The sequence below is a fragment of the Perissodus microlepis genome, chromosome 3, assembly GCF_051167445.1.
Source record: "Perissodus microlepis isolate ML-2025 ecotype Zambia chromosome 3, ASM5116744v1, whole genome shotgun sequence".
NCBI classification, from domain to species: domain Eukaryota; kingdom Metazoa; phylum Chordata; class Actinopteri; order Cichliformes; family Cichlidae; genus Perissodus; species Perissodus microlepis.
The window spans coordinates 47,979,027-48,051,115 of NC_140463.1; the positions used below are offsets into that span (position 1 = coordinate 47,979,027).

Here is a 72,089-nt window from a genome sequence, read left to right on the forward strand (position 1 = left end):
ACTCTGCTGATGCTGTTTTCAAAACCTACCACACTCATGTACAGTATCAGTGTCACACTGAGATATTTCAAAGATAATAATAATACATTTTATTTGAAAGCGCCTTTCAAAACACTCAAGGTCACTGTACACATTAGAATAAAAAGCAACATAAAAGCAAGCAGTTCACACAATGGTAAAAGCATAAGACATAAACTAATAAAAGAGCAGAGTGGAGAGGTTATGTGGGATAAGCTATTTTGAACAAGTGAGTTTTGAGTTGGGACTTAAAGAGAGAGAAGGAAGAGATGTTTCTTAAATCAGGAGGTCGGGAATTCCAGAGTCGTGGAGCAGAGCAGCTGAAAGCCCTGCTCCCCATGGTGGCAAGACGGGGGGAGGGGACGGAGAGTGAAAGGGAAGAAGTAGATCTGAGACAACCAGATGGGGCGGTGATCTTAACCAGATCAGAGAGATATGGAGGGGAGAGATGATGAATAGCCTTAAATGTGTCATGGTCCTGGGTCATTTTGCCCCAGCGTTTTGTGTTTCATGATTATGTCCCTCTGTTCTAGTTATTCGGTGTCCTCCCCCCTTGTGTCCGGTTCGGGTTCTAGATTTCCTGTTTTGTTCTGAAGGTCTGTGTCTGTTGTCATTGTGTTCAGCTTGTGTCCGAAAAGGCCCCACAAGCTCATCTTTGATGATACCAGCCCAAACCAGTACTCCACCTCCACCTTGCTGGCGTCTGAGTCGGACTGGAGCTCTCTGCCCTTTACCAATCCAGCCACGGGCCCATCCATCTGGCCCATCAAGACTCACTCTCATTTCATCAGTCCATAAAACCTTAGAAAAACCAGTCTTGAGATATTTCTTGGCCCAGTCTTGACGTTTCAGCTTGTGTGTCTTGTTCAGTGGTGGTCGTCTTTCAGCCTTTCTTACCTTGGCCATGTCTCTGAGTATTGCACACCTTGTGCTTTTGGGCATTCCAGTGATGTTGCAGCTCTGAAATATGGCCAAACTGGTGGCAAGTGGCATCTTGGCAGCTGCACGCTTGACTTTTCTCAGTTCATGGGCAGTTATTTTGCGCCTTGGTTTTTCCACACGCTTCTTGCGACCCTGTTGACTATTTTGAATGAAACGCTTGATTGTTCGATGATCACGCTTCAGAAGTCTGTTTTCTTTTGAGCTGCTTTTAAGCATGGTTCTTGTCGTCGTCGTTCCAACACGGTGCGTTTGTTTTGATTTGTGGACCCGGAAAATGGCGCAATACATTGCGGCGTGAACCAGGTGTAGGACCGAACTCTCCCACACACATCACATCACTATAAGACTGGGCTCTCACACACATCACATCACCACACACACTCTGGTTTTTCTTCATGTACACTTCCTTATAATCTCTTTCTGCTATTTGCACATTTTTACTGTAAATTTCTAAGTTAAATCTGTAAATTTTATAATAACCTGTGATAGGTTTGTAGCGTAAACCTATTCGCTGGAACGTTAAGGACAATTTGCTACACAGGAAAACAAGACACGAGTAGGCAAAGTTCTTCATGTTTCTCGTGCACGGGAGAGAACCGGACAAATGCCGTTCCTTCGCTTGACCCCAGTTGCTCTCGTCTGCTCCCCCGTAACACTGCTCTTTTATTGAGGTTACATGAATATACATATATACATAGGTTCATTAACATATGACGTCTACATACAAACAAAGAGTACGTTGCCTGTGCGTTGTGTAAGTGTGTGTGTCTGTGTGTGTGTGTGGGGGGTCAGAGTGTGACCCCATAAATGACTTCTCTAACCCTGCTGGTTTGGAAGTCCAGCAGTTCATCTAATCAAAAGGCACTTAGACTAAAACAGATATAGATACGTTTATCCTACCATAGAACAATAAGACAAGGTACGACCTCTCCCATGCTCCCAGGATGTAGGTGTGAATGCCAGAACACTCTGGAATGCACACCAAGCCTTTGCAGACTATTAAGGATCAAACCTCTACCAATCTAAAACTAATTATAAAACTCTAAGCATATATAAGTAGATATTTCTAAGCATAAATGATAATCAACAATACAAAACCTGACAACCTGTAAATTGTAAATAGTGTAAAACCACTGTCATTTAATGGTCGGGCATTGCACAGCTTCAAGCATTTCACCTCATGTCATACTGGGTATGGTTGTGTGTGTGACAAATAAAATTTGAATTTGAAAGTCTTTCCAGGTGAGTTTGATCCAGGAGGGTCTGAAGCCAGAGTCAGACAGAGACTGTGCAGAGACTGTAGAAGGACAGAGCAGCAGCAGAGCAGTCCAGATACACTGATGATCCTCTGTCAGATCCAGAGGGACACACAGGGATGATGCTGGACTCTACATTGTGTCTGACAGTGGAGCTGTTCTCAGAGCAGTTCACTCTGCAGCACTGACAGTCATCTGCACTTCTTCTCATTCCTCTGTCAGTCACTGCTGGATGAAGCTCTCCTCTCCACCTCCCAGTAACATGGCCCAGTCAGAGCGTCTCTACACACAAGCTGCTGCTGCTTCAACCTCTCTGGATCATCAGGACACAGCTCCTCCTCTCTCAGCACACACACCGTCCTGTTTACCATCATCATCTCCACCTGCAGAGAGAAGAAGGAAGAGCAGAGGAGATAAACGAGTGTTTCCAGAGACTCTTCATCAGCTGTCAGTCAGTGATGCAGCACATCCAGTATAAAGAGCAGCAGGGACTTCAGTGCTGGGACTGTACTAGGACTCACTGTTGCTTCACTTTTTCTAATCTTTGGATTTTTATTGAAGTTGATGAAGATGTTTTTCCCTCCTAGTTTGAGTTTGGACTTTCATTCATTAGAAGAACCTTGGTGTGTCCACTCTGAGCTCTGTAGGAACCCCAACAACAAGCCCAACAATCCAGATGGACGGTTCCAGCTGTTAACTGGAGGAATTCCATCCAAACATCTGCTCTCACTAAATTCTTCCTCACCTACAGACTGTGTTCTTCACTGCTTTAAACTTGGAAATGAATGCAGTCATTGGTCTGCGTGCTGCTTTGTTCAGAGAGCTGATTGGCTGTTGACAGTGTTTGATCAGAGCGTGTCAGCCGTTACTATGGTGACCATAAAGGTCAGAAACAGGAAGTGTTTGTGTCCAATCCTGAAGCCTGTCACCGTTCTCCTCTCACAGCTTCACTGAGAAGCTGCAGCTTTACAGGAAACACTGGATCTTTGTTTCATACTGACTGTGTTTAGTACAATACTGCTGACAGCACCACCCACTCACTCCATCACTCTACTGACCCCAGAGTCTCCAGTCTGTAGTCTGGACTCTGCTGAAGATCAGACAGCTGCTTCACATCTGGATTCTGCAGGTTGTTCCAGCTCAGGTTCAGCTCTCTCAGATGGGAGGGGTTGGACTTCAGTGCTGCTGCCAGATAATCACAGCTGATCTCTGACAAACCACAGTCCATCAATCTGTATAAAGAATGAAAGATGTAAGTTTATTAGACAAAGTGTGAGCTTGAAATCATTCAGTGTTTCATCATCTGTTCAGAGCTGAAGAAGGTTCAGAATGTAGAAGTTTAGAAAATGGAAACTCCAAACAGCTGAAGCCAACAGGAAGCAGCTTCAAACAGGAAACTGTGCAGAGTTTCAGACTATATGTCCTGATGCAGCCAGTTGGATTTTGGAGATTTGAATCTCTGTTCTGTGACTAAGTCCTTGAATCATTTCTTCCAGTTGGTCCAACAAGACAGACTAAGTGTTGGACATGTGTTGTGGCTCCATTAGGGGAGCTTCTAAATGTGATGTGATGGCCCCTCTGGGTCTGTCAGGTCACAGGACTGAAGAGAGCTCAAACTGGGCACACAGTTGTTCCAGTCTGGACCAAAGACTCTATACTGGGACTGAGGGACTGCTTTGACTGCACCCACTGGGACTTTTTAAAGGCTCATGTTCTCACTTAGATCATCGATTTCTACTTACATTTCTTTCTGGGGAAAATGGGGATTACTTTGGAAACAGGAAGTATTTTCCCCAATAAGCAGCCCTGGATTAGTAAATCACTCCAACATGTTCTCAGGCAGAAGAAGCTGTCTTGTTACGAGGGAGAGAAGAAAAAGATTGAGGCACAGAAACTTGTTGAAAGAGAGATAAAGCAGCTAAAATCAGGTGTAAAAGTAAAGCAGAGGATGAGCTGAATAAAGGACACTCAAGGCTGGCTTGGAAAGGAATGAAGTCCATGGTGGGGATGCAGAACAAGGAGCAAAGATGAATGTGATGCTGAATCAGCAGAAGACTTGGACTCATTTGATTCCAGCTTTGATATCATTGATTTCAATGAAGAGCTTTGTGATTGTAGCAAAGGGCTGGTAGCTCTGAGAGTCCCACTGATGAGGTGTTTGTGTGGAAATCTCTTAGTGGGACCAAAGAGAGAAAAAGCCCTGGTCCTGATGCTGTGGGAGGGAAATGATTGAAGTGTGCTGTGAGGAACTGACTGGGAGGTTTTCACACATTTTCCAGTCCTCCTTGGAACAACAGGAAGTTCCCAGCATATGGAAACAAAGGTTAAGTGTCCTATGGCACTCAGTGATGATGGTGCTGTGGCCCCACCACCTCCACCTCTTTGTAAAGGAACTAACTGTAATCTGACGCTTCAAATGGAACTACGACTTCCTCCACTAGGTGGCAGTGTCTGATGAGAAAGTGTTAGTGGAGCTGGCCTGGAGTCAGAAACAGGAAGATGCAGGATTTGGGCTGAAATGGGGAAAAGTGGTTAGCACTAGTGCCTTAAAGCAAGAAGGTTGTAGGTTGAAGCTTGTTGGCCTTTCTGTGGAGGTTGGATGTTCTCCCACAGTCCAATGAAATGCTGCTTAGGTTCATTGGTGCTTCTAAATTGGCTGTAGGTGTGGATGTGAGAGAGTGCTTCTCTGTCTCTCTCTGTTGGCCCTGTGATGGACTGCTCACCTGTGCAGGTGGACCACGCCTCTTGCCCTATGACAGCTAGGGCACAGGCTGCAGCCCTGTGAGCCTAAGCTGAATAAACAGTTAGCAAAAATGATCCATAGATGGCCTGAAATTCCCCAGTTAGCAGTTTGGTAGATAGCTATGACATGCTAATCCCATCCAGCAGCTGTATTCTGCCTGTAAGCTGATCCCTGCTGAGCCAAAGCACTTTTTCATATACAAATTACAACCTTTAATAGAAACCTATTGGTCAGCATCTTATTAGCCTGCTGTTAGCTTCATTCCACAGAGAACTGAGAGAAACTAACAGAGTTGATAAAGAATAAAGAGAAATGTGCTGATTTAAAGCCTTTGAAGTGCTTCAGATGATCTCTGTCCACTTCTGTCCACTCATTCATTCATGTAAGCTTTCTAATGCAGCTTTGATCTTCACAGCCTGCTTTATGAAACTCATTCTAACCCTGAATGTCAGAGTGTTCCTCCTTCTCGTTCCCATCATTCATGCTGGCAGTGGAGGAGATTTGGATGTTGGACTGTGTTTTGGATGATGTGTGTATGTTTGTGTTGGACTGCTGTCTGTAAAGCAAACGCACATTTTGCTTTGGATTTCAGTGTCAGACAGACTTTAAGGTGGAATGAAGAGTTTGAGAGTTTCACAGTGAATTATCCAGTAGAGGATTTTTCTTCTTCTTTGAAGGTTTGAAATGTGAACATTGTTCTGCTGCAGTCAATGGACTAAACCAGAGAAGAAGAAAACAGACTTTACCATGAAGATCCTCAGTGTGGATCAGTATAATATCAGCCTGATGTCTGCAGTTTAGTGTCAGCACAACTTTCACATCATATTCATCTCAGCACAACTAAAACATGCTGACTGACCTCAGAGTTTCAAGTCCACATCCTGGACTCTCCAGGAAACCACACAGATGCTTCACTCCTGAATCCTGCAGCTTGTTGTTGGAGCTCAGGTCCAGCTCTCTCAGATGGGAGGGGTTGGACTTCAGTGCTGCTGCCAGATAATCACAGCTGATCTCTGACAAACCACAGTTCTCCAATCTGTATAAAGAATGAAAGATGTAAGTTTATTAGACAAAGTGTGAGCTTGAAATCATTCAGTGTTTCATCATCTGTTCAGAGCTGAAGAAGGTTCAGAATGTAGAAGTTTAGAAAATGGAAACTCCAAACAGCTGAAGCCAACAGGAAGCAGCTTCAAACAAACACAACAAGAGAAAAACTCTGAATGTTTCACATTAAAGTCGTACATTTATCATAAAAACAGGACAAAGACTTGAAAAAGTCGTGTTTTTCCTTCCAGGAACCACAAGGCTTCACTTTTAAAGGTGAAGTGTGAAAGAAATGGACATATTTGAAGTCCAACACCTTTTTCCAGTCACATTATTAAAGCAGACAAACTACAAGCTCATTTTCATTCCAACAAGTCATCTTCTGACCTGGACTAACAACACTGGTCTCTATGTGCAGCTGGCTGTGAGACCAGTGCTCAGGGAGCGTCTACAAAGTGCAACACTGAAAGAACATCACACACTAATTTGCTTCCAGCACTTCCACACAAACATCTACTGTCATTATTGTCACCAAACTCTGTGGATCCTTTATTGCAAATTCAAATGGGATCAAATGGTCAGACAAAAGAGGGTTATGAGGAAATATGATGAAATGTTGTGTATTAGCAGCAAGTTATTGAATCATTTTCCTCAGAAACCAAACAAAATGATTGACAAACATGTTTTTACAAACTCAGTGTTGGACTTGGATCAGCAGGATAAGCTGATGTTTAAAGGCATTTGTGTCATGGTCCTGGGTCATTTTGACCCAGTGTTCTTAGTTTTCCTGTGGTTTTGTATTTTGTTCCTTATGTTCATTGGATTGTTTGGTTTGGTATTTGGATCCCCCCTGTGTCCATGCTGTTATTGTGGTGTTTGTTCTGGTACCGTGTTCCCGTCCTTTGTGTTCTGTGTTCTCCTCATCCCCTCGTGTATTCATCCTTGTTCTCTGCCTCTCTCTCTGTGCTCATCTCTGTGTACTGTGTTGTGTTCAAGGTCCACATCTTCGTGTCAGTATTTTCAGGTTCGTGTCCTCCCCGCTCTGTCACGAGTAATTGTCCTCAGCTGCGTTCCCCGTGTGTTCCCACTTCCCTCATTACCTTCTGTGTATTTATGTCAAAGTATCCCTTTGTTCCGTGTTGCGTCGTCCCTCTAGGTTGTGTGCATTTACCGTGTCTTCCCAGCGCCTCAGCTTTAGTTGCTCCCAGTATAATTTTTGTATGACTTCTTATGTTCCTGTTAATAAAGACCTGCCTTTGAGTTCATCCCCGTGTGTCTAGAGCCGTGCATTTGGGTCCTCTCTTGCCTTCACACAGCCGCTGCATGACAATTTGAGTCTCGCTGTATGAGAGTCCAGTTATTACTCAATATTTATGGATAATGTTCTTTCAGTGTTGCACTTTGTAGACGCTCCCTGAGCCTCACAGCCAGCTGCACATGGACCAGCTGACATTACCCAGCATTAGAGGCGGCTGTAAAAAAATGGATTTTCCTATTTAAATGGTTTTAATTTGAATAAAGCGATGTTGATTCATTCAATCCTGAATCGATGTTTAATATAAATGTATTTTGCCAGAATCTCAGGTTAAAGCTCCCAAAAGTATTTCAACAACAAGCAAACAGATAAAACAGTAAATGAGAGCAGCTAAACACACAAAGATGGAAACACAGAGCGTGGATCGTTCACTCGACGGCACGTACACGGACACGCCGTCGGGGCTGAAAGTGGACAGCTCACAGATCCTGAAGCTGCAGGTTTCATCTGTCTCCAACCAAAACTGACTGAACCAGCAGCAAAAGAAGATCCAAACTACGCTTTACGTTTGATGAACATCGTCATGAATTCTCTCTGACTTTGACGTTTACTTCCTGCACAGCTCTCTCTCTCTCAGTGTACTTCAAGAACAGTTTACCTTCAAAAATCTGTTTCCTGCATTATTCACTGCTTATTACGCACCAGTCTGCTGTTGTGTTCACTGCTGTCGGCCTCCCAAAACAAAGCCTCATTTCTGCTGTTCAATACTGAAGAAATTGAAACCTTTTAAAATGATGACAGATTACAAACTCTCAGCTGTGTCTGTAATCAAACCTCTGTAACTTTGCTTCACTTCAGCAGCATCAGGTCATGTTCACATGTTGATTCATGGTTTGCTTCAGTTTTTGATCGACTGCAGAATATTTTGAAGGTTATCTGCTATAAAAAGCCAGAACAGGAAAATCTGCTTCATGTGTTTCTGTTTGATCCTCAGTGACTTTGACACAAAGGCCTCTGCTGTGATGATCACACCTCTGATCAAGTCTCACAGTGTCAGCTTTGTTTTTATACATATGGATATGTGCTGATAAATGATCAGAATTATAATATTTCCCACTGTCTGCTGTGTGCCGTGACCTTTGACCTGCTAAAGACAGTCAGCTGTGGATTATTCATTGTTGTGTCTGATACTTAGAACTGTGAGGAAGAACACTACACAGTTAATCAGGGTCCCCTCTCTCTGAATCAGGAAAGGTGGGCAGGCCGCGTGTGGGCCGCGGGCCATACGTTGAGTCTCACTGTTTGAAATGTGAACATTGTTCTGCTGCAGTCAATGGACTAAACCACAGAAGAAGAAAACAGACTTTACCATGAAGATCCTCAGTGTGGATCAGTATAATATCAGCCTGATGTCTGCAGTTTAGTGTCAGCACAACTTTCACATCATATTCATCTCAGCACAACTAAAACATGCTGACTGACCTCAGAGTTTCAAGTCCACATCCTGGACTCTCCAGGAAACCACACAGATGCTTCACTCCTGAATCCTGCAGGTTGTTGTTGGAGCTCAGCTCCAGCTCTCTCAGATGGGAGGGGTTGGACTTCAGCGCTGCTGCCAGATAATCACAGCTGATCTCTGACAAACCACAGTTCTCCAATCTGTATAAAGAATGAAAGATGTAAGTTTATTAGACAAAGTGTGAGCTTGAAATCATTCAGTGTTTCATCATCTGTTCAGAGCTGAAGAAGGTTCAGAATGTAGAAGTTTAGAAAATGGAAACTCCAAACAGCTGAAGCCAACAGGAAGCAGCTTCAAACAAACACAACAAGAGAAAAAACTCTGAATGTTTCACATTAAAGTCGTACATTTATCATAAAAACAGGACAAAGACTTGAAAAAGTCGTGTTTTTCCTTCCAGGAACCACAAGGCTTCACTTTTAAAGGTGAAGTGTGAAAGAAATGGACATATTTGAAGTCCAACACCTTTTTCCAGTCACATTATTAAAGCAGACAAACTACAAGCTCATTTTCATTCCAACAAGTCATCTTCTGACCTGGACTAACAACACTGGTCTCTATGTGCAGCTGGCTGTGAGACCAGTGCTCAGGGAGCGTCTACAAAGTGCAACACTGAAAGAACATCACACACTAATTAGCCTCCAGCACTTCCACACAAACATCTACTGTCATTATTGTCACCAAACTCTGTGGATCCTTTATTGCAAATTCAAATGGGATCAAATGGTCAGACAAAAGAGGGTTATGAGGAAATATGATGAAATGTTGTGTATTAGCAGCAAGTTATTGAATCATTTTCCTCAGAAACCAAACAAAATGATTGACAAACATGTTTTTACAAACTCAGTGTTGGACTTGGATCAGCAGGATAAGCTGATGTTTAAAGGCATTTGAGTCTCGCTGTATGAGAGTCCAGTTATTACTCAATATTTATGGATGATGTTCTTTCAGTGTTGCCCTTTGTAGACGCTCCCTGAGCCTCACAGCCAGCTGCACATGGACCAGCTGACATTACCCAGCATTAGAGGCGGCTGTAAAAAAATGGATTTTCCTATTTAAATGGTTTTAATTTGAATAAAGCGATGTTGATTCATTCAATCCTGAATCGATGTTTAATATAAATGTATTTTGCCAGAATCTCAGGTTAAAGCTCCCAAAAGTATTTCAACAACAAGCAAACAGATAAAACAGTAAATGAGAGCAGCTAAACACACAAAGATGGAAACACAGAGCGTGGATCGTTCACTCGACGGCACGTACACGGACACGCCGTCGGGGCTGAAAGTGGACAGCTCACAGATCCTGAAGCTGCAGGTTTCATCTGTCTCCAACCAAAACTGAGTGAACCAGCAGCACAAGAAGATCCAAACTACGCTTTACGTTTGATGAACATCGTCATGAATTCTCTCTGACTTTGACGTTTACTTCCTGCACAGCTCTCTCTCTCTCAGTGTACTTCAAGAACAGTTTACCTTCAAAAATCTCTTTCCTGCATTATTCACTGCTTATTACGCACCAGTCTGCTGTTGTGTTCACTGCTGTCGGCCTCCCAAAACAAAGCCTCATTTCTGCTGTTCAATACTGAAGAAATTGAAACCTTTTAAAATGATGACAGATTACAAACTCTCAGCTGTGTCTGTAATCAAACCTCTGTAACTTTGCTTCACTTCAGCAGCATCAGGTCATGTTCACATGTTGATTCATGGTTTGCTTCAGTTTTTGATCGACTGCAGAATATTTTGAAGGTTATCTGCTATAAAAAGCCAGAACAGGAAAATCTGCTTCATGTGTTTCTGTTTGATCCTCAGTGACTTTGACACAAAGGCCTCTGCTGTGATGATCACACCTCTGATCAAGTCTCACAGTGTCAGCTTTGTTTTTATACATATGGATATGTGCTGATAAATGATCAGAATTATAATATTTCCCACTGTCTGCTGTGTGCCGTGACCTTTGACCTGCTAAAGACAGTCAGCTGTGGATTATTCATTGTTGTGTCTGATACTTAGAACTGTGAGGAAGAACACTACACAGTTAATCAGGGTCCCCTCTCTCTGAATCAGGGAAGGTGGGCAGGCCGCGTGTGGGCCGCGGGCCATACGTTGAGTCTCACTGTTTGAAATGTGAACATTGTTCTGCTGCAGTCAATGGACTAAACCACAGAAGAAGAAAACAGACTTTACCATGAAGATCCTCAGTGTGGATCAGTATAATATCAGCCTGATGTCTGCAGTTTAGTGTCAGCACAACTTTCACATCATATTCATCTCAGCACAACTAAAACATGCTGACTGACCTCAGAGTTTCAAGTCCACATCCTGGACTCTCCAGGAAACCACACAGATGCTTCACTCCTGAATCCTGCAGCTTGTTGTTGTAGCTCAGGTGCAGCTCTCTCAGATGGGAGGGGTTGGACTTCAGAGCTGCTGCCAGATAATCACAGCTGATCTCTGACAAACCACAGTCCGTCAATCTGTATAAAGAATGAAAGATGTAAGTTTATTAGACAAAGTGCTTGAAATCATTCAGTGTTTCATCATCTGTTCAGAGCTGAAGAAGGTTCAGAATGTAGAAGTTTAGAAAATGGAAACTCCAAACAGCTGAAGCCAACAGGAAGCAGCTTCAAACAAACACAACAAGAGAAAAAACTCTGAACGTTTCACATTAAAGTCGTACATTTATCATAAAAACAGGACAAAGACTTGAAAAAGTCGTGTTTTTCCTTCCAGGAACCACAAGGCTTCACTTTTAAAGGTGAAGTGTGAAAGAAATGGACATATTTGAAGTCCAACACCTTTTTCCAGTCACATTATTAAAGCAGACAAACTACAAGCTCATTTCCATTCCAACAAGTCATCTTCTGACCTGGACTAACAACACTGGTCTCTATGTGCAGCTGGCTGTGAGACCAGTGCTCAGGGAGCGTCTACAAAGTGCAACACTGAAAGAACATCACACACTAATTTGCTTCCAGCACTTCCACACAAACATCTACTGTCATTATTGTCACCAAACTCTGTGGATCCTTTATTGCAAATTCAAATGGGATCAAATGGTCAGACAAAAGAGGGTTATGAGGAAATATGATGAAATGTTGTGTATTAGCAGCAAGTTATTGAATCATTTTCCTCAGAAACCAAACAAAATGATTGACAAACATGTTTTTAAAAACTCAGTGTTGGACTTGGATCAGCAGGATAAGCTGATGTTTAAAGGCATTTGCGTCTCGCTGTATGAGAGTCCAGTTATTACTCAATATTTATGGATAATGTTCTTTCAGTGTTGCACTTTGTAGACGCTCCCTGAGCCTCACAGCCAGCTGCACATGGACCAGCTGACATTACCCAGCATTAGAGGCGGCTGTAAAAAAATGGATTTTCCTATTTAAATGGTTTTAATTTGAATAAAGCGATGTTGATTCATTCAATCCTGAATCGATGTTTAATATAAATGTATTTTGCCAGAATCTCAGGTTAAAGCTCCCAAAAGTATTTCAACAACAAGCAAACAGATAAAACAGTAAATGAGAGCAGCTAAACACACAAAGATGGAAACACAGAGCGTGGATCGTTCACTCGACGGCACGTACACGGACACGCCGTCGGGGCTGAAAGTGGACAGCTCACAGATCCTGAAGCTGCAGGTTTCATCTGTCTCCAACCAAAACTGAGTGAACCAGCAGCACAAGAAGATCCAAACTACGCTTTACGTTTGATGAACATCGTCACGAATTCTCTCTGACTTTGACGTTTACTTCCTGCACAGCTCTCTCTCTCTCAGTGTACTTCAAGAACAGTTTACCTTCAAAAATCTGTTTTCTGCATTCTTCACTGCTTATTACGCACCAGTCTGCTGTTGTGTTCACTGCTGTCGGCCTCCCAAAACAAAGCCTCATTTCTGCTGTTCAATACTGAAGAAATTGAAACCTTTTAAAATGATGACAGATTACAAACTCTCAGCTGTGTCTGTAATCAAACCTCTGTAACTTTGCTTCACTTCAGCAGCATCAGCTCATGTTCACATGTTGATTCATGGTTTGCTTCAGTTTTTGATCGACTGCAGAATATTTTGAAGGTTATCTGCTATAAAAAGCCAGAACAGGAAAATCTGCTTCATGTGTTTCTGTTTGATCCTCAGTGACTTTGACACAAAGGCCTCTGCTGTGATGATCACACCTCTGATCAAGTCTCACAGTGTCAGCTTTGTTTTTATACATATGGATATGTGCTGATAAATGATCAGAATTATAATATTTCCCACTGTCTGCTGTGTGCCGTGACCTTTGACCTGCTAAAGACAGTCAGCTGTGGATTATTCATTGTTGTGTCTGATACTTAGAACTGTGAGGAAGAACACTACACAGTTAATCAGGGTCCCCTCTCTCTGAATCAGGGAAGGTGGGCAGGCCGCGTGTGGGCCGCGGGCCATACGTTGAGTCTCACTGTTTGAAATGTGAACATTGTTCTGCTGCAGTCAATGGACTAAACCAGAGAAGAAGAAAACAGACTTTACCATGAAGATCCTCAGTGTGGATCAGTATAATATCAGCCTGATGTCTGCAGTTTAGTGTCAGCACAACTTTCACATCATATTCATCTCAGCACAACTAAAACATGCTGACTGACCTCAGAGTTTCAAGTCCACATCCTGGACTCTCCAGGAAACCACACAGATGCTTCACTCCTGAATCCTGCAGGTTGTAGTTGGAGCTCAGGTCCAGCTCTCTCAGATGGGAGGGGTTGGACTTCAGAGCTGCTGCCAGATAATCACAGCTGATCTCTGACAAACCACAGTCCCACAATCTGTATAAAGAATGAAAGATGTAAGTTTATTAGACAAAGTGTGAGCTTGAAATCATTCAGTGTTTCATCATCTGTTCAGAGCTGAAGAAGGTTCAGAATGTAGAAGTTTAGAAAATGGAAACTCCAAACAGCTGAAGCCAACAGGAAGCAGCTTCAAACAAACACAACAAGAGAAAAAACTCTGAATGTTTCACATTAAAGTCGTACATTTATCATAAAAACAGGACAAAGACTTGAAAAAGTCGTGTTTTTCCTTCCAGGAACCACAAGGCTTCACTTTTAAAGGTGAAGTGTGAAAGAAATGGACATATTTGAAGTCCAACACCTTTTTCCAGTCACATTATTAAAGCAGACAAACTACAAGCTCATTTCCATTCCAACAAGTCATCTTCTGACCTGGACTAACAACACTGGTCTCTATGTGCAGCTGGCTGTGAGACCAGTGCTCAGGGAGCGTCTACAAAGTGCAACACTGAAAGAACACCACACACTAATTTGCTTCCAGCACTTTCACACAAACATCTACTGTCATTATTGTCACCAAACTCTGTGGATCCTTTATTGCAAATTCAAATGGGATCAAATGGTCAGACAAAAGAGGGTTATGAGGAAATATGATGAAATGTTGTGTATTAGCAGCAAGTTATTGAATCATTTTCCTCAGAAACCAAACAAAATGATTGACAAACATGTTTTTAAAAAACTCAGTGTTGGACTTGGATCAGCAGGATAAGCTGATGTTTAAAGGCATTTGAGTCTCGCTGTATGAGAGTCCAGTTATTACTCAATATTTATGGATGATGTTCTTTCAGTGTTGCACTTTGTAGACGCTCCCTGAGCCTCACAGCCAGCTGCACATGGACCAGCTGACATTACCCAGCATTAGAGGCGGCTGTAAAAAAATGGATTTTCCTATTTAAATGGTTTTAATTTGAATAAAGCGATGTTGATTCATTCAATCCTGAATCGATGTTTAATATAAATGTATTTTGCCAGAATCTCAGGTTAAAGCTCCCAAAAGTATTTCAACAACAAGCAAACAGATAAAACAGTAAATGAGAGCAGCTAAACACACAAAGATGGAAACACAGAGCGTGGATCGTTCACTCGACGGCACGTACACGGACACGCCGTCGGGGCTGAAAGTGGACAGCTCACAGATCCTGAAGCTGCAGGTTTCATCTGTCTCCAACCAAAACTGACTGAACCAGCAGCAAAAGAAGATCCAAACTACGCTTTACGTTTGATGAACATCGTCATGAATTCTCTCTGACTTTGACGTTTACTTCCTGCACAGCTCTCTCTCTCTCAGTGTACTTCAAGAACAGTTTACCTTCAAAAATCTGTTTCCTGCATTATTCACTGCTTATTACGCACCAGTCTGCTGTTGTGTTCACTGCTGTCGGCCTCCCAAAACAAAGCCTCATTTCTGCTGTTCAATACTGAAGAAATTGAAACCTTTTAAAATGATGACAGATTACAAACTCTCAGCTGTGTCTGTAATCAAACCTCTGTAACTTTGCTTCACTTCAGCAGCATCAGGTCATGTTCACATGTTGATTCATGGTTTGCTTCAGTTTTTGATCGACTGCAGAATATTTTGAAGGTTATCTGCTATAAAAAGCCAGAACAGGAAAATCTGCTTCATGTGTTTCTGTTTGATCCTCAGTGACTTTGACACAAAGGCCTCTGCTGTGATGATCACACCTCTGATCAAGTCTCACAGTGTCAGCTTTGTTTTTATACATATGGATATGTGCTGATAAATGATCAGAATTATAATATTTCCCACTGTCTGCTGTGTGCCGTGACCTTTGACCTGCTAAAGACAGTCAGCTGTGGATTATTCATTGTTGTGTCTGATACTTAGAACTGTGAGGAAGAACACTACACAGTTAATCAGGGTCCCCTCTCTCTGAATCAGGAAAGGTGGGCAGGCCGCGTGTGGGCCACGGGCCATACGTTGAGTCTCACTGTTTGAAATGTGAACATTGTTCTGCTGCAGTCAATGGACTAAACCACAGAAGAAGAAAACAGACTTTACCATGAAGATCCTCAGTGTGGATCAGTATAATATCAGCCTGATGTCTGCAGTTTAGTGTCAGCACAACTTTCACATCATATTCATCTCAGCACAACTAAAACATGCTGACTGACCTCAGAGTTTCAAGTCCACATCCTGGACTCTCCAGGAAACCACACAGATGCTTCACTCCTGAATCCTGCAGCTTGTTGTTGGAGCTCAGGTGCAGCTCTCTCAGATGGGAGGGGTTGGACTTCAGTGCTGCTGCCAGATAATCACAGCTGATCTCTGACAAACCACAGTCCCTCAATCTGTATAAAGAATGAAAGATGTAAGTTTATTAGACAAAGTGTGAGCTTGAAATCATTCAGTGTTTCATCATCTGTTCAGAGCTGAAGAAGGTTCAGAATGTAGAAGTTTAGAAAATGGAAACTCCAAACAGCTGAAGCCAACAGGAAGCAGCTTCAAACAAACACAACAAGAGAAAAAACTCTGAATGTTTCACATTAAAGTCGTACATTTATCATAAAAACAGGACAAAGACTTGAAAAAGTCGTGTTTTTCCTTCCAGGAACCACAAGGCTTCACTTTTAAAGGTGAAGTGTGAAAGAAATGGACATATTTGAAGTCCAACACCTTTTTCCAGTCACATTATTAAAGCAGACAAACTACAAGCTCATTTTCATTCCAACAAGTCATCTTCTGACCTGGACTAACAACACTGGTCTCTATGTGCAGCTGGCTGTGAGACCAGTGCTCAGGGAGCGTCTACAAAGTGCAACACTGAAAGAACATCACACACTAATTTGCTTCCATCATCCAACCTGAAGAGGAAACAGAGACGCCTCCCCTTCAAAGTAAAAGCTGCTCCTTTTGGACACAGTATCAAAGAAAGTCTACAGTATAACATAGAAAAGACAGAAAAAAAGTTTTGGTTGTTTTTAAATTGTGCAGAAATGAAACTACACTAAGCTCAATTATGTGACAGACATTTCATCCCATGTCAGTTTGGCCTCATCCTGGGCCGGATTATCCAGCACACACTCTGACCACAGGCCCAGGGGCCACGCACAGCTGGGCTCCATCCAAGAGACAGGAAACAAACCAACACAATAATAAAAAGCACCATGTGATCTTCTTACATTCAAGACAAACATAGTAAAAACATGAGCATATTTGTTTCCTGATAAAATGATGTGACAGGTAGAACAGAGTAAAGTGGTGGTGTTACAGCCTTTCTCCCCTCTGCTGCCGAGGCTGTTAGTCTCTCCCAAACTCAGCTACAGGACTTCCAAATGAATGAAAGCAGCAGAAGTGGCTTTACAAAGGAAAGAGGAAGAGGAGAAGAAGAGGAGAGGGAGGCCACCCTGACCATCACTCCAGCTGAAAACATCACACTTCCATTAAAGTTGGTGAGGAAATGTTGAGCAGGATGAGCTGCTGGCTAATCTGGAGGCTGTAGCAGCAGCTCACAGTCACAGTGGATTTCCACTCATGAAAAAGCTCTGGCTGCTTCATTTCTCATCTCATATCAGAGACTTTAATGCTTCACTGAAGCTGTACTGTGATGCTTCCATATTCCAGTGAGGCCTCCATAACGATTTCAGCTGTTCTGTACACACACTGTGTGCCCTGTATGGCTCAAAGTCTCTGCAGCCTGTTTTTATCTGCTATCATCAGATCTTCATCATCCTCATTCACATCCCTCACACACTCTACAGCCTCATCAGCACTGACTTCATCTTCACTGACTGATGGAGCACAACATGAACCTGTGGAGGCTGAAACACTGTCCTGTCAAACATCTCCCCGTCACCACTCCACTTCTGTCAGCCTTTAAATGAAACGTGAATTAAATAAATACATCATTAAATAATTCATTAAATGTGTCAGTAAAATAATTAAGATAGAAAACAAACCAATAATTGATTAAATTTGTATTTAACTAATTAGAATTGTACATAAATAAATAATGAATTATTTTAAATGAAATTAACTGATAATTCATTATCAATATTTTTTTAATTAATTATGTACATTTTTAATTAATTACTGAAATAAATAATTCATTAGTGATGTATTTATTTAATAAACCATAAAATTATTGCTAGTTTACTCAAAATAATTTTAAGACATCAATATTAAAGGTTAAATTATGATAATGAATACATGCAACTATAACTGATGACATAAGAATTTGGATTTTTTAAGCTAAAGCGAAGGTGCTGACTCACTTGGCAAGTTACTCTCAAATCCTCCCTAATAACAAGAACATAATTACACTTTAGCCACAAGAGGGCAGCAGCATTAATACAAGTCACGTGTATATAAAGGTACAGTGATTATATTACAGTGATTTCGACAAAAACAAAACAGAAGTTGATGGCAGTGTGTTTTTATAACTTACAGAGCTTTTTTAGAGGCTTTGACCACTGGCAGCAGCCTCAGAAGAGCCTCCTCTGAAGCAAAGTATTTCTTCAGGTCAAACACATCCAGATCTTTTTCTGATGACAGTAAGATGAAGACCAGAGCTGACCACTGAGCAGGAGACAGTTTATCTGTGGAGAGACGTCCTGATCTCAGGGACTGTTGGATCTCCTCCAGTAGAGAACGATCATTCAGTTCATTCAGACAGTGAAACAGATTGATGCTTTTCTCTGCAGACAGATTCTCACTGAGCTTCTCCTTGATGTACTGAACTGCTTCTTGATTGGTCTTTGAGCTACTTCCTGTCTGTGTCAGCAGACCTCGTAGGAGAGTCTGATTGGTCTGCATTGAAAGACCCAGGAGGAAGCGGAGGAACAAGTCCAGGTGTCCATTGGGACTCTGTAAGGCCTTGTTCACAGCACTCTGGTGGAGAGATTGGAGTTTTGGTTTATCAAATAATTTAGACCACATGGACGTTGTTTGTTGTTCTTCCAGCAGATTGAGTCCAGAGTTGATGAAGGTCAGGTGGACATGAAGAGCAGCCAGAAACTCCTGAACACTGAGATGAACAAAGCAGAACACCTTGTTCTGGTACAGTTGTTTCTCCTCTTTAAAGATCTGTGTGAACACTCCTGAGTACACTGAGGCTGCTCTGATATCGATGCCACACTCTGTCAGGTCTGATTCATAGAAGATCAGGTTTCCTTTCTGCAGCTGATCAAAAGCCAGTTTTCCCAGTGACTCAATCATCTTCCTGCTCTCTGGACTCCAGTGTGGATCTGTCTCAGCTCCTCCATCATATTTGATCCTCTTGACTTTGGCCTGAACCACCAGGAAGTGGATGTACATCTCAGTCAGGGTCTTGGGCAGCTGTCCTCCCTCTCTGGTTTCCAGCACATCCTCCAGAACTGTAGCAGTGATCCAGCAGAAGACTGGGATGTGGCACATGATGTGGAGGCTTCGAGCTTTCTTGATGTGGGAGATGATCCTGCTGGCCTGCTCCTCATCTCTGAATCTCTTCCTGAAGTACTCCTCCTTCTGTGGGTCAGTGAACCCTCTGACCTCTGTCACCATGTCGACACACTGAGGAGGGATCTGATTGGCTGCTGCAGGTCGTGTTGTTATCCAAAGGCGAGCAGAAGGGAGCAGGTTCCCTCTGATGAGGTTTGTCAGCAGCTCATCCAATGAGGTGGACTTTCTTGTTTCAGTCAGGATTTTAGTTTTCTTGAAGTCCAAATTAAGTCGACACTCATCCAGACCATCAAGTATGAACACAACCTGGAAGTCTTCAAGCCTGCAGATTCCTGATTCCTTAGTTTGATTAAAGAAGTGATGAACAAGCTCCACCAAGCTGAACTTTTCCTCTTTCAGCACATTCAGCTCTCTGAAAGTGAATGGAAATATGAACTGGATGTCCTGGTTGGCTTTGTCTTCAGCCCAGTCCAGGCTGTATTTCTGTGTTAAGACTGTTTTCCCAATGCCAGCCACTCCCTTTGTCAGCACTGTTCTGATTGGTTCGTCTCTTCCAGGTGAGGCTTTAAAGATGTCTTCTTGTCTGATTGTTGTTTCTGGTCTGTCTGGTTTCCTGGATGCTGTTTCAATCTGTCTGACCTCATGTTCATCATTGACCTCTGCAGTCCCTCCCTCTGTGATGTAGAGCTCTGTGTAGATCTGATTCAGGAGGGTTGGGCTTCCTGCTTTAGCGATGCCCTCAAACACACACTGGAACTTCTTCTTCAGTTGGACTTTAAGTTCTCGTTTACGGAGTGAAGCAAATATTTCTGAAAATAAGAAATTCAGAAAAAAATATTATATAATAAATATCATAGCCTTTCAGTACCCTGAAAGGATGAATGTCTATTGGTCCATTTCTTGAGCTATTAGGAAAGATCAATATTCAGTCTTTAGAGAAATTCTCTTACTGCTCTGCAGATGGTCAGCCATCTCATGCTGCTTAAGTTTCCTCAAGAAGTGGAGTGTGATCTTCAGAAATGCTTCTCTGCAGCTCTTTCTTTCATCTTCATCCTCACCTTCAAACATCTCCTCATCCTCCATCCGGCTCTTTAAAGTTTCTGGGTGATCTGGACTCAGAACCTTCTGGATCTTCCTCAGCTCGTTCTTCACAAACATGGTGATGTTGTCCTCCAGCCGCTGGAAAAGAAGACTATATGAATTACCCAGTGGTAAATGGACTGGTTCTTATATAGCTCTCTTTGATACTCTGTGCACACAAAGCATTTTATACAACATGCCTCATTCAACCAAGCACATTGTTCTATGCTTAAATTAGGGCTGCTCGATTATGGCAAAAATTATAATCACGATTATTTTCGCTGAAATTGAGATCTCGATTATTTGACGATATTTATTTAACCCTTTAAGACCTACCATAGAACCAAGTCCGCCAGAGCTTATATTATTTTTTTTACATGCTGTAGAGCCATTTGTGGGAGCATTTCAAGTTGCTATACATCAATACAACTGTTATAGACCATATTTTAATAATATGTATGCATTAAGTCCATAGTAACTACATTAATTGCAAAAAAGTGCAACTAAAAAAAAAATTGAAAATCGTTTTTGTTTTGTTTTTTTTACATATATTTCTACTTGGAGAAATTTAAGAGGCTTATCCCTCAAAACTTTAAATACAAAAAAATTGCAAAAAATAGTTTACAACAACAGAAAATTTATTTTGAGTGTCTTCATAGTTTTATTTTGGAGATACACCAATTTTTATATACTGCAGGAAAAACAAAAAACAATCCTATGATGCAAATTTGCAAAGAAAACAGCAGGTGCATCAAAATAAACTATTTCCAGCAGTGCAATTCGAGTTCTAAGCATCCCAGAAACTATTCAGAAAAGTCAAACATGTCTTATAAAAACACCAGTATAGGCTTTTAAGGCCTACAAGTAAAAAACTACATTTTCCACGAAATGACATCACTTCCGGTTTCGGTCAGGAAATGGCGGACGTCTTTTTCAATGTGGGAAGTGTTACGAACAGCTGATCGGATCGCAAAGCGTGTTTCTGGAATATTATGTTTTTGTTCCTGCAAGCGCTTTTTATGCAGTTTTTGCAAAGCTATATGTGGAAGGAAACCGTGACCTATGACAAGCTGATGGCATAAGATGTAAGTACAACTCCTCCGGTTTCATATGCAAAAATAATTATTGCGCTAGCTTACGCGGTTCCGGTTCTACAGGGATTTAAAAATAGTTATGCAAAACGGAGCTTGCCGCTCTGACCGCCTTTAAAGGGTTAACAATAACAATGTATTGAATAATGACTTTTAAAAATAATATAAACTAGTGTGCAAATACTGATAATAGTGCAAATGTTTGCAATATAAAAAGTAAATGAAAAATGTAAACATCTATGTTTAGTGAACTTTGCAGTGTTGCTCTGTGGTGCAGCTACGACACCGTAGCAAAGTTTACACACTATGTCTACTTGATCCACGTCTGACTCCGTGAACCCATAATGTTTCCACCCCACTGAAGTTTTTTTTACCTCTCTTTTCAACCAACGGCAGTCACTCTCCTCTCCAAATAACTTCTGCTTAGCTTTCCGAGCTTAATTGTTGTGACGCGTGTTCGAAATGCAGAGAGGTGCGCTCGATTTGCCACACGGAGCAGCGCGAGAGTAAAGCACGAGGGAGGGGCTAATAATCGGCTTAGTCATTTTTAATGATCGTTGAAAGCCCAGATCGTAATCGTGATTAAAATTCGATCAATTGAGCAGCCCTAGCTTAAATACTTTCTTTCACACTCTGATGGATGCATCAGAGGGCAGCTTGGGTTTAGTACGTTACCCAGTACATTTGCCAGCCAGGGTTTGATTCACAAACCTTCTGACTAGTAGCTGACCTGCTCCCCTCCTGAGCTACAGTCACCCCAATCTGACTGAAATCATGGAGCCCAAACTCTGATTTATGTTGGACACACTGACAATCCTCTGGTCCACAAAGTGCAGCATAGAGGTGACTGAAAAGAACAAATGTAAACGTAGTACTACAAACCATAACCACAGAGTCCAGGTGTGTTTGATGTTGCTGTGCAGACTGACCAGTGGAAACCTCTGCTCTCTGCTGGTCCACTCTGTGGAGGAGTAATGTATAATTAGCTCATGTTATGTCTGTCCACACACAGACACAAGCTAAAGGTCCATGAAGTGATGTTTGGATGGGTTCAGTCAATCAGATGACTGTCATGGTGAAGCTTTGCTAGTCCTGGTGATCCCACTGAGAATTAACAACTCAGTTTCCAGATGTCTGTAGTTTTCTGCTCAGTTTCTTTAGTCCCAACAGCTCTTACCATCTCCTGCGTAAAGCTTTCCCTCCATGCTCAGATGCCCTGGAACAAGGTGCTCTCTTTATATCAGTGACTGGTTTAAAGTGACAACTTGCAGTGCTCGCCAAACTTTGTGTCAGCAAAAGTAGTTCTAATGTTTCTTACATTTATTACATTTTTTACATTTTTACACACACAAATCAATGAACGCAAAAACATAAACTTTTCAGATATTTTGTTTTACAATGTTACAAAACTCAGTTCACAACTACACAGTCTGATTTACAAGTGCAAAATATTTATGACCACAGTTTGAGCCGATGTATGTCCCGAGTCTGTGGACTCAGTAGTTTTGTTTTGATTGTTATTGTCTTTTGTTACAATTTCATTCTGATTAAGATTTTCTAGTTCTGAGGTTTTGGTTTCTGTGTTCCCTCTGTACTGTGTTAGTATTGTGTCTCTGTGTTCACTTCCTGTTTTATTTTGACAGTGCCATGTCCTATGTTAGTGTGTCTACTTTTGCTTCCCCTTGTCTGGTTATGTCCAATGAATCCTGCTGTGTCTCCCTTTTCTCATTCCCTGATTGCTCTTTTGTGTATATGAGCCCTTTGTTTTCTCCTGCTTGTTGCTGGTTCGTCTGTGTTGTCTCCCCGTGTCTCCGTTTAAGGTTTCAGGTTAGTTTTTTAGTTTTTTCAGTAGAGGTTATCTTAGCTTCTGCACAGGCCATCTCCACTGCACTTCACCGTTTCAATACAGCTCACTCACGTCACAGCAATGTCGGCATCTTGGGTCCTTTATTAAATTCAACATGGCTCGCCCCGCTAGCCGTGACATAAGATGTGAAAACAATATCCAAAAAACATGAGGGACAAACAGGGAATAGTTTTAAGGTGCAGGGCCAACAAACTGAGTCTAGCCATAAACTCAGAGTTGATTGAATTAGCATTTTGAATTGGCTGATCTGAGTTACTTCAATCAAGTCTATGTTCACTTTGAGTTAAGATTATACGTGATTGATGTAAAAGAAAAAAGCCATCATCAGCAACTGATTCTGATTTAGCAGGTTTTCTAAACAGTACCCATCCCTAGCTGGCTGTAGTTAAACCTTTACTTAAAAAGCATCCCTAGACCCAGCTGTCTTAGCTAATTATATCTCCAACCTGACAATCCTTGAAAGAGTAGTTGGGGGGAGACAATCAGAGGGGCAGTGTGATGATCTTAGGTTACAAACTACCGCAGTCAAGTCCAGAGGTGGGTAGTAACGAGTTACATTTACTCCGTTGCGTTTACTTGAGTAAGTTTTTGAAAAAAAATGTTAATGTTAATGTTAGCCATTTAAATATTAGCAGTTAGCTGAGGCCACAAGAAGAAGAGGCCCTAGAAGAACAATGGATGATAAGATTGGATTTTCAAGACTAGGCAGAGACGTGTTTTCCTTTACTGTCTCTTACAGAGGAGGGAGCAGATACCAGACGAGGTCACGGAGGTACGGGGAGGATTCGCAGCAGACAGCAAGACTGCCACGTCCATGCGAGAGAGCGATGGCTACGATAATCTCTGTTTTTGTCTCCCTATATAATGTTGTACAGCCCATTTGAGGGTTATCCTCTCTGTGAACCAGATGCTTGATTTCACACAGAGGTCCACCAACTCAATTTGATCAGTTATGGAACGATTTACCTCGACAGGCTCCTTCACTCGCTGCTTTTAAACCTCCTTTAAAACACACTTTTACTCCCTGACCTTTGACCCAGTGTGACATGTTGACTCACTACCTCAGACAGCTTAAAATAGTCTTTTTGTTTTTTGGTGCTGCCTAAAAGAACCGTAAAATATCTGTCCTATATACAGTTATGTTCATATATTTTTGTACTACATCAGGAAACTCAAAAACATAGTTTGTAATATTTTAATCCTAATTTTTAAAACAGTTTTTGTCATTTTTCTTCTCCCATTGCATCAAAAATCATTATTTACACTGAATAAATGAGTCAGCAGCTCTCTTACATTGTTGCTGCAGGTTCATTACTGAAGTCTGGAGGTTGATCTTTGGACCAGTCACTCCTCACAGACACACAGCTGGATGCTGCAGATCCTGCTCCATCCTCTTCCTCCATCTTCTTGATGTCAGGGTGGAGTTAGTCTGAGAGGTAAACACACACACTCAGAGGTGCTGTTGTACTGGAAGCATCACACTGACGGGTTTCTAAAGTTCTCATTGATCATTTCATGGAGTTTCTGTGGTAAACACTGTCCTGTGACGTATGTGTTGTGGTGAGGGTCATGAGGGCTAACCAGCCCCACTCCTTACTCCTCATATTTCAGCCTGAAGCACAATAACAGCCTAAACCTAACCAGGAGGCTGTAACCTCAAAGGGACTTCATGGTTAGAAATAAAGGTTCAATGAAATGAAGAAGATCATAAAGACATGAGTTCCAGCTTTAAAAGAAGCATCCACACGATGACGGCACAGCAGAGGAGCACTTTCTCTAACACACTGATTCAGTTCCACTGACACAAGGACACACACAGGAAGGCACACACACACAAGCCTTTATAAGAAACAACACAATCATCTGCGCTTGACTTGTCAATCCAAGTCCTTAGCCCATGAGCCCGCGGTATCAGACCACAGATATTCCCTTACTTTGAAAAAATAAAGCCAGTTTTCAGAGCAGACCTGATGTTTATGCTACAGCCTGTTTACCAATATAATCAATATCAGATATCAGAGCAACAGAAACCTCGGTGATCAGGACGCTGGGACTGAGAACAGGAAGTGGCTCAAACGTCACAGTCTCATAACGTCACCCTGAACTCCACTCACCAAGGGCGTAGATTTGGCATGGACGGAAGGGACGTGTCCCCACCAATATCCAGCGATTATTGAATTGTCCCCACCAATAATTTGATCTCTTCGAGTAAAGAAAAACAAACCCGATAGTAAGAAAAAACGATCTGTCAGCGTCTCATTCAGCGAGCGGAGCAGAAAAAGTTAAATTACGTTCTCTACTGGAGTCCTACGTCATGTGACAAATATGGCCAATGTGATTGGCTGAGCCTTTCAGGGAGCTCTGTTTAGTTTCAGCAGCGGCAAACCTGCGCTGCGAGGAGGAGAGGAGGACGGCAGCGCAAAGGAAGAACCTGGATATAAGAAATTGTTTTTCAAAGAAACCTGTAAGTCACTTAAAGTCAAGTTCACTCATATAATGTGTCCGTCACAATAACGTTACAGGCTATGCCGGGTTCTCACACAGCTGAATAAACTGCTGTGTGAAAACAGCAGTTTATTCGACCATCTACGCCAGCGTCCGGTTATATTTTAGACAGCAAGGAACAGACGGCGGGTGACGTAATTCTGAAGGCTAGACCGTCCAATTTCACAGTCGCTCATTTCCGGTCTACCCGGCTTTCGGAGGACCCGGCCCACTTAGACCACTAAGGCCGCGTCCTCAGGTGGACGCAGCCTCTGAAGTTGGACACCCCCGGCCTGTTTCCGGCTGGACAATAATAACAGTGACATTTAACTTATTTTATCCGATAAATAAACACTGTAAGTTTCAAGTTTTTTGTATATATATGTACATGTATTCCCCCCCCAGCCCCTTTCTCCCTAATTCTGAGGTCTCAAGGTTGGCAAGTAGGTGCTAGGCTTGGTCCACATCAGTCTAAAATTGTATGTAACCACGAATAATGTGATTCCATGTCCACCAGGAGAGACTGGACAGTATAGATGTAAAACAAATATGCCAGCAGTTCATTTCAGCTAACGAGAGGAGCAGGCATGTGTTTGTTGTGTGGGCATGTAGTCCATATCTGTTGCTGTAACAGTAGTTCATGTTTAGAATTAAACATCCCAGCTCACTGATCTGATAGAGGGCAGTAGTGCCTAAAATGTTGCATAATGTTGCTGAGAGATCATTTACTTTGTGGTAATCTTAGATGAGTAGTTTTATGGACAAAACCCACCAGATCATTCAGTGTTCCCTTAGTGCTAATGTATCAGAGATGTTGGTGTACTATAGCTGAAGTAATGTTGTTAAGTCCTTAAAGTCATATTCTTTTATTGTCTTGACTGTATTTGAAGCTATTTTTACTTTTGTATGATACCTGATTTATATGGAATATGGCTGAAGTAAACTAAAGCCTGAAATACTTAGTCAGTCATTTGTTTAATAGTAATTTAACATTATATAATTCACATATAAAACTATGAATTGTAATTTTAAACGGTTTAAAAGCATGTAGAATAGCACATGTAGGCAAGTATATTTCTCCTCTTTTTATCAAGAAGCAAAAACAAAAAGGAAAAAATAAGAAACGGGGCAGGGGTCGATGGTTGAATCATCCGTCCCCACCAATGCCACAACCAAATCTACACCCTTGCCACTCACGGAGTTTCTGTCGCTATTGTAGTTTTTAAAGTCCCGTGATGAAGGCGGGTCTTTCTGTGAATCCGCACGCTCATTGGCTAATAGCTCGAGATTGACACATCGTTATCCAATGAGCGTGCGGGAACTTCCGACATAAAGTTGTTTCCTTTGAAAAACCAAAGTCTGATTATTTTTGCCTCCACTGACGGAGCCTGTTGTTCCCGCCACAGAGACACAGTAATGTCAGAGCGGTGTTAACACTCACCCTGCCTCAGCACAGCTCTCACTCTCCTCCTGCTCTCTCACACTAAACGGAGGCTCAGCTAAACTCACTTCCTCTCTACTTACAGGAAACCAGCGCTCAGAGGAGCCGACCGGCCTCACATTTCACCCACAGACACGAACAGCGTGGAATTATTTTATGTCATAAGAAGAAACATATTCATGTTAACACTCACCTGCCTCAGCTCCACCTTCCTCCTCCTGCTGCTCTGAACGGAGGCTCAATACTTTCACTTTCACTGCTGCTCCCTAAACACAGAGGATGCTGGGACTTGTAGTTGTTTCCTTCCGGTGCGGTCTTCCTCTTTGTTTGTTTGTGTTTGTGTTCAAGTTATTTCGATCATGTAAACATCAACAGAACACGTGAAGCCACACAGAGTTTGTAGGTCGAGGTGGGTAGGAGGGTTTGAGGGTTTGGGGAGGGGTCAGAGGGAAGAGGTCTCTCAGTCTTGACAATCCACATTGATGGCATTGCATCTTTCAACGTGTTTGTGGGTCGATTTGGATGCTCCAGGTGTGAGAGCAGCCACTCAGCCTCTACTGCAGATGTGTGTCACAAGTTCATCTAGTAGTAGGCTATGGCACTTGGCCACAGGTGGCAGCAGTGGACTGGCCTCCATTTGAGACTGCTCCAGCTGCTATGTGATAGTCCAGCTGCAAACTGAAGATCATATGCAAGTTTTGGAAATTAAACTGTACAATATAAAGCGCCTTGAGGCGACTGTTGTGATTTGGTGCTATATAAATAAAATTGAATTGAAATTCAGAATATTCTTAACTTAGCTTTAAAACCAACCCAATCTAACTCTCCTCCACACTCAAAAACAAAGACAAACCAACTGACACATCTGAGTCCCTCACTTTCTTCAATCCACTCACTCTCACAAGCTCCACTTAGTCACACTGGCTGTTTATTACTAATTACTATTGTATCCCTAAAAACACTTCAGTTTTCTTTTTTCCTACTTGTGTTTTCTTTTTTCCTATTTCAGTTGTGTTTTTTGTGCTTTTGCAGCGTTTTTTTTATTGCTGGTGTTTTCTTAAGTTGCAGTCCGTGTGGCCTCTCAGGGCCACCGTAGATATAGGCCAAAAATAAATACATAACATCATTTCAGTCAGTTTAAAGGTTTATTTGCAAGACACAAAAACAGAAAAAATTAAAAGTTACAAATGTATTGTGCATGAAACAGGAATTCAAACGTGGCTCAGATGTGTGTCACAAGTTTATCTGGCTGTAGGCTATGGCACTTGACCACAGGTGGCGCTAATTGACTTGACTCCATTTGAGTGCACACAAAGTAAACTGCACACTTTAGTTGTGAAGCGAAAACGCTGAAATCGCAGTAATAACACGTACGAGGGGAACGATAACGAAGACAAGATGCTCCTGATCGTTACTCTTGCTGTCCTGTGAACAGCATCGGCGTGGTGTTAATTGTTTGCTTTTGTTTTGGCGATCGCCCCGTGAATGAGAATATGACCAGGTAAACCCGCGACATTTTTAAATAGTTTGTCGTTCAACAGCAACAAGACTGACGGAGTGTGTTTGAGGAAACCTCACAAATGTCACAGATGAAATATTTGGTGTTTATTTGCTGGTTTGTCGGTAGCAGCTCCTTCAAAGTAAGTCTACCACACATCTGTTTGACCAACACCAGTTGATTTGGATCACCGGTCCAAACAATTTGAACCATTGTTATGTTACCTTTTGTGTTGAGTTTGACTGATATTTGCTGGATAGCAAATGTTTTAAAGCTTTGCAACCTTTATCTGCACATAGCAGTTAAACTGTTTAGATCAATCTTTATTGATAATATACATTATTTATTTATGAATTACTGTGTACACAAGAATAAGTTAATGTATTAAGATAAACTGGCTGAAATTTTTGTATTATTCTTGTGATTTTTTTTTTTATTGGCCCTGTTTAGTTACAGGCCAGGTGACCCTTTAGGGGTTTAAAATGCCGAGCCAATGAACGGCAGGGAGCAGGAATCTTTCTTCACTGAAGCTTCCACTTCCACGGGTCTGGTAGGAAGTTGTCCAAGCCAACAAAACAAACAGACAAAAAATCCATCTATCAATCACCTGGATCACCTGTTGAGAAAGAAAAAAGAGAAAACAAGCAAACAAAAGAGAGCAATATAATAAACAACATCATCGCGATGATCTATGTGAATATAACTGTAAATACTAAATATTGAATATTATTGTGCAGCACGTAAGATCGACAGCGCACAGTGTGCTTTGAGGTAGCAGCCAAAATGCAAGGCAAGTTTATTTATATCGCACAATTCAACAACAAGGTGATCCCAAGTTCTTTACAGAACATTAAAAAACAAAAACAGATAAAAAGCATGATTTAAACGTGACGTGCCCGTGAGCTCCGCCGGCAGCCAGCTGTGCCAGAGTGACCGAGCCCCAGGCTGAGAGGCCAAAGGCACCCCACCCCCGAAGGAGCCCGAGCGAGCCCCAGGCTCCAGGCCCCGACAAGCAGTACCTGGACGCCCATCCCCGGACACAAAGAACCACCAATGCACCGATGTCTGAGGGCGTCTGCCACTGGCAGGGGGAGTGGTGGGGGGAGATAGGCCTCCATACCTTGGAGGGCCTGAGATGTCCCCAGAGAGGTGGTGTCTGATACCCGACCTGACATATGGACACAGACAAACAGGCACACACAGATACAAACATCCATTCCCACCCTCATGCTCTCATATGCAATTACTCAGCAGCAGGTAAGCGCATAGCCCCTCCTGGTAGCCCTCAAAGTCTACGTGTATTTAAAATTGAGAGGTGGGCAACGGCGCCAGGGGTGAGGTTGTACACCCTGATGTGATTCTGATCTGGGAAACATTAAAGACATTCATAGCCAGACTGCTGACTTTGTGTTTTTATTCAGTCGCCTAACAGAAGTGCAGTGAGAAACGATTTACCCCATCCTGATTTCTTAGCTATTTGCATATTTGCCACACTTACGTGTTTCAGATCGTGAAGCAAATTTTTATGATAGATAAAGATGACCAGAGTCAGTATAAAATAAAGCTTTTACATGTATTGCTGGGAGGTCGGCAGCTCCCTCCACTGCTTGGCCCTCTGTGAAAAACAACTGGGATCCAGCTTCCCTGTGATGCTGAATTATATAAGCGGAAGAAAATAGATAGAAGGATGGATGATTGTATTTTGTGTACAATCATTGAAGTGTAAAAAGGGTTGGCCCTCCGTGGTGCCCTAAGCAAAGTTTGATTTTTGGGGCCCTTTAATAGTGCCAATAATAGTGATTAATGATCACCTACTATAAATGTATTTCATTTTCTAATGTTGATGTTGTTGTAATCCACAGTGAAAAATGTCATAAAAACAGATAACAGATTTGCAACTTTCATGAAAAATGTTTTCATTAATATTTAAAAAAAAAAACTAAGCAAAACACCTCCCCCTGCTGGCCACACAGAGAAACAATAGATAAAACCTGAGAGCTGCACAGTTGCAGCAGTGTGGTTTACGTCATTCTGTTGTCAGCCTGTTTTACACATCGGTGGTTTCTTATTGACGTGTAAAAAGATCTGAAATCGTAGTAAATTCAGCTGCTATTGTGGGCTGGGGATGATTTACACTTAACATTTTAATAACTGGGTATTGAATGTCAGAGGCCCAATGTTCCCTCTAAATTTTCACGTGTCTGAGCGAACACACAAACTCCCTGAGCGGTTCCTTGGACCACTGTGAGCGACATCAGACGTGTGCACTGTGGTCACGCCGGCATCGAATCCATCCAAGTTTCATGGTTTATTAAAATAATCAAATTACAGCGTTTACATTTATGTTAGACGACTTTTAATTAACTGCTTCAGCCCATTTACAATGAAAATGTAAAAGAAATCTTGTTCATGACCTGTGTAGTATGTTAACACTGTTGGAAGTAAAAATAACTTGAACTCCAATTTCGAAAACACAACTTTCTTTTCTTTTTTTTATAAGGCTCTGACTTGTATTATGAGTCTGTGGTCTGGGAGAGAGTCTGTAACTCTCTGTCTCCAAAATACAGTATATAATGACCAAAGCTGGGCAATTAATCAATCAATCAATCAATCAATCAATCAATCAATCAATCTTTATTTATAAAGCACTTTTCATACAAAAAAAGTAGCACAAAGTGCTTTACATGGTTAAAAGCAGCCCACCCCACCCCACACTCTCATTAACATAAACGATCATGAATACACACATCCCCCCCCCTCCCACACACACGCACACGCACACTTAAAGAGTAAAATTGGGCTGGGTACGCATGAGCCAAGTGAGGAAACACTATCACAGGGAGCCGTCTGCACCGGGAGCCTCCAGGCTGGGCACACAGCAGGAGGGAGGCAAAGAAGCCCCCCAGCCAGGCTGAGAGGACCCCCAGAGCCCCAGCAGCCACGGTCGATCACAGCCCCGGTGCAGAGAGCCCCCTCCGAGGAAACACTGGAGATATGACACAATAGGATATATACAGGGTAAAAAGATAAAGTAAATAAGAACGGGATACAATAGAAATAGAAATAGAAATAGAGTAAGAAGATAAAAAATGAATAAGAATAAAATCAATAAATATTAGGTAAAACCTAAATTAATAAATAGAATAACAGGATAGAATACATAAGCATAAAATAAATAAACGTTAGGTGAAAGCTAAATTAAAAAGGTGGGTCTTGAGCCTGTTCTTACAAACATGTACGTTCTCTGCGGCCCTGAGCTCCTCCGGCAGGCTGTTCCACAGACGAGGACCATACCACTGAAAAGCTGCCTCTCCGTGAGTATGTGTCCTGACTTTGGGAACAGTCAAAAGGCCAGTGCCAGAGGACCTCAAGGTCCGCGAGGGTTCATATGGTAAAAGCAGATCTGAGAGATAAGCCCAAGACCATTAAGACATTTAAAAACCAACAAAAGAACTTTAAAATCGATCCTGAAACACACGGGGAGACAATGCAGCGATTCTAAAACCGGTGTAATGTGGGCCCGCCCTCTGGTCTTCGTCAGCACACGAGCTGCAGTTTTGTAAAAGTTGTAAGGGTGATATATTCTTTTTGGGGAGACCAGAGAGCAGGGCGTTACAGTAATCAATGCGACTGCTAATAAAAGCATGCATCAACATCTCCGTGTTGGCCCGAGAGAGAATAGGGCGGACTCTGGCTATATTCTTTAAATGATAAAATCCCATTTTGGTTACATGTTTAATATGTGGGATAAAACCAAGCTCAGAGATAAAAATAACACCCAGGTTTTTCACTTGTAGTGAAGGACATAGTGAAAATGCCTGTAATTTAGACAAGAGTTTCTCTCTCTGAGCCTCAGGACCGATGATTAAAACTTCAGTTTTGTCCTGGTTAAGCTGTAAAAAGTTTTCTGCCATCCAAGATCTTATATCTAAAATACAGTTAAAAAGGGCATCCATTGGTCTGGTGTCACCGGGAGACACGGAGATGTACAGCTGAGTGTCATCCGCGTAACTGTGGAAGTTCACTCCATGCCTCCTGATGACACCGCCAAGAGGGAGCATATACAAATTAAAAAGTACAGGGCCTAAAACCGACCCTTGGGGCACACCACATGTCATTTTATGGATCTGAGAGGAGCAATTAATTATATAGTTACTTCTTCAAAAAAGTTACTCAGTTTGGCAAACAAAGTTTTTTGCAGCTATTTTTTTAAATGCAGCCAAGGCATTTTTAAATAAACATTTCAAACTATTTACAGAACAATCAGCTGTTCTGCATCAAATCTGATGCCACACAAATTATTTGTGTCACTCCAAAAATTTATTTCTGTCCACTATGAGATGAAGGAGAACAACAGCCTGATACCTGCAGGCCTGACAACAGGAGATGTATCACTCCTGTAACACCTGTAGCATTCAGCAGTCGCCTCATTGTTCTGACACACACAACAAAACTATTGACTACACTACACACTAACTACACACTAACTACACAAGATTTCGTTTCTTAACAACTAGATGCCACGTTGCCATATCATTTTTTGATTGGTCGACATGGTACTTTTTTGGACGAATAGGAAAGGCAGAGGGGGAGGGGTTTGTTTTTGCTCACAGGTGGAGAGCGCTTTCGAGACTTTTTTCTTATAAAACGCCGATTTAACCGTTTCTTCCTGCAGTAAATATAAACAACCAGTATTCAGGAAGAAAACCAAACATTGCATATTTTTTTTATCACAACTCTGGTTTTACGTGGCCGATCAACACAATTTAAAAACTGGTATAAAGTCCCCAATTTTTCAGTCAATTGTTCCGTCTGTCCTGCTCACATCTCCAATGGTTGTACACGTTGTCAGTAACGTGGCTTCACTCCACATCAGCCACGCCGCTTTGCCAGCTAAAACACCGGTGTCGGCACATAAGGACGCTGTCATAGTCTGTCAACAAGGTTGATTGGCTGCGCATATACGCATCATTGGCTGGACTATGTGATAAGGTGGCATCGTTCCCATATGGGAGCAGCCAGTCACTTACTGACTAACACTGCAAAACAGAATTGTTAAAGTATTAATTTTAATTTCAATTCAGGTTAGATTTTTTTTGTGCGCAACGCAGAATTTCTGTGCGCAGAGACTGTGCCAGCAGTGCGCAATTGAGCACGTGCCCAGCTTAGAGGGAACATTGCATAGGCCCACTAAAAGTTACAAAATAAGCTAATGTCAAATACATTTACTGTAAACACATCAGAAGGTTATTCATGTGGCAAAAAGTTAGATGTATACAAAATGTTGCAGGGAAACAGAGAAGGAGCTCATATAGGTTTGAGTTTTATTCACATCTATTGTGCAGGTACAAATAACAGAGTGGAAAACTTTATATTTTGTGTTTGCAAACATTAATTTATGAAGATTCATTAACATGAGTGTAGCACAAAGTAAAGGTGAAAGCAGTATTCTGACACGACAGTGCAATCAAAACACATTTTGCCACTACAATCTGTGAATAATTGTGACAAACAACTGTCATTTTAATATTGGACAAAATAGGTTCCAGAGTGTGGGGGTGCCTACTGGGGTCAGCGGGGGAGCTCGCCCCAGGGAGGGGCCGCTTGCCCCTCCCTTTCTTCCCTCCCCATCCTCAGCTGCCTCCCTATTCCCACTCTACCACACCCACCCACACACGCAGGGCTTGGGGTGCAGGTATGTCACCAAGGTGCAGGGGAGGCACTCCCCCTCTGTCCCCTTCTGGCCGCCTGTGCCTCAATTTTATTCTGCAACCCAGACATCCACATTACTCACACTCTCACATAACACATACATATAGGGCCTTGGGGGTGTGCACGTTTTACAGCATCCAGAGGATGGTCGGTGTATTCCAACCCACCCCTGGCGCTGGTGCCCTACCTTCAATTTTAAATGCATATAGACACTGAGGGTTTTCGGGAAGAGCCGTGCTTCTCTCTGAGAGGAAGCAGGAACCATGAGCAGGCGTAGGGAGGTTTGAGGTCTTCACTCACCCCGGTTCTGTTAGCCGTCAGGGCTGGGGGGCTGGGAGGAGGTGCTGGCCGTCAGACTGGGGTCTGGGATGCGGGGCCTCCCTGCTACTGCAGATAAGGAGGTGGTCCGCTTGACTCCACCCCAGAGAGAAGGGTTACATCTCCTGGGTCTAGGTGCGGCTTGCCCCTCTGGGGGCGGGGGTACCTGGACCTGGGATATAGAGTATGTTTGGGGAGTGCGACTGTCTGTGCAGTGTCTATTTGTGTCTGTCTACATGTTGGGTGAGTGCCGAGTATTTGGTTGTGCATATGGGGTGGGAATGCACGTTTGTGTCCGCGTGCGCCTGTTCGTCTGTGTCTATATGTCAGGTTGGGTCTTAGACTCAACCTCTCTGGGTACATCTCAGGCCCTCCAAAGTACGGAGGCCTATCTCCCCTCACCACACTCCCTGCCGGTGGCTGATGCCCTCAGTTGGTGTGTTGGTGGTCCTTGTCGTCTGGGGCTGGGCGCTCATGTATGTACCGGCTCACTCCTGGTGGCCAATTGGCGGGGCCTGGCGCCTGTGGCCCGGCTGGGCCCCTTCCGGGGGTTGGGATGCCCTCAGGCCTCTGGCCTCTGGGCCTGAAGCTCGGTCCTCTCTGGCACAACTGGCTGCTGGCAGAGCCCGCGGGCACGCCACTGCAACCCCCTCTGGCCTCTGCTCCGTAGCTGCTGGGTGACCTCTCGTTTGGGGCTCTACTCAGCTCTTCCCAGGAGGGTGGCACGGTTCCCCCCCCCCTTTTTGGTGGTCCTCCTCGGGTCCTTGTACACTGGGGCCTCTGGATATCTGCGGCCTGGATCTCCTCCATACCTGCTTCATACCCTGGGGGACGGGGCTATGGCTCCCCACACTCCCTAGCAGATCGTTACATGGAGAAACCTTTGGAATACAAGCATGCTGATCCACACAGGTGTGCACACAGGTGTACACACGGGTGTTCACAGACGTGGACTACACCTTTCTTGGCTGCTGCCTCAAAGCACATTGTGCGCTGTCTATCTTGCGTGCTGCACAATATCGTTTAATATTTAGTATCTACTGTTATCTACTGCTAGCTAGTTTATTGTGATGGTGCTGTTTTTATTATGTTGCTCTTTTTTTGTTTGCTTTCTCTTCTGTTTTTTTTCTCCATACAGGTGATCCAGGTGTTTTGTTAGTTTTTCTTTCTTTCTTCCCCCTTTCTCACCGTCTCTTCTCCCCTCTGGTTTTCTTTCTCTCCCTCTCTTTCTTTCATTCTTTCTCCCTGTCCTATCCCCCAGTCATGTCTGTCCCGTTTGTAGCAACCGAAAATAAAATAAATTCATAATTATAATAAAGGTCAATCAAATGGACCAATATGGCAAGGCCATGATGATCCACTTGGTAAAATAAATCCGCTTGGCATCTTTCTTGGCCTTAAGACAACAATTCTGATGGCTAAAGATCCAAACGGGACACAAAAAAAAAAATATTGGACAAAATAGTTGTGCAGCCCTAACCTGAAATATGCTGTTTGTTCTGAATGAAAAACGTTAGTCTTTGGTAAACATTTTAATCACATTTATAGATGCAATATGTTATTTCAGTTCAGACTAAATGTTACCACACGTTCCCATCATTAGAGCGCATTTAAAGTGTGGAGAAGTCTGTGAAGGTTCTCAGTCATCCAGGTCATCGTAGTCTAAGGAGCTTGGAAAGAAAAGCGTCTGGACTTCTTTGAGTTACTTGAAGACGTTTCACCTCTCATCCGAGAAGCTTCTTCAGTTCTAAGGGTCAAATGGTGGAGAGTCCAAGCTGTATTGAAGAATTTCTAACTTCATGTAGGCTAAACAGCGGCCTAGAATTAGACTCAAAACCCTGCAGTTGCCCAAAATAAAGGGGGCATTAATGTACCAGATTCTACAGAACACCAGAAATAACTGCTAAGATGGGTCCAACACATCTGAGTTCATGCTGGAGGAACTGTGGGACACACTCTGCCAACCATACTTACATATTGTGGCTCTGCCCTAAACTCTGTGTATTCTGGAGGCAGATATTTGATGCTCTCAAAGACATTTTCCAAGGTAAATATTCCACTAAGTCCTACAGTAGCAGTGTTGGGAAGGATTGCAGAACATATTGACTGCAAAGCCAAAACTTGCCTGCTAAATATATGACTCACTGCAGCCCTAAAATGCATAACTATCAGATGGTTAAAACCAGAAACTCCCACATATGGATATATGGATCCAGAGAGTGTATGATGTCTGTCTGATGGAACAAATTACACACTACATACTACCTTTACTGTTACAATGAAGAACACCACCTAATTTTGTGAGCTCACTCTCTCTCTACACACACACACACCTACACACACACACACACACACACACACACACACACACACACACACACACACACACGCACACACACACACACACACACACACACACACACGTGTGCTGGACATTCATGGCTGCTTTGTGTAGTTACAGTTGAATAGAGGAAGTGTAGGATGTATCACTGCTGATTCAAAATAAATAAAAATTTAGTTAAAAAAGAGTAACAATTAAAAAGATGCAACACTGTTGTAATCTTGTTGAAATTTGGACAGCAGGAGGTGTAGTTTCCCTGAGTTTGTTTTCCTGAATTTCTCTGTATTTTTTGTCACTAAGAAGTCAGGAGGCAGCATGAAACATGAAGTAGATTCACAACTTTTTTTAAAATTTGATTAATTATCCTTTACATTTGAGAGTAACAGATAGTTAAGTAAACTAGTTATCATACACTCTTTAAAAAAATGGAAATATAAATATTTAACATCAGATTTCTCACAGAAACACAGAATTTATATCAATAACCCTAAAACATAAAAAGCAACTTGTCCACCCAAGTTGTGAATGCAATAACATGAGAACGAAGGGACGTAGGAGTTTCAAACTGATACCACAGGTGTATCTATAATTGGTTTAAAATCAGTAACCTTGACCTTGAGGTCAAATTTTTATGAAAATCTTGTAAATTGATAACTTGAGAACATGGCGACATAGGATATAGAAATTCATTACATAGGTACATCTGCTGGGAGGCTGAGGGGCACTACTGGCTGTTGCTAGTAGTTTTTCTTTGAAATTTTCTGTTTGATTAAAACAATGCAGACTGAGTCATCTACAACAAAGATATGATTACCTGACAAAAGGAATCTCATATACATGTCTATTCAGTAAAAGAAATTAATTGTGTTTAAAGCAAACAGATAAAGGGATCAGTGATGGCAATTATTTGTCATTGTCTTACTTGTCTTAGCCCAGTTAGGTAAACATTAACAATTGTGGTGGCAGATTTATTTTGTCATGTATTAACTGAGAGCCATGCTAGGCTCAGGGAGAGTCTGCTGACCGTCTGTCCCGCGGTCATGCAGGGACTTCATCAAGCTTGCTCGTCTGTTCTTTGTGTGTTTTGATTAAAGAATGTTACCTACCGCTCACCGCTCGTCTGCAGGCTTTATTTAAATGGAAAACTTCCACAACAGGCAAAAAAAAAAGCTTTTTGCTAAAAAAAAAAAAAGATTTAGAGCAGAAGTTTTTTGCACTGCATTTTAAAATGAAGATATATTGCATTTATTTACAATTAAAGACACAGAGCAGAAAGTGTGTTACTGTTTTACATCCACAGACACACAAGAAAAGAAGCAGGCAACATGAGGTCAAGTTATGGAGATTTTATTTGTGTATTTCAGTACATGTATTTAGATTAGAGTTTTTAAAAAACAAACAAACGTCCCAAGAAGAAGGATGGGGTGAAAGAAAGGTGGAGAGAGGGGGAAGGAGGAAGAAACTATTGCTCTCCTCAAACTTGATGCTGCTGGATCAGTTCTTTCTCAGCAGTCTGCTCCAGAATCCCCTCCTGTCCTCGGCTTTCTTTTCTTTTGCCTTCAGCTCTTTTAAGGTTTTGTTGAGCTGCTCCTCGGCATCTTTAAATGTTTCTTTCAGCTGCTGTTTGGCCAGTTTCACTTTCTGTTTGAGGAGCTCTTTAGCTTCCTTTTTGTGCTTTCGTATTTCTTTAAGTGCGTCTTTGCAGTCTTTCTTGGTCACCGCAGAGCCGCTCATTTCTTTCTTGAATGCCTTCACCTCAATTTTCTCTTCTGCAAGTTCCTCTTGCACTTTCATCGGTTCCTTCTTCATGTTTTGAGTGTAACTCTTTGTATCTTCCATTTCTTTCTTTGCTTCCTGTATTTTAATTTTCTCTTCCTCCAACACTTTTTGAGCTTCCAACAATTCTTTCTTCATATTTTCAATCTCATTTTCTGCCTCGTGTTTACATTTTTTCTCCTCTTCAAGTTGTTGCTTCACATGCAGTAATTCCTTCCTTAGTGTTTCAGCTTCAGCCATTACATTTGCAGCTTCTTGTGTTTCCAACTGCATTTTCCTTTTTTCCTCTTCAAAAGCTTCCTGCACCTCCTGTAATTCCTGCATCACATTTCCTGCCTCCTTCTTTGCAGTTTGATATTTATTTTTGGCTTCTTGTGCTGTGCTTTTCTCTTCCTCCAATGCTTTTTGAGCTTCCAACAGTTCTTTCTTCATGTTTTCATTCTCGTTTTCTGCCTGTTGTTTTCCCATTTTCTCTCCTTTAAGTTTGAGACCCACATGCAGTAATTCCTGCAATACTACTTCAGTTTCAAACTTTGAATTTTTAGCTTCTCCTCTTGATTTTTCTGCCTCTTCTTTTAATTTGACATTTTCAGCCTGTATCATTTGAAATTTAAAATGAATCAGCTGTACTGTATTGTGAGGTGAAGCACTCGCCGATCCTCTTCTCCATCTCCCTTCATTCATTTTGGCCTTTTAAACAAAGGAACCAACGTTTTGTAGAGGAGTGAAGTGAAGTTTTCGATGTTTCTTCGTCAACTGTCGTTTGTCCTGCACAGAGATGCTGCTGTAGATGTGTCTCTAGCTGTGTCTGGATACAATGAAACATGCTGTAACTAAGTGCTTGTGTTGCACAGTTCTACTGAACATTCCATTTCATGCATGCTCCGCCCACATGGTCAGGAATGTCAGGTGCTGCATCTCCAAATGCTGCTCCCGTTGCCTAGCAATAACAGCTGTTTACTTTTTGGGGTCTGGTTCATTGTTTAATAAAGAAAACATGTCCGAGTATTGGGTGCTGAGGCTCAGCGCATATTCTAGCCTGCTGTGTGGGTGGGCAGCTAGAAATCACTGGTGGGCAACATGAGTGAGGAGAAAACTGGAGCAGCCAAGCAGGGAGCTGCAGGTTGCTGGTTTGAGTCTCTGTTCAGATGCTGGTGTCTCCTCTCTCTGAGATGTCTGCAAACAGTCCCAGATAAAACAATAAGGATAATAAACAAACACGTGACTAAAATAACAATTATGACTCTGATGTGTTTCATGTGTAGCAGGATGGCCTCTATACAGCAGTCGCTGCAAGCATCCACATCGCCACACTTACGTTTCTTTAAGCAGGCGTGCTGGGCTCCTCCTAAGGAAAGTTTGAAACTTCATTTCCTTCATGCTGGTGAACTTTTTACCAAATATGTTCATCAAAGCTTCTCCATCACTGACAGGGATTGTTTGGATCTTCACACTCATCTCCACCAACCCTAAAAAATGAGTCTCACTTTGCTCATATAATGCCAGGAGTGTCTCCATATTCCACAAAAGTCTATGCAAACATGTAACAGTATCCCATATTCATAGAAATATTATTGATATTATAACAAAAGCTGTCACCAACACAATTATTTTGTACACAGTAATAGAATAATTTCAGAAAAACACAAAATGACTGGTGTCAATATTATTTGCCCCACAAAAAAGGTCGAATATAAAACAATATTGCAAATATTGCACAGTTGAAAAAAAAAGCACTACAGCTCAGTTGTTCCCGCCCTCCTTTGTCCTCCTGTCTCCCCTCCCTCTCCCCTCCAATGAGGAGTTTGATGGCGTGTGGGACAAAGGAGTTTTTAAGCCTGTTGGTTCTTGTCTTTGGGAGAAGCAACCTGTCGCTGAACAGGCTCCTCTGATTATTTACCACCGTGTGCAGAGGATGCCCAGCATTGTCCATAATTTCCATCAGTTTCTTTAATGTCCTTTTCTCTGCCACTGTCACCAAAGTGTCCAGCTTCATGCCGACCACAGAGCCAGCCTTCCTGATTCGTTTTTCCAGCCTGGATGAGTCCTTTGCTGTGCTGCTCCTGAGGAAGTACAGTCTGCTTTGGCCTTTTTTATACAGGTGCTGCATGTTGCATGACCAAACAGACAGAGACAGTGGGATTACACAGGACAAAGCTGAAGACAACTGACTGCAATGGACTGCTGCAAGGGGGGAGACGAGACTACAGTGGAAGGAGGGGGAGGAGACATGGAAGAACGCTGTTGTTTAGTGTGGGAGATCAAATTGGGCTAAGGAACCTGGGGAGGAAAAGCGACTGCCTTTGAGTGGAGAATTGAAAAGTGTCTGAAACACTGCAAGGAGGAGAGGCACACAAAAATCACACACACAAACAGAAAATGCATTAATCCTACTAACACATATACACATTGTTGTGGAAATGTTAACAATAACCTGCAACACACCCAGTGAGCTTGATTTGAAGTGGGTTTAATAAACACATTGCAATGTGGAGAGAGCATCCCAGTGAAACACCAGGACCATCCCTGAATTGTGGCCACCGCCCTTACATCTTATGTACAGAGTTTGTCTGTGTCTATATGTCAGGTCGGGTCTTACAGTCCACCTCTCTGGGAACTCCCAGGCCCTCCAAAGGCCTATCTCCCCTCACCACACTCCCTGCCGGTAACTGATGCCCTCAGGGGTCGGTGGGTTGGTGGTTCTTGGTGTCCGGGGCTGGGCGCTCAGGTATGTACCAGCTCACTCCCGGTGACTACTTGGCAGGGCCTGGTGCCTGTTGCCCGGTCAGGCCTCTTCCGGGGCAAAGGGGGCCCTCGGGCCTCCGGCCTCTGGGCCTGCGGCTCGGTTCACTCTGGCACAGCTGGCTGCCAGCAGAGCCGGCGGGCACGCCACTGCAGCCCCCTCTGGCTTCTGCTCCGTGGCTACTGGGTGACCCCTCATCTGGGGCTCTCCTCAGCTCTTCCCAGGAGGGTGGCACGGATGCCCCTCCGGTGGTCCTCCTTGGGCTCTTGCACTCTGGGGCCTCCTCCATGCCTGCTTCATGCCCTGGGAGACGGGGCTATGGCTCTCTACATCCTCTAGCAGATCATTACATGGGGAAACCTTTTGAATACAAGCGCGCTGATCCACACAGGTGTGCACACAGGTGTTCACTGTTCATAGACATAAACTACACCTTTATTGGTGCTATTTCCAAGCACATTGTGCGCTGTCGGTCCTCCTTGCTACACAACAACATTCAATATTTAGTATTTACTGCTGTTTACACTTAGCTAGATTAACGTGATGGTCAGTGGCGGTCCTAGCCTGTTTGGCGCCCCGGGCGAACACTCTCTCTGGCGCCGTCCCCCCCCCCCCACACACACACATAAAACATATTAAGGATTGTACGTTAACATAAAACTGTTGTCGAAATTCACCAGAGAAACACACACACACACACACACATGAAGAGAGAGAGAGCGTGCATTTTATGCAGACGGCTACCAAGCAGCCATCATAATTCGTCACACAATGAGAACAGGACAAATCAACAACTGACAATGACTAATTAATATTAAAATCTGTAACATAATGTATTGTTTGGAGTTTAGTCTGTTACTGTTGCTATTTTTACCATTTCTTCTTGGAGCATCTGTAATTCACATTATTTCCTCAGGGATTAATAAAGTATTCTGATTCTGATTGTTTCAGGATGACCTGCCATTATCCAATCACACATCTGCTTACCTGCATCTTTTGCTCGTTTCTCCTCCTCTTCTTTTCTCTTTTTTCTAAACTGAGGACCTGATGGCTTTGAACTTTTCTTGTCCATCTTCCATTGGTTTTAATTTTGCACTCCAGTATGAGCACCCATTCCCCAACCCGAGGATCACCACAACATAACCTAATAGACCAACACCTTAGTTCACAGATTCACTTTGTCTAAGGTGTATTTCTGGGATTTCACACAACCCAGGATTCAAATCATGAATACATAATTTACAACATTATGAATGAAATGTGCTCTACTTGGAAGCAGCCGGCCCCCCTCCCCTTTCGACGGGTTGTGTGTGAGACTTTAAATCATCAAACTGTAAATTATACATTTTAAATTGTTATTGATCCTTTACCACGAGTCCTAAAGTGAATATTTATTTTCTTACTCTTCTTATATTTATTGTTTGTTTACTTGCACTGCTGTAACTGGAGCCTCTGTTTTCGTGTTTGTTGGTTTGTTTTATTTTTTATTTTATTTTATAGAAAACCGATCGGTGCCTGTACCATTCCCAATATGCGCTGGCTGACGTCGGGGCAGCATGAGTACAAGCAGTTTATTTATTTATTTTTTTGCCGATGCCCATGATGCCGCCCCGGGCAACCGCCCGTGACGCCCGTATCAAAAACCGCTACTGGTGATGGTGTTGTGTTTAGTATGTTGCTCTCTTCTTTTTCTCTCAACAGGTGATCCAGGACGTTTTTTTTCTCTTCTTTCTCTTTTTAAGTGCCCTTTCTCACTGTCCCTCTTCCCTTCTGTTTTTCTTTTCCTTCATCGTTCTTTCTCCCTTTCCTATCCCTCAGTCGTGTCTATCCTGTCTGTAACAACTGAAAATAAAATAAAATAAAATAAATAATAACAACAAAGGTCGATCAAATGGACCAATACGGCAAGGCCGTGATGATCCATTTGGGAAAGTTAATCCATTGGGTCTCCTTGTTGGTCTTCAGACAACAATTCTGAGGGCTAAAGAACCAAATGGGACAGGCAAAAACAAAGTGAAGTTGACTAAAAGATCTCAGAAAGCAACATTGTGGACATCTAAAGAAACAGCTAAGAAACACTGAACTCTATCAGTCTGGAAAGGGTTACAAAGGCATTTCAAGCGCTTTGGGAATCGAACCACGATGAGGGCCTTAATCCAGAAAATGTGGAAAACCTGAAGGCCTCACTTGTCTCATTTAATGTGCCCTGAAGCTGAAGTGCACCAGGACAATAATGCAAAACACAGCAGCAAGATCATCTCTGAATGGCTCAAAAAACAACATGGAGGTTTTGACCTGGTCAAAGTGCAGACTGCAATCAGATTGAGATGGTTTAGCATGACCTTAAAAACTCAGCCTATGCTGGAAAACCCTCCAAAGTGGACGAATGAAAACAATTCTGCAAAGAAGAGAGGACCAAATTTCCTCCACAGCGCTGTAACACACTCATCACCAGTTATTGCAAATGCTTGATTGCAGTTCTTGCTAGATGACAAAACCACTTATTAGGTTTAGAAGGAAATGACTTTTTCTACATGAGGTAAAGTTGGAGAGCTGTTTCCCCAAACTAAATGAAATCATCATTTAAAAAACTACAATCTGTATTTACTCTGAACATCTGTGTTAACATTTGAAATTGGAAACATGTAAGTGTAACAAACATGTTAAAACATAAGAAATCAGGAAGGGGCATGTATAGGAATTTCTTTTACTTGTGTATTAATCACATTACTTTATTGTATGATACCTTGGTGCCACTGCATTTTAACATGTCTCACACTCATACAGTAAGACAAATGCTGGGGGTCTAGTAAGGAAGTTGGGGGAAGCAGGCAACTCCACAGGAAGAGTCTTTTGTCTCTTTGAGGACTCTGGTAGGTAGCAAGGCAGTGTGAACCTTAAGGTGTGAAACAGCTGTGTACTGCCTTTTGTTCCTGGAGAAGGTATTTAACTGAGAGCCATGCTAGGCTCAGGGAGACTCTGCTGACCGTCTGTCCCGCGGTCATGCAGGGACTTCATCAAGCTTGCTCGTCTGTTCTTTGTGTGTTTTGATTAAAGAATGTTAGCTACCGCTCACCGCTCGTCTGCAGGCTTTATTTAAATGGAAAACTTCCACAACAGGCAAAAGAAAAAGCTTTTTGCTAAAAAAAGAAAAGATTTAGAGCAGAAGTTTTTTGCACTGCATTTTAAAATGAAGATATATTGCATTTATTTACAATTAAAGACACAGAGCAGAAAGTGTGTTACTGTTTTACATCCACAGACACACAAGAAAAGAAGCAGGCAACATGAGGTCAAGTTATGGCAATTTTATTTTTGTATGTCAGTACATGTATTCAGAATAGAGTTTTTAAAAAACAAACAAACGTCCCAAGTAAAGTTTGGGGGGATTTTTGTGAAAGAAAGGTTGAGAGAGGGGGAAGGAGGAAGATGCTGCTGGGTCAGTTCTTTCTCAGCAGTCTGCTCCAGAATCCCCTCCTGTCCTCGGCTTGCTTTTCTTTTGCCTTCAGCTCTTTTAAGGTTTTGTTGAGCTGCTCCTCGGCATCTTTAAATGTTTCTTTCAGCTGCTGTTTGGCCAGTTTCCCTTTGTGTTTGAGGAGCTCTTTAGCTTCCTTTTTGTGCTTTTGTATTTCTTTAAGTTCATCTTTGCAGCCTTTCTTGCTCACCGTCGTTTCTTTCTTGAATACCTTCAACTCAATTTTCTCTTCTGCAAGTTCCTCTTGCACTTTCATCAGTTCCTTCTTCATGTTTTGAGTGTAACTCTTTGTATCTTCCATTTCTTTCTTTGCTTCCTGTATTTTAATTTTCTCTTCCTCCAACACTTTTTGAGCTTCCAACAATTCTTTCTTCATATTTGCAATCTCATTTTCTGCCTCGTGTTTACATTTTTTCTCCTCTTCAAGTTGTTGCTTCACATGCAGTAATTCCTTCCTTAGTGTTTCAGCTTCAGCCATTACATTTGCAGCTTCTTGTGTTTCCAACTGCATTTTCCTTTTTTCCTCTTCAAAAGCTTCCTGCACCTCCTGTAATTCCTGCATCACATTTCCTGCCTCCTTCTTTGCAGTTTGATATTTATTTTTGGCTTCTTGTGCTGTGCTTTTCTCTTCCTCCAATGCTTTTTGAGCTTCCAACAGTTCTTTCTTCATGTTTTCATTCTCGTTTTCTGCCTGTTGTTTTCTCATCTTCTCTCCTTTAAGTTTGAGACCCACATGCAGTAATTCCTGCAATACTACTTCAGTTTCAAACTTTGAATTTTTAGCTTCTCCTCTTGATTTTTCTGCCTCTTCTTTTAATTTGACATTTTCAGCCTGTATCATTTGAAATTTAAAATGAATCAGCTGTACTGTATTGTGAGGTGAAGCACTCGCCGATCCTCTTCTCCATCTCCCTTCATTCATTTTGGCCTTTTAAACAAAGGAACCAACGTTTTGTAGACGAGTGAAGTGAAGTTTTCGATGTTTCTTCGTCAACTGTCGTTTGTCCTGCACAGAGATGCTGCTGTAGATGTGTCTCTAGCTGTCTCTGGATACAATGAAACATGCTGTAACTAAGTGCTTGTGTTGCACAGTTCTACTGAACATTCCATTTCATGCATGCTCCGCCCACATGGTCAGGAATGTCAGGTGCTGCATCTCCAAATGCTGCTCCCGTTGCCTAGCAATAACAGCTGTTTACTTTTTGGGGTCTGGTTCATTGTTTAATAAAGAAAACATGTCCAAGTATTGGGTGCTGAGGCTCAGCGCATATTCTAGCCTGCTGTGTGGGTGGGCAGCTAGAAATCACTGGTGGGCAACATGAGTGAGGAGAAAACTGGAGCAGCCAAGCAGGGAGCTGCAGGTTGCTGGTTTGAGTCTCTGTTCAGATGCTGGTGTCTCCTCTCTCTGAGATGTCTGCAAACAGTCCCAGATAAAACAATAAGGATAATAAACAAACACGTGACTAAAATAACAATTATGACTCTGATGTGTTTCATGTGTAGCAGGATGGCCTCTATACAGCAGTCGCTGCAAGCATCCACATCGCCACACTTACGTTTCTTTAAGCAGGCGTGCTGGGCTCCTCCTAAGGAAAGTTTGAAACTTCATTTCCTTCATGCTGGTGAACTTTTTACCAAATATTTTCATCAAAGCTTCTCCATCACTGACAGGGATTGTTTGGATCTTCACACTCATCTCCACCAACCCTAAAAAATGAGTCTCACTTTGCTCATATAATGCCAGGAGTGTCTCCATATTCCACAAAAGTCTATGCAAACATGTAACAGTATCCCATATTCATAGAAATATTATTGATATTATAACAAAAGCTGTCACCAACACAATTGTCCCAAGTGCTTTTTTAAACAGGATTTTCAACCAGAGGATTTCCCTATAGCTTAATTTGTTTAATATTTTGTACACAACAACAGAATCATTTCAGAAAAACACAAAATGACTGGTGTCAATATTATTTGCCCCACAAAAAAGGTCGAATATAAAACAATATTGCAAATATTGCATAGTTGAAAAAAAAAGCACTACAGCTCAGTTGTTCCCGCCCTCCTTTGTCCTCCTGTTTCCCCTCCCTCTCCCTTCCAACGAGGAGTTTGATGGTGTTACGGATTCAAATATTGGGGATGGATACAAGAGGAAAAACCACAATAACAACACTGGTCCGGCCGGGTTGAGTCAAACGATGATTTTAATGATCACACATGTGGGAGATGGACACCGTACGCAGACAGCATCAGATCTCAAAATGGTGGAGCATTGATCAAACTCTTATAGCCTCTAGTGGCCCCCACCTAATCATAAAAGCGTAAAAATTCACATTCTTTCTCTCACACGGCGCCTAAGCTACGACCTTGGCTCCCTGTTTATCTGCTCCTGCTGAGATGGGGCAGAAAACCTCTCCAGTATGTTCTGTTCTCTTCTAATCAGACAAATAAGGCGATGACTTTCTGCGAACAGTATTTCTTATAACTCAGCAGTATAATGCATCATAAAACAATATCATTCATTCACAATAAATCAGCAGTCTAATGTAATGTAATGCAAATCAGTTTAACAAATGCAATAGTTATCACCTTCTTCTAATTCAGGAGAATAATGCAAACTAAAACTACATAATAATTCACAATCTTTAATTAAGGGTCTAACATGGCATAAAATAATATTATAATCCCACACTCCCCCTTGTTGAGCAATCCAGTGTTGCCGGGTTCATTTCTTCTTACCCCTGAGGCCCTCTGTCCCCCTTTAGGTGAACCATATGTGAGATGACCTCTGTGTTGGCGCAGTTCAGACGCAAGAAAAACTATCATTACAACAACAATAGTAGGTACAGATGACACTCCCATCACTCCCCAGTTCTCCCACAGCTTTATTTTGGTGCTACCTCACACCCTTCAGACGTACTCAGACTAGAACCTCTGTCCGAGGAGCTTTTAGCCTTTATTTTATTGCTGCAGCCACCAGTGTCTTCCAGTCGGGTGATCCTCTGCTCTTCTTTCTTCAACCTCAGGGGTTACACAACCCTTCAGTCGTTGCACAGATCAGGGGAGTATTCTGCCTCGATTTCAAACAATGATCTGTGTATTCTCAGGTCACAGCTGTGTCCCCCAGAAAAAGGAACAGGGACGTGTCCCCCTTTTGACCAAGAGCTTCTCGAACCTCGTTGGTCTGGTGTTCCTGGATTTTCGTCAACCCCTTCATGGTTATTGCTGTGTTTATGGGATCCATCCTTTTGAGGTGACTAGCTGGAGCCCAAAACGCCACGACACTTGAGCCCAGTTGGTGTCTCGGCAGTCTCTGTGCCTGTCTCTGCTGCGAAGGATTCCCATATCTCCGTGACCACGTCTGGTGTCTGTTCCTGTCTCTGTAAGAGACAGAAAACCAAAACACCTCTCTGCCTAGCCCTAATAATCTAATGTTGTTATCCAATGTTCCTCTAGTGATTCAAAATCGGTTTAGCACATCATGTTCAGGACCTCCTGACCAGTAACTTATTCTAATCACAATTTATGTGTGTGTAAGCGTGTTTGCATTTAGCCCTCTGCACTCAAAGTCAATACCTGCAATATATCAGTCCGGACCATCACGCCGAACGAAGCTTATGACCTTCAAAAGACCGAGTGCCAACTCATTATAAGCACATTTGCAAGGTGTGTAAGAAAATTATTAAAACCACTCATTTTAATAAAAGACATCAAAAACAAATTAGCCATTCTTAATTCTAACCTTTGCTCCCCCTTTTCACAAAAATCACGTGTTTCCTTCCGCCTACCGTCCCACGGTTTCCTCTCCAGTGTGGTACTCAGCTTCTCATGAACACAGGCATTTTATCTTCTAAACGCTATTCAGTTCATTTCAATGATTAATGCTTAAACATGGAAATTATTAATGTCATTATTAGCTTAAGTTTTACCATACCTAAGTTATTAAAACACAAATGAAGTCATAAAAATGTTCATATAACCCTTGTTTGATGTTAAAACTCAACTTCCCCCCTTTTTTGACACATTCCCATGTGTCAATCCAACGGAGCTAGAAAATTAAAGGAAAGGTTAGTGACCTCATATCTTAGAAAGTATGAGACTTTCTCCTATCCAGTGTCGTTGCTCCAGTCCTGTCATCCTGTGTTAGGGAATGAAATCAATTTAATTGTCATGTTAGATCTGTTCAACTCCTGGCTCCGCCCAGAGCCTGCGTCCGCAGAATTGCCAAGAAACAAAACCTGTATTAATATGAACTTCACTTGAATATGAACTTGTTGACTACTTTTGACACAGCAAAGGAACATTCTCTCCTTCTCAAGGACAGTCACTGACTCCCACTTATCTCCTGGAGCCAACTGTCCCTTATGGAGACACAACATTGCAGCTACAGGGTTTTGCAGATTGTTAAGTTATCTGTGTGTAATGCTCTGAATCAGGTATGTAATATTAAATGAATGTTGTTTAATAAACTGCCACTACTTAAAACTTAGCAAAAGATATAACTGAATAAAAGATTACAAAGAATAACATGGTATCAGTGTTATGTAAGCGCGTGCGGCCTTCTATGCTCGAAGTCACTCCACTCCATAGATCAGCCAAACATCGCGCTGACCGTAGCTTTTAACTCTTATCAACTTGAGCACAACTCTATAATGAGCAACAAACTGCAATATGTATAAAGATTATCATGGTTACACCTGCAATGAAAGATCATATGATTATCCTGACACCTGTAAATAGAAGATTAACCTGAGGTTAAAACAATCACTGGAACACAAATGTTAATGTAATGTCAATAGCTTCAATAAATGATTAACGCAATGCTTGTTATATGATTCTGATGTAACAATAATGCTGATGCTAAAATAACAGTAAAACACCCCCTTTTATCCCGTTTATAAACTTCACACTTTTAAATTTTATTCCCCCTGTTTTTCCCTCACTGACCACAGCAGGGGAATCTGTGTTTTGATTCAGCCATGAATCCAGCTCACCTGATTCATCACTGAGCCCCCTCGTCACTGGCATCTGACAGGGAGGCGCTGCATACTCGTCCTTTAATGTCTCTATGTTCAATCAGTTAATTAGAGTGCTTAAACATGAAGTAGACTGCGTCCACAACAAGTCAATACAGCTGTAAATGTGGCCAATTATCAATCTATTACCAATCAATAACAAAAAATAGCTTTTATTTTATGCATGCTTTTAGTCAACCACTCACCCAGAGGATCTTCAATCCCAGAAAATTCCTTCTCCTCATTTAATGTGTCTGTCCTCCTTCCATGCCCTGGTAACTGGTCCATCCAGAGCCATATCATCTTGAAATATACATACAACAAGCCAAACCACACCTTGGTCACACCAACCCTTTTCCGCCCTGAAGATGTCCAACGCCATCTTAGTCTGGACTGTCAAAGGTGACTTTAACGCTGACTGTTCCGACAATCCATTTTATAACATTTCCTGGTCAGATTAGCCAATCTCTGCACACTGGAATAAACATGATCAACATGATCAACATTTTTCAAGTTTGGGGTCAAATTTTGAGAATTTGACCATAAGTGAAAGTTATGGTGTTATCACCCCCTTCGGGGCTTACCTTTCCCAGTTTTGATGATATTCCTCCCTATTCTTTGCAAGTACCCCCTTTTGGTGGCGAGAAACTGTTGGTGTGAACAAGTGGGTGCTGTAAAAACAAAAGCTCAGGACAGAACAGTTATCAGTCATGTACTTCATACAAAATTAGCATATATTTGATTTCATATTGATCCTCTGAGTGTAATGGTACATTTTAATTTGAATTTATCAAAGCTAAACACAATAATTTTTCCTTGTTTATTTTGCTCTTGTTCTTGTGCAGCACCACATCTCAGCACCTGCCCCTGTCGGTTCTATCCTACTTTTAAATTGCTGACTATTTCAAGAAAGCACCTAAAAGACGGGGACCAGTGTTTGTTATTACATATCTCCATTTTGAATGTGACAAGTCTTCCATTCCCTGTTATTCATAGAAATTAATAAAGTTTTTGGCTTTTTCTTTCCTCTATAAAAGTTAATTGACTTTTTACAGTGGCCTGCTATGGTTAATAATAACATGTTCAGTCATGAGTGAAATCAAACCTTTTCTTCACTTTAGCATTTAACATTCCCAACAATATAATGTGATACATTAATCGAAACACAGCTATTAAAACATAATTTTCTTAATGCAAACATCAGTAACTCAAAATTAGCAACTAAAGGGTTCAGTCTGCAGTTCACACTCATGTGAAGCTACAGCCTCCCCCTTTAGTCTCTGTCATCCTTCTGTTCCTGCAAAAACAAATCAAAGCAAGACAAAACATCCACCCTTCTTTTACAGGCTGGGTGAATTGTTTGTGGACATTTACTAATCCTAAAGTCGGTACTGTTTTTGTCTCAGTATCAAGTCAGTTAAAACTTTTAGTCGTCAGTCCATCACAGTCCAGTCACATGCATACATCCACACACATTCATACCAGATATCGCTGATAATGGAGTCTCATGCGCAACCTATTCGAGCCTCCATCACCAGCAAGATGACGTCATCATTTTAAAGGAAAACAGTTCCTTGTTTTTTGGACTGGATTGACTCGCTGCAATCCTTTTAGGCTCAGGACTTCTCATGTGATCAATGTCCCATATAAGTGAATTTCTCCCAAACCCATTATAATCATGGAGAAAAATACTTTGCGACTGTCGTCAGTAAGAATATTTTATAGCGCTTTAAAGTTCAATCTCTCAGGCCTGGATTAAAGAGCTGATTTGTTAAATCAGGAACTCACAAAATACCAAAATATCACCACCGGTGGATCACACCTCTCAGATGTTCTTATTTCAGTGCACTGTAACAAAAGCAAAAACAAACGTAACCAATAAAATACTCATATAATAACAAATACTGGGGCCCGTTGCAAACATGTCCAAGCATAAAACCATCTTTCTGTCTCTTAGAGAAAGAGAACAATCCAAACCTCACTGATAAAATCAACCTAGTGTCAAGCAAAACCCAAAAATCAACCAAAACTTCACCACAAAGTTTTTCTCGCTCCCGGGACAATATTGTGTAGGAATACAGGGACCGTAACTCCTTTTTGCACTGAAAAAAAACGTGTTGGATTTACTCGATTCAATAGTGGACACTGGTTGCACACAAATGTTTTGCTTTGGCAGAAACTTAAACAACTGAGTTAAATCAACACAACCTTTTCATATTCAGTAAACCTGCATTTTGTGTTCATAAAACACGATTGAAACATCTTCAGATGGAGTAAGTTGAGCTCCTGGAATATTTTAATCCTTCACACTTCTGTCAGTTTATTTCAACACTATTCAGTAACTTTTATCCAAATACTACTTGGTCACTTAAATACTACATGTTGTCTTCATATTGCCTACGGTTCAACAAAGTCTAGATCCTGGTTACCATAAAAATTGAATGGGTCTACAACAACTACCATCCTCCTATCTTTATCCTGGTTGCAGCAGGGCTGGGAAATAACCCTGAAGTGATAGGTTACCAGGCAGGGTACACCCCGGACAGCCGACCAGTCTATCAGATAGAAACAAACAGCCATTCACACTCACATTCATGGATAATTTAGAATCATCAATTAACCTAGCTCTAATAACTGCATGACTTTTCCTCTCACACTAGAAACCAGAATTTCGTACAGATCTTTAAAGCCTGAGGCAATTGTGTTAAACACACGTGAGATGCTTACGTAAATCCAAGAACTGGCCCCTTTTTTTCTCTATTTTTTTCCTTTTTTTTCAGTGTGTTCCTCCTTCAATTAAATCTCAATCACAAAAATGTGGGGCTCCGAAATAAAACTCACACCGTTAATTCATCATTTTCACTCTGTACCACTGCTCCTTATCAGGCTGTGTGAAGCACAGTAAACAATTCAGTCGAGGCCTTGAGCCATAAACAGACATCACGCACAGACATTGTTTTCATAACCAAACTGCTTTAGACCCTGTCCCCTAAATCTACACAAATGCCCTCTGGGTGACATGAAATGCATTTAACCAATAAACAATCAATGGCTTCTTGTTGTTGTAACAGATTCTGTATTTGGATGTTTGTGTGCAGCATTTTGCGTGTCAGCATAAGCATTTGTTAGTAAAGCATTCTTCATTGCATCAGCGTGTGTATGTGTATCACTCTTCATTGCACAAGCGTGTGCATGTGTGTGTGTGTGGATCACTTCTCAGTGAATTGAATCAGCATTTTGATTTGTGTGCGTGTGTGTGTCATTTCTCACTCAATCAACGAGTGCATATGTGTTCATATGTGTGTTTCTCTTCATTCTGAGTCAGTGTATGTAGATGTGTGTGTGTTTGTGTGTGTTTGTGTTCATCACTTTCCTGTTCTGGTGTTCTGGGTAAACCACGGCCTGAAGCGTGCCCTGGGGTCCTGCCCTCCTCCTTTTCAGTCTGTTTGCATCCATTGGTGCTGCTGCTCAAAGTTCTGTCCATACTGGTTCTGGCCCCAATTGAGGCAGTCCTTTTCTCCAGTGTCCTGCATCTTCTCCTTGTCCAGCTCCTCCTTAACTTGACCCTTTTGCTTCTGTAGCTCCTTTAGGGTTTGCTCCTGCTGTTGGAGCTTCTTGTCAGGTTTGGCGACCTCCTGCTCCAGCAAGCTCCGGCCTGGTTTCAAGTCCTGTGTCTGGGACTCCAAGCCTGACTGATGGGTTCGATTAGCAGCCAGCTCCTCCTGAGCCATGCTCAGTTTCTGCTCTGATGCCTTGAGCTCTTACTGAGGGCAGAAACCTCAGAGTCTTTTCCGTACATGTCAGATTAAAGTTTATTGATGTTTTCCTTGCTTTGCTCCACGGCCTTCTGCAGCTCTGCTGTCCGGCTCTTCTCAGAGGTCAGCTCCTGGCCGAGCCCCGACACCTGTGCCTTCAGCTTATTTTCTTCTTGTGCTTTTGTCCATTCTAAGGTGCCTCCTGACCTCAGTTACTCCTCCTGTCTCTGGCACGCCCTTTTTGCTGCCCGATCATCCGTGTTGGTCTGTCACTGTCCTGCACAGTTTTAATTGTAATTTAGCATTATATAACTCACATATAAAACTATCAATTGTAATTTTAAATGGTTTAAAAGCATGTAGAAGAGCATATTTAGGCAAGTACATTTCTCCTTTTGTTATCAAGAAGCACAGACAAAAAGGAAAAAAAAACTGAATCATTGGTCATTGGTCCCCACCAATGCCAAAACGAAATCTACGCCCACTGTCTCTTCCATTGCCGTTTCACTCCAAACGTAACAAGTGTCCAACTCAGACACTGTTCTCAATTTGCATTCACACACAGTGAAGTTGCAGCTTGTTGGAAACGCATCTCCATCCATCCAGTCATGATGATGGTGTTTTCTCCTTGCTGATGCCTTTTGCACATACTGCTGTTGCTGCTGGACCCCTCGCTGCTCAGGATACTGCTGTTGTCTCTTGACCTGCCATGTTGTTGCTTTTGGATCTGCATTTCGCGACAGTCAAGTGGAGGGTGCGTCTGTCCTCTCAGTAAGTGAGTGAGACAGTAGACAGTGGTGAGGAGGGCTGTGCGAAAGCAAAAACACATAAATATGCCTGACACCCGTAAACGAAGCAGCATCTGGCTGCAGTTTAAAGACTTTTTTGTCTGTCTTGGTCTTGGTCTTGGTCTCATCTCGACTTCGTCTCATCTTGGTCTTGGTCTTGGTCTCGGTCTTGGTCTCGTCTCGACTTTGTCTCGACTTGTTCTTAGTCTTGTCTTGGTCTCGATACCCTCTGGTCTTGGTCTTGGTTTAGGCGGTCTTGACTGCAAGTCTAGTTGCACCAGTGGTGCCATGAGCAGTATCTATCTGCTGCTCATCAGCTGCTATGCCGTGGTTATTGTCACAATGTGGTGTATTTGGATCACTCAATCCTAAGTGGATATGGATATGATCCAGGATTGGATGTTTTGTCTAAAATTTGAAAGGAACAATTGTTCCTTTCCCCTTTGCTGTGTACTCTGCTGATGCTGTTTTCAAAACCTACCACACTCATGTACAGTATCAGTGTCACACTGAGATATTTCAAAGATAATAATAATACATTTTATTTGAAAGCGCCTTTCAAAACACTCAAGGTCACTGTACACATTAGAATAAAAAGCAACATAAAAGCAAGCAGTTCACACAATGGTAAAAGCATAAGACATAAACTAATAAAAGAGCAGAGTGGAGAGGTTATGTGGGATAAGCTATTTTGAACAAGTGAGTTTTGAGTTGGGACTTAAAGAGAGAGAAGGAAGAGATGTTTCTTAAATCAGGAGGTCGGGAATTCCAGAGTCGTGGAGCAGAGCAGCTGAAAGCCCTGCTCCCCATGGTGGCAAGACGGGGGGAGGGGACGGAGAGTGAAAGGGAAGAAGTAGATCTGAGACAACCAGATGGGGCGGTGATCTTAACCAGATCAGAGAGATATGGAGGGGAGAGATGATGAATAGCCTTAAATGTGTGCAAGAGTATTTTGAAATTGATGCGATATTTGACCGGGAGCCAGTGAAGCTGCTGCAGGACAGGAGTGATGTGGTGGATAGAAGGGGTCCTGGTGATGATACAGGCAGCAGAGTTCTGGACGCGTTGGAGCTTGTGGATGGATTTTTGAATATAAAAATAACCTGAATAAATACAAATAAAGGGAAAGAGCTGTCCAAACCTCTGTCTCTGACCATCTGTGTTAACACTTGAAATGGGAAACATGTAAATGTAACAAACATGTTAAAACATAAGAAATCAGGAAGGGGCAAAAAAAGCATTTTGCTAAAAAAAGATTTAGAGCAGAAGTTTTTAAAATGAAGATATATTGCATTTATTTACAATTAAAAACACACAGAGCAGAAAGTGTGTTACTGTTTTACATCCACAGACACACAAGAAAAGAAGCAGGCAACATGAGGTCAAGTTATGGCAATTTTATTTTTGTATGTCAGTACATGTATTCAGAATAGAGTTTTTAAAAAACAAACAAACGTCCCAAGTAAAGTTTGGGGGGATTTTTGTGAAAGAAAGGTTGAGAGAGGGGGAAGGAGGAAGATGCTGCTGGGTCAGTTCTTTCTCAGCAGTCTGCTCCAGAATCCCCTCCTGTCCTCGGCTTGCTTTTCTTTTGCCTTCAGCTCTTTTAAGGTTTTGTTGAGCTGCTCCTCGGCATCTTTAAATGTTTCTTTCAGCTGCTGTTTGGCCAGTTTCCCTTTGTGTTTGAGGAGCTCTTTAGCTTCCTTTTTGTGCTTTTGTATTTCTTTAAGTTCATCTTTGCAGCCTTTCTTGCTCACCGTCGTTTCTTTCTTGAATACCTTCAACTCAATTTTCTCTTCTGCAAGTTCCTCTTGCACTTTCATCAGTTCCTTCTTCATGTTTTGAGTGTAACTCTTTGTATCTTCCATTTCTTTCTTTGCTTCCTGTATTTGAATTTTCTCTTCCTCCAACACTTTTTGAGCTTCCAACAATTCTTTCTTCATATTTTCAATCTCATTTTCTGCCTCGTGTTTACATTTTTTCTCCTCTTCAAGTTGTTGCTTCACATGCAGTAATTCCTTCCTTAGTGTTTCAGCTTCAGCCATTACATTTGCAGCTTCTTGTGTTTCCAACTGCATTTTCCTTTTTTCCTCTTCAAAAGCTTCCTGCACCTCCTGTAATTCCTGCATCACATTTCCTGCCTCCTTCTTTGCAGTTTGATATTTATTTTTGGCTTCTTGTGCTGTGCTTTTCTCTTCCTCCAATGCTTTTTGAGCTTCCAACAGTTCTTTCTTCATGTTTTCATTCTCGTTTTCTGCCTGTTGTTTTCTCATCTTCTCTCCTTTAAGTTTGAGACCCACATGCAGTAATTCCTGCAATACTACTTCAGTTTCAAACTTTGAATTTTTAGCTTCTCCTCTTGATTTTTCTGCCTCTTCTTTTAATTTGACATTTTCAGCCTGTATCATTTGAAATTTAAAATGAATCAGCTGTACTGTATTGTGAGGTGAAGCACTCGCCGATCCTCTTCTCGATCTCCCTTCATTCATTTTGGCCTTTTAAACAAAGGAACCAACGTTTTGTAGAGGAGTGAAGTGAAGTTTTCGATGTTTCTTCGTCAACTGTCGTTTGTCCTGCACAGAGATGCTGCTGTAGATGTGTCTCTAGCTGTGTCTGGATACAATGAAACATGCTGTAACTAAGTGCTTGTGTTGCACAGTTCTACTGAACATTCCATTTCATGCATGCTCCGCCCACATGGTCAGGAATGTCAGGTGCTGCATCTCCAAATGCTGCTCCCGTTGCCTAGCAATGACAGCTGTTTACTTTTTGGGGTCTGGTTCGTTGTTTAATAAAGAAAACATGTCCAAGTATTGGGTGCTGAGGCTCAGCGCATATTCTAGCCTGCTGTGTGGGTGGGCAGCTAGAAATCACTGGTGGGCAACATGAGTGAGGAGAAAACTGGAGCAGCCAAGCAGGGAGCTGCAGGTTGCTGGTTTGAGTCTCTGTTCAGATGCTGGTGTCTCCTCTCTCTGAGATGTCTGCAAACAGTCCCAGATAAAACAATAAGGATAATAAACAAACACGTGACTAAAATAACAATTATGACTCTGATGTGTTTCATGTGTAGCAGGATGGCCTCTATACAGCAGTCGCTGCAAGCATCCACATCGCCACACTTACGTTTCTTTAAGCAGGCGTGCTGGGCTCCTCCTAAGGAAAGTTTGAAACTTCATTTCCTTCATGCTGGTGAACTTTTTACCAAATATGTTCATCAAAGCTTCTCCATCACTGACAGGGATTGTTTGGATCTTCACACTCATCTCCACCAACCCTAAAAAATGAGTCTCACTTTGCTCATATAATGCCAGGAGTGTCTCCATATTCCACAAAAGTCTATGCAAACATGTAACAGTATCCCATATTCATAGAAATATTATTGATATTATAACAAAAGCTGTCACCAACACAATTGTCCCAAGTGCTTTTTTAAACAGGATTTTCAACCAGAGGATTTCCCTATAGCTTAATTTTTTTTCAATATTTTGTACACAACAACAGAATCATTTCAGAAAAACTCAAAATGACTGGTGTCAATATTATTTGCCCCACAAAAAAGGTCAAATATAAAAACATATTGCAAATATTGCACAGTGAAAAGGCACTACAGCTCAGTTGTTGCCACTCGCCTTTGTCCTCCTGTCTCCCCTCCCTCTCCCCTCCAACGAGGAGTTAAACAGTTTGATGGCGTGTGGGACAAAGGAGTTTTTAAGCCTGTTGGTTCTTGACTTTGAGAGAAGCAACCTGTCGCTGAATAGGCACCTCTGATTATTTACGAGCACGTGCAGAGGATGCCCAGCATTTTCCATAATGTCCATCAGTTTCTTTAATGTCCTTTTCTCTGCCACTGTCACCAAAGTGTCCAGCTTCATGCCGACCACAGAGCCAGCCTTCCTGATTGGTTTTTCCAGCCTGGATGAGTCCTTTGCTGTGCTGCTCCCCCAGCACACCACAGCATAGAACAGTACTCCTGCAACCACCGACTGATAAAACATCCTCAGGAGCTTCCTGCAGATGTTGAAGGACCTCAGCCTTCTGAGGAAGTACAGTCTGCTTTGGCCTTTTATGTACAGGTGCTGCGTGTTGCATGACCAAACAAAACTTTCAGTGCACTGTGAAAGTAAAAAAACAAACAGACAGGAAGGCCTAGTTAGGACATATCTAAGCATGCTCTTCATCTTGGAAGGGTAATTCAAACCAAAACTAATTGGCAGGTTCAACTTGGTAACAAAAGAAAATGCCTCAGCCAGATAAATCCCCAAAACATTCATCCATCAGCCACACACACCACATAACACTGCTGTTCTATTAGATAATGAGTTTCTTCCCATGTAAGCAGGTGTGTGTCATGGTAAAACCTCCCCCACACATCAGAACCCAGAATCTATTAGTGCCACCCATTTTAAACCCTCTCTACAGCATTCTGTTTACACCTGCTATCATTCAATCATCTTTCCTAACATAATACTAGTCCACTAGTTTACATATCACCTCTCATCCCACTAAGTGAACTGGACAAGATGATAAAACAGAAAGGCATGCTTAAGATGTTATCTGGTCTTCATTGCATGTGTATATGTCTTAATAGGATTAATGCATTTTCTGTTTGTGTGTGTGATTTTTGTGTGCCTCTCCTCCTTGCAGTGTTTCAGACACTTTTCAATTCTCCACTCAAAGGCAGTCGCTTTTCCTCCCCAGGTTCCTTAGCCCAATTTGATCTCCCACACTAAACAACAGCGTTCTTCCATGTCTCCTCCCCCTCCTTCCACTGAAGTCTCGTCTCCCCCCTTGCAGCAGTCCATTGCATCTCCATCCATCCAGTCATGATGATGGTGTTTTCTCCTTGCTGATGCCTTTTGCACATACTGCTGTTGCTGCTGGACCCCTCGCTGCTCAGGATACTGCTGTTGTCTCTTGACCTGCCATGTTGTTGCTTTTGGATCTGCATTTCGCGACAGTCAAGTGGAGGGTGCGTCTGTCCTCTCAGTAAGTGAGTGAGACAGTAGACAGTGGTGAGGAGGGCTGTGCGAAAGCAAAAGCACATAAATATGCCTGACACCCGTAAACGAAGCAGCATCTGGCTGCACTTTAAAGACTTTTTTGTCTGTCTTGGTCTTGGTCTTGGTCTCGTCTCGACTTCGTCTCGACTTGTTCTTAGTCTTGTCTTGGTCTCGATACCCTCTGGTCTTGGTCTTGGTTTAGGCGGTCTTGACTGCAAGTCTAGTTGCACCAGTGGTGCCATGAGCAGTATCTATCTGCTGCTCATCAGCTGCTATGCCGTGGTTATTGTCACAATGTGGTGTATTTGGATCACTCAATCCTAAGTGGATATGGATATGATCCAGGATTGGATGTTTTGTATAAAATTTGAAAGGAACAATTGTTCCTTTCCCCTTTGCTGTGTACTCTGCTGATGCTGTTTTCAAAACCTACCACACTCATGTACAGTATCAGTGTCACACTGAGATATTTCAAAGATAATAATAATACATTTTATTTGAAAGCGCCTTTCAAAACACTCAAGGTCACTGTACACATTAGAATAAAAAGCAACATAAAAGCAAGCAGTTCACACAATGGTAAAAGCATAAGACATAAACTAATAAAAGAGCAGAGTGGAGAGGTTATGTGGGATAAGCTATTTTGAACAAGTGAGTTTTGAGTTGGGACTTAAAGAGAGAGAAGGAAGAGATGTTTCTTAAATCAGGAGGTCGGGAATTCCAGAGTCGTGGAGCAGAGCAGCTGAAAGCCCTGCTCCCCATGGTGGCAAGACGGGGGGAGGGGACGGAGAGTGAAAGGGAAGAAGTAGATCTGAGACAACCAGATGGGGCGGTGATCTTAACCAGATCAGAGAGATATGGAGGGGAGAGATGATGAATAGCCTTAAATGTGTGCAAGAGTATTTTGAAATTGATGCGATATTTGACCGGGAGCCAGTGAAGCTGCTGCAGGACAGGAGTGATGTGGTGGATAGAAGGGGTCCTGGTGATGATACAGGCAGCAGAGTTCTGGACGCGTTGGAGCTTGTGGATGGATTTTTGAGTATAAAAAGAACCTGAATAAATACAAATAAAGGGAAAGAGCTGTCCAAACCTCTGTCTCTGACCATCTGTGTTAACACTTGAAATGGGAAACATGTAAATGTAACAAACATGTTAAAACATAAGAAATCAGGAAGGGGCAAAAAAAGCATTTTGCTAAAAAAAGATTTAGAGCAGAAGTTTTTAAAATGAAGATATATTGCATTTATTTACAATTAAAAACACACAGAGCAGAAAGTGTGTTACTGTTTTACATCCACAGACACACAAGAAAAGAAGCAGGCAACATGAGGTCAAGTTATGGCAATTTTATTTTTGTATGTCAGTACATGTATTCAGAATAGAGTTTTTAAAAAACAAACAAACGTCCCAAGTAAAGTTTGGGGGGATTTTTGTGAAAGAAAGGTTGAGAGAGGGGGAAGGAGGAAGATGCTGCTGGGTCAGTTCTTTCTCAGCAGTCTGCTCCAGAATCCCCTCCTGTCCTCGGCTTGCTTTTCTTTTGCCTTCAGCTCTTTTAAGGTTTTGTTGAGCTGCTCCTCGGCATCTTTAAATGTTTCTTTCTGTCATGTATTGATATGGCTATGTCTTAAGGTGATGACCTTTGAACCGGATGTTGTTGTCCGGAGGAAGCCCCGTTAAGTGGCTAGTTGTAAGATGGACAGTGTTCAATAAAGCAACATAAAGACCGTGCTTTATGTCCTGATTCAATTCAGAGTGCTCTGCCTAATTTAGTAATAAGGTGGGCACACAACAATGGCGACGAGGACGACACGGACCTGAATTTGTTTTTGTGAGAAGTAGACCCAGCGGTGGCACGGTGTTAGCGAAAACTTGTGGGCTAACATGGAAAAGTCGGGTATTCAACCGTTCGCCTGCTACACTGATCCAGCTACGCGAGATGGACGCGCTGGTTAACATCCTTCGAGTTGTTTGCTTATGGGAAAGGTCTTATTTTGACGGATGATGCTACAGCCGCGATCAGACAGCGGAGACGCGCTCTTCTACTGCACATGGCCGGACAGGACGTGCAGGACGTCTTCTCCACTCTACCACAGACGGGAGAGGCGATGGATTACACCGCTGCGGTGACTGCACTCAACACTTATTTTGTTCCTCAAGTGAATGCAGCATACGCACGCCAAACTTTCCACAAATTGTCCCAAACACCAGGTGAGACTGTGCAACAATTTTGTACACGTTTGAGGCGAGCTGCAAAAGACTGTGACTTTCAAGCTGACAATGATAACCAGATACGGGACGCTATCCTGAGTAAATGCACTTCTGAATATGTCTGTGAAGGTTCTCAGTCATCCAGGTCATCGTAGTCAAAGGAGCTTGCAAAGAAAAGCGTCTGGACTTCTTTAAGTTTACTTGAAGACGTTTCACCTCTCATCCGAGAAGCTTCTTCAGTTCTGAGGTCAAATGGTGGAGAGTCCCAGATATAAACCTAGTGGGAGTATCCCCCCACAGAGGGACAAAAGGACCCCCTGATGATCTTCTAATCGCCTGAGCCAAGGTGTGAAACTGGGTGTGGGTCCCAATCAGCCAGAGTTTCGGGTGTGTTCATTGTGAAACCTGGCCCCACCTTATCATGCGAATTCCTGAGGTCAGATGGCCCAGGATGTGAGTGGGCGTTAAGGCGTCTGGGAAGGGATCTCAAAACTGGATTATAGATGGCAGAGAGTTGGTGTCGTAAACCCCCGCCTCTGTTCAAAGATGGTCGCTCACAGTGGACATAGATGGCTTCTTTCACTCCTCTTTTAAACCATCTGTCCTCTCTGTCCAAAATGTGAACATTGGCATCCTCGAAAGAGTGTCCTTTATCCTTAAGATGCAGATGGACTGCTGAGTCTTGTCCTGTGGAGGTGGCTCTTCTGTGTTGTGCCATGCGCTTGTGAAGTGGCTGTTTGGTCTCTCCAATGTAGAGGTCTGGGCATTCCTCGCTGCACTGTACAGCATACACCACATTGTTAAGTCTGTGTTTTGGCGTTTTGTCTTTCGGGTGAACCAGTTTTTGTCTGAGCGTGTTGCTGGGTCTAAAATGCACCGGGATGTCTTCACCACTTCTGAATATGTACGGAGAAAGCTGCTTGAGGAGGGTCCAGGCTTAACTCTAACTCGCACGTTGGAGGTGGCTTCACACTGTGAACGCGTGGAGGAGCAGATGGCGGCGATGAGCGTCGCCGGGGAAAAGAAAGGAGAGGACACGGTCAGCCGGATTTTTACAGCAAAGAAAGAGAAGAACAACAGACCAAAAGGAAAAATGAAAGATGATAATAAAACAGACAGACAGTGTTACAGGTGTGGATATACTGACCACATGGGCAAAGATCCCAAATGCCCAGCACGAGGACAAACATGTCACAAGTGTAATGGTAAGGACCACTTTTCAAAAATGTGTCGTACAAAAAGACAAAAGAAACAAAATGTGAATGCTGTTGAACAAGATGATTATGCATTTACTGTGAATGATGATAATGTACCTGAGAAACTTACCTTTTCTGTTGGGGGAATAGAGTTGAAAATGTTAGTTGACTCTGGAGCTACAAGTAATGTGATGGGAGAAAACATATGGGAAAAGCTAAAAGCTGAAAAGATAAAATGTCACTCATATGTACCCAAAGAGCAGAGGAATTTATATGCATATTCCTCAGCACAGGCACTCACGGTTAAAGGTGCATTCAGATGTGAAATCAAGATTGGTGACAGGACTGAAGAGGCTGAATTTATTGTGAACCACTCCTGGGGAAAAAGACTGCCATAAAGTTAGGAGTGTTGAAAATAGGTGAAAATGTGGCGGCTGTCACAGATTTAAAGCACACTCTTAAAGAAAAGTATCCAAAAGTGTTCAAAGGAGTAGGAAAGCTAAACACCAAACAGATCAGCCTGTACATTGATCCAAATGTGAAACCAGTAGCACAGCCACTGAGGCGCATACCTTATCATTTGAGGGATGCAGTGGAGAAAAAGATCAATGAACTAATCGACATGGACATTATAGAACGCGTAGAAGGACCTACACCTTGGGTAAATCCTGTAGTGGTACTCCCAAAGAAATGTGACAAAGATATCAGAATGTGCTTAGACATGAGAAAAGCAAATGAGGCAATAATCAGGGAAAGATACCCCATACCCACTGTGGATGAAATTTTGCAAGGACTAAACGGCTCTGCAATCTTCACCAAACTCGATCTCAAGTGGGGATACCATCAGCTAGAGCTTACCCCGGAGTCAAGAGAGATAACTACATTTGCAGTGCACAACGGAGTATACCGGTACAAAAGGCTAATATTTGGAGTCTCATCAGCTAGTGAGCAATATCAGCATGAGATTGCCAATGCACTAGCTGGCATTGAAGGAGTTGAGAACATTTCAGATGACGTAATCATACACGCGCCAGACCAGGAAACCCATGATAAACGCCTGCATGCTGTGATGAAGAGACTCTCTGACTGTGGCCTGACACTAAACTCAGAGAAGTGTCAGTTCAACATGGACAGACTCGTGTTCATGGGAATACTGCTGACACAGAAAGGCATAGGCCCAACTGAAGAAAGAGTGAGAGCTGTGGTGGAAGCCCGAGAACCGAAGAATGCTACTGAGGTGAGAAGCTTTCTTGGACTGGTAGGCTTCAGTAGCAGGTTCATACCACAGTTTGCTACACTCTCTGAACCACTTAGACGTTTAACTCGAAAAGAAACTATGTTTACATTCGGGCCAGAACAAAAGCAAGCATTTGAAAGACTAAAGACTGAGTTAGCCAGAGCAGGTACCCTAGCCTATTTTGACAAAGAAGCCCCAACCAGAGTCATAGCAGATGCAAGCCCTGTAGGCTTGGGCGCAGTGCTAATACAAATACAGAACGGAGAAGAGGTACCAGTGTGCTACGTAAGTCGGAGTTTAACAGACTGTGAGCGAAGATATTCTCAAACAGAAAGAGAAGCCCTAGCACTGGTATGGGCATGTGAGAGACTACATCCATATGTGTATGGCAGGAAGTTTGACCTAATCACAGACCACAAGCCGTTAGAGGTCATATACAGCCAGAAATCTAAACCTTGTGCACGCATAGAAAGATGGGTTCTCAGACTGCAACCATATGACTTTAAAGTAGTGCACATCGCGGGAAAACAAAACATTGCGGATTCACTGTCAAGACTGCTGTCTGACACCACGTCAAAAGAGATACATAAGCATGAATCTGAAGAATATGTGAGATTTGTTGCAGTGAATGCTACTCCAAAAGCACTCACAACAAGAGAGGTTGAAGAAGCCTCTGCTACAGACTCAGAATTAACAGAAGTGCGAAGAGCTATTGAAAATGGACACTTTGAAAAATGCAAAACATATGCACCCATTGCAAATGAACTGTGTGTCATCGGCTACATAGTTTTGCGGGGAACTCGCATTGTATTGCCAGAAAACCTCAGAGCTCAAGCACTGTCACTAGCTCATGAAGGACATTTAGGAATTGTTGGAACCAAACAGCATCTCAGAACAAAAGTTTGGTGGCCAGGGATGGACAAAGCTGCAGAAAAGTTTTGTAAAGCTTGTCACGGATGTCAAATAGTAGCCAGACCAGATCCACCTGAACCACTGAGAAGCACACTTTTATCGGATGGACCATGGCGAGATGTGGCGGTAGACTTACTGGGACCGCTACCTTCGAACCACTCAATACTTGTACTGATAGATTACTACAGTCGGTACTATGAGTATGATGTACTGTCATCTACAACTGCTGAAAAAGTCATTGACTCTATTGACTGTATATTTAGCAGACATGGGCTATCAGTTACCATCAAATCTGATAACGGCCCACAGTTCAAATCTGAGATGTTCAGAGAATATTGTGAAACTAATGGAATCAAACATATAAGAACTACACCAAAATGGGCTCAAGCAAATGGAGAAGTGGAACGTCAAAATGCATCATTGATGAAAAGAATCAGGATCGCACAAGCCGAAGGACTTGACTGGAAGCGAGAGCTAAGAAAATATGTAACAGTGTATCGCAGCATTGAACATCCAACCACGGGCAAAAGTCCAGCAGAACTCCTGTTCAACCGCAAAATGAGAGGAAAGTTACCGAGCATCAGTGAGGCAAAAACAACGGAGTTGGACGTGCGTGACAGAGACGCTGAACAGAAAGGAAAATCAAAGATTTATGCTGATGAACGAAGGGGAGCTGAGTATTCAAAAGTTGACTCGGGAGACACAGTGCTGGTTCAACAAGACAAAGTGGACAAGTTTACAACACCATTCAACGCAACACCACACAAAATTGTAAGCAGAACTGGAAACCAAGTCATTATTGAATCACCAACAGGAGCTCGCTATCACCGGAATACCACACATGTGAAGAAATACGAGACAAATGAGACCAGAGAAGGACACTATGACACAATACCTGAAAGGGAGGAAGGTGAAACACCCACAAAGACTGACACCTTCACTCCAACACCACAAGAGGGCTCCCAGGGGCCAGAGAGACCAAGTAGATCACAGAGGGCTAAAAAGATACCCGAGAGGTTTCGTGATTTTGTGGTGAAATGAACTATAATATGTTAAGGTGGAGAGGTACCTTAAATTTGGCAAGTTTCAAGTTCATATGTGTATGTCGACATGTATATATTGAAAAAAGAAAGATACATGTGTGGTGAGACAGTTAGATAATATAATTGTTAGAAAGTAAGACAAGAGAGAATGTTCAATGTTGGAAAAAAAAAAAAGACATCAAAGTTATTACAACTAAAGTTTGAGTCTAAGGAAAAGGGGGATGTCATGTATTGATATGGCTATGTCTTAAGGTGATGACCTTTGAACCGGATGTTGTTGTCCGGAGGAAGCCCCGTTAAGTGGCTAGTTGTAAGATGGACAGTGTTCAATAAAGCAACATAAAGACCGTGCTTTATGTCCTGATTCAATTCAGAGTGCTCTGCCTAATTTAGTAATAAGGTGGGCACACAACACTTTCAGCTGCTGTTTGGCCAGTTTCCCTTTGTGTTTGAGGAGCTCTTTAGCTTCCTTTTTGTGCTTTTGTATTTCTTTAAGTTCATCTTTGCAGCCTTTCTTGCTCACCGTCGTTTCTTTCTTGAATACCTTCAACTCAATTTTCTCTTCTGCAAGTTCCTCTTGCACTTTCATCAGTTCCTTCTTCATGTTTTGAGTGTAACTCTTTGTATCTTCCATTTCTTTCTTTGCTTCCTGTATTTTAATTTTCTCTTCCTCCAACACTTTTTGAGCTTCCAACAATTCTTTCTTCATATTTTCAATCTCATTTTCTGCCTCGTGTTTACATTTTTTCTCCTCTTCAAGTTGTTGCTTCACATGCAGTAATTCCTTCCTTAGTGTTTCAGCTTCAGCCATTACATTTGCAGCTTCTTGTGTTTCCAACTGCATTTTCCTTTTTTCCTCTTCAAAAGCTTCCTGCACCTCCTGTAATTCCTGCATCACATTTCCTGCCTCCTTCTTTGCAGTTTGATATTTATTTTTGGCTTCTTGTGCTGTGCTTTTCTCTTCCTCCAATGCTTTTTGAGCTTCCAACAGTTCTTTCTTCATGTTTTCATTCTCGTTTTCTGCCTGTTGTTTTCTCATCTTCTCTCCTTTAAGTTTGAGACCCACATGCAGTAATTCCTGCAATACTACTTCAGTTTCAAACTTTGAATTTTTAGCTTCTCCTCTTGATTTTTCTGCCTCTTCTTTTAATTTGACATTTTCAGCCTGTATCATTTGAAATTTAAAATGAATCAGCTGTACTGTATTGTGAGGTGAAGCACTCGCCGATCCTCTTCTCGATCTCCCTTCATTCATTTTGGCCTTTTAAACAAAGGAACCAACGTTTTGTAGAGGAGTGAAGTGAAGTTTTCGATGTTTCTTCGTCAACTGTCGTTTGTCCTGCACAGAGATGCTGCTGTAGATGTGTCTCTAGCTGTGTCTGGATACAATGAAACATGCTGTAACTAAGTGCTTGTGTTGCACAGTTCTACTGAACATTCCATTTCATGCATGCTCCGCCCACATGGTCAGGAATGTCAGGTGCTGCATCTCCAAATGCTGCTCCCGTTGCCTAGCAATAACAGCTGTTTACTTTTTGGGGTCTGGTTCATTGTTTAATAAAGAAAACATGTCCAAGTATTGGGTGCTGAGGCTCAGCGCATATTCTAGCCTGCTGTGTGGGTGGGCAGCTATAAATCACTGGTGGGCAACATGAGTGAGGAGAAAACTGGAGCAGCCAAGCAGGGAGCTGCAGGTTGCTGGTTTGAGTCTCTGTTCAGATGCTGGTGTCTCCTCTCTCTGAGATGTCTGCAAACAGTCCCAGATAAAACAATAAGGATAATAAACAAACACGTGACTAAAATAACAATTATGACTCTGATGTGTTTCATGTGTAGCAGGATGGCCTCTATACAGCAGTCGCTGCAAGCATCCACATCGCCACACTTACGTTTCTTTAAGCAGGCGTGCTGGGCTCCTCCTAAGGAAAGTTTGAAACTTCATTTCCTTCATGCTGGTGAACTTTTTACCAAATATTTTCATCAAAGCTTCTCCATCACTGACAGGGATTGTTTGGATCTTCACACTCATCTCCACCAACCCTAAAAAATGAGTCTCACTTTGCTCATATAATGCCAGGAGTGTCTCCATATTCCACAAAAGTCTATGCAAACATGTAACAGTATCCCATATTCATAGAAATATTATTGATATTATAACAAAAGCTGTCACCAACACAATTGTCCCAAGTGCTGTTTTTATTAGTTATTGCAAATGCTTGATTGCAGTTCTTGCTAGATGACAAAACCACTTATTAGGTTTAGAAGGAAATTACTTTTTCTACATGAGGTAAAGTTGGAGAGCTGTTTCCCCAAACTAAATGAAATCATCATTTAAAAAACTACAATCTGTATTTACTCTGAACATCTGTGTTAACATTTGAAATTGGAAACATGTAAGTGTAACAAACATGTTAAAACATAAGAAATCAGGAAGGGGCATGCATAGGAATTTCTTTTACTTGTGTATTAATCACATTATTTTATTGTATGATGCCTTGGTGCCACTGCATTTTAACATGTCTCACACTCATACAGTAAGACAAATGCTGGGGGTCTAGTAAGGAAGGTGGGGGAAGCAGGCAACTCCACAGGAAGAGTCTTTTGTCTCTTTGAGGACTCTGGTAGGTAGCAAGGCAGTGTGAACCTTAAGGTGTGAAACAGCTGTGTACTGCCTTTTGTTCCTGGAGAAGGTATTTAACTGAGAGCCATGCTAGGCTCAGGGAGACTCTGCTGACCGTCTGTCCCGCGGTCATGCAGGGACTTCATCAAGCTTGCTCGTCTGTTCTTTGTGTGTTTTGATTAAAGAATGTTAGCTACCGCTCACCGCTCGTCTGCAGGCTTTATTTAAATGGAAAACTTCCACAACAGGCAAAAAAAAAAGCTTTTTGCTAAAAAAAAAAAAAGATTTAGAGCAGAAGTTTTTTGCACTGCATTTTAAAATGAAGACATATTGCATTTATTTACAATTAAAGACACAGAGCAGAAAGTGTGTTACTGTTTTACATCCACAGACACACAAGAAAAGAAGCAGGCAACATGAGGTCAAGTTATGGCAATTTTATTTGTGTATTTCAGTACATGTATTTAGATTAGAGTTTTTAAAAAACAAACAAACGCCCCAAGAAGAAGGATGGGGTGAAAGAAAGGTGGAGAGAGGGGGAAGGAGGAAGAAACTATTGATCTCCTCAAACTTGATGCTGCTGGGTCAGTTCTTTCTCAGCAGTCTGCTCCAGAATCCCCTCCTGTCCTCGGCTTGCTTTTCTTTTGCCTTCAGTTCTTTTAAGGTTTTGTTGAGCTGCTCCTCGGCATCTTTAAATGTTTCTTTCAGCTGCTGTTTGGCCAGTTTCCCTTTGTGTTTGAGGAGCTCTTTAGCTTCCTTTTTGTGCTTTCGTATTTCTTTTTTTTTTTTTTTTTTTTTTTATTGAAAGTTTTGTAATTATGACAGTCATCCACATGGAAAAAAACAAACAAATACAGTAAAAAAACCAAACAAACAACTCATAATCATCGCTTCACTCTCATGGTGTGTTTAGGCCAAACACAAATCCCTCTTTTCCCATGATTACATATAGAGATACAAAATTTGAGCCTCAGTCATCTTTATGGACCGCCAGCCCTGTATCATTCAGCTTTGATATGAAAACAAAAAAAAAATAGGTAGGGAAAAGTTTGTAAAATCAAAATTCATTATATATCTCACAAATGTTCATTTCTGTGCAGATTGTACCTTCTTATTTTCCTTTGGCTTTGCTAAAAAATAACGTCTTATTGCAGATTATATTCTGCCACTGAGAACCTCATAAGCTCTTTTATAAAAAGGCACTTTAATTTAGCAATACACACAAACAAACAAAAACACAACCCCCCCCCCCCCCCCCCCCAAAAAAACAAAAAACAAAACAAAAAACAAAAACAAAGATACTACGCACTAACAATAACATAATGGCACAGTGAAACCCGCAGATCTGCTCGGTCTGGGGGAGCTCCCCTCCACCTCTTTACAGGTCCCATGTCGTTAGGTTTTTACTACTGTCCACTCAGCACTTTACAGTCCATCCCTGATCATATTCGGAAGGGTATTTCCAGTCTCTTTTATAAATTACCTTAAAAAAAAAAAAAAAAACGTCCTTAGCAGACCTTCCTTCTTCCAGTAGTTGCGTGAATATCTCATCCCACGTTACTACCTTCAACAAATCTCTCCCACTTCCTCCAGTTTTTATAAAATTGGTCCATTTTGAGGTTCAAAAAAGAAGTAAGTTTTTCCATTCTATATATTTCCTCCATTATTCCTATCCAATCTTTCTTTGTTGGGGGCTCTTTCTCCAGCCACCTCCTGGTAAGCGCTTTTTTGCCAGCTCCCAACAGGATGTTTATCAAATATTTGTCCTTTAAGGAGGCTGCTGATGGGATATCGCCCAAGTACACAGTACAAAAATTCAAATTTAGTTTGTGACCAGTCACCAAGTAAATTGATTCGACCACTTCACTCCAGTATGACAGGATTATTGGGCATTTCCAAAATATATGAAAATGATCTGCCAAGTTTTCCCCACAGTTTCTCCAGCAGTATCCATCTGTCAGTTGACCTTTTTGTTTGTATTTTATTTTGGGTGTTATAAAAAACCTAATAAAATTTTTCCACGTGAATTCCCTCCAATAACCCGAGCTAGTAGTTTCAATCTGCGTCCTGCATATATTTAACCAACTGTCCTCTGATATGTTGATTTTAGCCTCCGTCTCCCATTTAATTTTGATATAATTGGTTGATTGATCCTTAAGTGATTGTAAGTTCCGATAAAGTTTAGCAATCAATTTATTTTTAATCTGACCTTTATAAGCTTCTTTTATAACGGGGACTAGGCCTTCATTACGTTCTTCTGTAGTTTTTATATTACTATTGAAATAGAACCTAAACTTGGAGATATCTGAAAAAATCTTGGTTTTCCAAACCATAGGTGTCTCTTAATTTTTCGAAACTTTGTAATCCTTCTTTTCCTAACAATGAGCAAAATGGTCCGATCCCCCTTGTTAACCAAGTTGTATAACGTCTATCTATTTGTGCAGGGATAAATTCCTTATCATGTGTGACCCATCTGAGTTGTTTGAGACCAGCTCCTGATTTAAGACTTTCACATTCATCAAACCATATCTTTAAAGGAGTTTTAGTCCATTCATTTAAATCATTTTTCTGTTCCAAATATAATTTTTTATCTCCTAATATTGTCTGTAATGGTAATTTTAATTGTGTCACATCTAAATATTTCCATTTTGCTTCGTACGATGGATCACACCAATAAATTAAGTATCTTAATTGTGCTGCTTTAAAATAGCTTTCTAAGTTTGGGAGGGAAAGTCCACCCCTTTCCTTAGGTAGTTGCAGTGTTATATATCTAACTCTTGGTTTGCGGCCCTTCCATATAAATCCCGAAATCATTCTGTTCCATAACGCAAATTGTTTGGCTGGTACGTGTACCGGTATAGATTGAAAAAGGAAAAGCAGTAGCGGAAGTATATTCATTTTGATCAGGTCAATCCTATTATACAGATCAAGTGGCAGTAGGCTCCACCTTTGAATGTTTTCTTTCAATTCCCTTGTAATTGGTGAATAGTTTATTTCATAGATTTCTGTCAGTGTTTTGGGAATCTTAATACCTAAATATTTAATTATTTTATTATTCCAATTAAATTTAGACATACTTTTGATCTTTGTTGTGGGTACATAATTGTATGTGATCACCTGTGTTTTTTGTATGTTTATTTTATATCCAGAAAGTTCTCCAAACATTTCCATCTTTAACCATAACTTAGGTAAGCTTCTTTCTGGGTCTGTGAGGGTCAGCAAAACATCATCTGCATATAATCCCATTTTATATTCCGTATTCCGTATCCATATCCCTTTAATTTGTTCATCCTCCTTAATAGCTTGCGCCAGTGGTTCAATAAATAAAGCAAACAAGGCTGGGCTAAGCGGACATCCCTGCCGACATCCCCTCTGCAAGTCCACTACTCCAGTTAAGCTCCCATTTATTTTTATTCTTGCTGAAGGTAAATAATATAAATTTTTAATCAGTTGAATAAAAGGGTCTCCGAAACCAAACCGCTCCATAA

General features: G+C 41.9%; 1 protein-coding gene across 4 annotated transcripts; it reads right to left on the reverse strand.

The window, feature by feature from the left end:
- Nucleotides 1-1,526: 1,526 nt before the first annotated feature.
- LOC146391714 (protein NLRC3-like) lies at nucleotides 1,527-27,277 on the reverse strand. Of its 4 annotated transcripts, XM_084914727.1 has the most exons (12): nucleotides 27,158-27,277; nucleotides 24,333-24,468; nucleotides 22,055-22,133; nucleotides 19,952-20,180; nucleotides 18,010-19,810; nucleotides 15,737-15,913; nucleotides 13,403-13,579; nucleotides 11,074-11,250; nucleotides 8,741-8,917; nucleotides 5,819-5,995; nucleotides 3,275-3,448; nucleotides 1,527-2,599 (listed from the first exon to the last, which is right to left on the reverse strand). In XM_084914727.1, exons 2-12 carry the CDS (start codon nucleotides 24,440-24,442, stop codon nucleotides 2,590-2,592), a joined length of 3,288 nt encoding a protein of 1,095 aa, XP_084770853.1. In that variant the 5' UTR covers nucleotides 24,443-24,468; nucleotides 27,158-27,277; the 3' UTR covers nucleotides 1,527-2,589. The 4 variants fall into 4 exon arrangements, with proteins under 4 accessions (XP_084770853.1, XP_084770878.1, XP_084770862.1 ...); XM_084914752.1 differs by lacking the exons at nucleotides 15,737-15,913; nucleotides 27,158-27,277 and adding an exon at nucleotides 24,974-25,893; XM_084914736.1 differs by lacking the exons at nucleotides 1,527-2,599; nucleotides 3,275-3,448; nucleotides 5,819-5,995; nucleotides 8,741-8,917; nucleotides 11,074-11,250 and having other exon boundaries at nucleotides 12,577-13,579; nucleotides 27,158-27,270.
- Nucleotides 27,278-72,089: the final 44,812 nt, after the last annotated feature.

Coding starts and splice junctions, on each gene's coding strand:
- LOC146391714 (XM_084914727.1), bottom strand. CDS start 24,442: ATGGAGGAAGAGGATGGAGCAGGATCTGCAGCATCCAGCTGTGTGTCT. Junction 19,811..19,951: donor GGCTGACCATCTGCAGAGCA/GTAAGAGAATTT, acceptor TCTTATTTTCAG/AAATATTTGCTTCACTCCGT. Junction 11,251..13,402: donor TGTGGACTTGAAACTCTGAG/GTCAGTCAGCAT, acceptor TTCTTTATACAG/ATTGACGGACTGTGGTTTGT.